The sequence below is a fragment of the Dasypus novemcinctus genome (assembly GCF_030445035.2).
Source record: "Dasypus novemcinctus isolate mDasNov1 chromosome Y unlocalized genomic scaffold, mDasNov1.1.hap2 SUPER_Y_unloc_1, whole genome shotgun sequence".
Taxonomy (NCBI): domain Eukaryota; kingdom Metazoa; phylum Chordata; class Mammalia; order Cingulata; family Dasypodidae; genus Dasypus; species Dasypus novemcinctus.
Genome location: NW_027261977.1, coordinates 5,040,367 through 5,112,455, shown reverse-complemented (window position 1 = coordinate 5,112,455; position 72,089 = coordinate 5,040,367).

The following is a 72,089-nucleotide window of genomic DNA, read 5'->3' as shown; positions in this document are numbered from 1 at the left end:
TAAAGAAAAAATACATAAATGGGACCTCCTCAAAATTAAACTCTTTTGCACCTCGAAGGACTTAGTCAAAAACATCATTCCCTTTATGGCTGAATAATATTCCATTGTGCACATACCACTTTTTTTTTATTCATTCATTTGTTAATGGACACTTAGGTTGCCTCCACCTTGTGTCTACTTTGAACAATGCTGTGGTAAGCATTGTTGTACCAATATCTATCTGAGTTCCCTGCCTTCAGTTCTTTTGAGTATATTCCAAGAAGTGGGATTGTTGGTTTTATGATAATTCTGTTTTTAACTTTCAGTGGCACGTCCAAGCTGGTTTCTGAAGAGTCCATACCATTTTACAATGCTGCTATCAATGTATTAGGATTTCTATTTCTTTGTAGCTTCACCAACATTTACTGTTTTTTGTTTTGTTAGTGATCGCCATCTAGTGGATGTGAATTGGTATCTCATTGTGGTTTGTATCTGCATTTCTCTGATAACCAATGATTTTGAGTATCTTTTCATGTGCCATTGACTATTTGTATATCTTCTTTGGAAAAATTCTACTTAAATCACTAGTGAAGCCTTATTGTCCTTGACTTCACTACATTGCAAGGTTTGCTTGTTTTTTCTTCAAGCAATTTTATTAAGATATACTCACATACTATACAATCCAACTAACATATGCATTAAATGGCTTTTGTAAAAATGAATGCCTTGTGAATTCATCTCTGCACTCAATTTTAAAGCATTTTCATTACTCCAAAAAGAAAAACCTTACTCATTAGCAGTCAACACTCAATTCCTCTGTCCTTCCCCTGCCATTCATAACCACTAATCTAATTCCATCTCTACAAATTTATTTATATATACATTTTATATAAATGGAGTCTAACAATATGTAATTCTTTGTGTCTGGTTTATTTCACTCAAATTTTTTTTTTTACCATTGATGAAAAATATTAATATTTTAATATTCTCTACAGCTTTAGGTGTTTTTTCACCCAAATATCACCCTATTTTTTAATATCATGTGATATTAACATACATTTGTTCTGATTCAGGGAAGAATATGCTTGAATTTGTACTATTTTTTAAATATACTTTTTAATTTTTTTAAAAAAAGAAACGTAGATTACATAAATTTTTCATAAAAAATTAAGGGAACTCCCATATATCCCAATCCCTAGCCCTCATTTTCCCACATCAACAATATCCTTAATTATTGTGGTACATTTGTCACAATTGATGAACACATTGTAGAGCATGCCACTAAGTGTTGATTACAGTTTACATTGTAGTTTACACTTCCACACATTTTTGTAAGTTATTGCAAGATATATGATGGCCTATACCTGTCATTGCAATGTCATTCATGACAATTCCCAAGTCCCAACAATATCCCCAAATTATACCTCTTTTTCCTTATGCCTTCTGTCAGAACCTCCAGTGGCCACTGCCTCCACAATGATAAGATTTCTTCCATTGCTAGGATCACAATAAATCTGTAGTAGAAGAACAGTAAGCCTACTCTAGTCCATCATTCATTCCCCAATCCTGAGGATTCTGGGATGGTGATGCCCACTCTGCCTCTAGTTGAGAGGAGGCTTAAACCCCATGTGCCAATGGATGGGCCTATCTTGAGTGTAGTTGCAGACTCTTTCTGTTTCTTCAGATGGTAGTTGTCAGTTATCATCTGGTTAGGTGTCCTAGGTGAATCCAATGAACCGGAGAGTAGTTGTTGCAGACCTGTTGAGATTCAGGACTCTCCTGGTACATGAAGAGCCCAGAGATTTGAGTCTCTAGTACTAACTAACTGGAAAGGGAAAAATAGCCATGTTAGGAAAACCACCAGTGAGCCCAACTCTGTCACATGGAGTGTAAATTCTGAGTAGGGCCTGCTGGCAGAGTGCCAAATTCCTGAGCTGTCTGCCCTGCCTATATCGTCCATTTGACAAGAAAGAGAAAAGACAATCAACTCAGTGGGAGGAATTACTTGATAACCATATATCTGATAGGGACCTATTATCTAGCATTTATAAAGAAATCCTATACCTCAAAAATAAAAATAACATACAACCCATTTTTAAAAAATGGGCAAGAGATTTGGATGCACATTTCTCTAAAGAAGAAATACAAATGTCTGAAAAGTACACAAAAACATACTGAACATCACTAGCTATTAGGGAAATGAAAATCAAAACTACAAGAGGTATCATCTGACACCCATTAGACTGGCAGCTATTTAAAAAAGAGGACTACAAGATTTGGAGAAGATGTGGAGAAATGGGAACCCTTATCCACTGCTTGTGGAAATATAGAATTGTTGCAGCCATTGTGGATAGTTTGATGGTTCCTCAGGAAGCTAACTATAGAACTGCCATATGATCCCGTAATCCTTCTTCTGGAAATATACAGAGAAGAATTGGAAGCAGGGCCACAAACAGATATATGTACACCAATGTTCATAATGGCATTATCCACTATTGATAAAAGTTAAAAACAACACAAATGTCCATCAAGAGATGAATGGATAAATTGTGGTATATACATCCAATGGAGTATTACTTAGGTGTAAGAAAGAATAGGATAACATGGATGAATCTTGAAGACCTTACATTGAGGAAAGCAAGTCAGGAAATGAAGGACAAATATTACATGATCTCATTGATATAAATTAAGTACATTCAACAGACTTAGAGGGTTAAAGTCTGAAAGGTAGGTTTACAGGAGACAGGAAGAAGGTTGTGACAAAGCTGTGATAAGGTGGAAAGCTGTAGTTGTGCAGTGGCTGGGTAAAATACAGTGAAGTGATGCTACTGGGCTGAGTGGTACTGGTCTCTGATGGGGAGGGAGGGAGGGTGAGTTTAATTGTGTGGAACTGGGGGTAAGGTTGAGGGAGTAAGCAAGTGAACTATAGGGATATGCAGGTATGTGGTTAAGGGACAACATTGGGAATGTTCTTTTGGCAAATATGGCTGGGGTGGGTTACTGGTTTTAGGTGTTGGATGTGCAGGGCATGTGGGACAGGGCACACGTGGGGCAGGGTTCTAGGGAATATGTAGTGTTCCTCTGGTCATAGTGTGTTGTATCAGTGGCTCGAGACTCATATAATGAGTGGGAATGTGTTGGATTCCCATCCTGGGGTGTCCTGGTATGATCTCAAATAGAAGGGCAGGAGTCTTTTCAGAGCATAGGCAGTGCCTGATAGGGGAGGACAAGCCAGAATGTCAAACCCTCAATGTTGTTTACAAGTAACTATGAATCTTGTCCTTCAATGAATTCATCTTGATGGTTACCGTGGGTCTGGAGGGGAGAGGGAGGGAGGAATAAAATAAATGAAACATGGTTCATTTTGGAGCAATGGAATGTTCTACATGATCCTTGAATGATGGATACAGACCATGTCAAACTTCATCAAAATCTATAAAAGTATATGGTACAAAATGTATACCATACTGTGAATCACTGAACATGGTTACTAACAGTGTTTCAATATTTGTACATCAATGTTAACAAATGTAGCTTCACACATAAAATGTTATTAGTAAGGGAAAGGGGAAATGGGGAGGATGTTGGGTCTATGGGAATCACCTATATTCTGTACCTGACTTCTCTTTTTTTATTTCCCTTCCCTTTCCCCCACCTTGCTGTTGTTTCTTGGTGTTGTGTTTTTTGTTTGTTTGTTTGTTTTTGTGTTTTTTAAATGCCTGTGTCCATTTGCTTTGTGATCTTCTGTATCTATTTCTCTTCTTGTCTTTCTCCTCTAGGATTCACCAGGATTCAATCCTGGGGACTTCTGATGTGGAGAGAGGTTCCCTGTCAGTTGCACCACCTCATTTCCTGGTCTCTGCTGTGCTTCACCTTGATGCTCCCCTTCATCTCTCTTTTGTTGTATCATACCTTGCTGTGTGACTCACTTGCATGGGCACCTGCTCACTTCATGCACTCTTGACTTGCTGTACAGGCTCTCAGCTTGTCCCATGAGCTCTTGCACAGGCACTTGGCTCACCATGTGGACATTCAGCTTGCCATACAGACACTCATGTGGGCATTCAGCTCACTGTGCAGGCACCCATTTGGCCTCTTGCCTTGCCATCCAGTCACTCAGTTCACTGCATGGGTGTATAGCTCATTGCATGGATGCACTGCTCACTATGTGGGCACTTGGCTCACCATGTGGGCACTGGCTCACCACAGTGGCTCACTTCTCTTCTTTTTCACCAGGAGGCCCCAGCGATCAAACTCAGGTCCTCCCATATTGTAGATGGAGGCCCTATCACTTGAGCCACATCTGCTTTTCTGTAACCAAAGCTGCTTTGAAGACAAAATGAAAAAATAACATGGTGAAAAAATGTAAGATAATGTCACTGTACATATAAGACAACCAATCTTAGAATATTTGTTCTATTGACTACACTTATTCACTGTTATATAGTCTTATGTTTCATCCCCTAGGTTTCCTTCTAGTGATATACATGAATCAAGACTTTCCCTTTCAACCACAACCCCACTCACATATTAGTTCTGTGAATTACAATCACTGTAATGTGCTGTCATCACCTCTACCTATTTCCAAACCTTAACAATCAAATGTATTACAAATCCTGCACAAGCTAAGCCTCAGCTTCCCATTCTTTAGCCTCAATCTATCTTCTGGTGATCTATATTCTAGCCATCCCATGAGTATACTGATTATATTTAATTCATATTAGTGAAATAATATATCATTTGTCCTTTTGTATCTGGCTTGTTCACTCAACATAATGTCCTCAAGGTTCATCCATGTTTACACATGCATCAAGAATTTATTTTTTGGGGGCAGTGGTGTTGAATGGGACTTCATATTTTTTGAATGTAATATTTTTAAAAAAATGAATAAAAAAAGAATTTATTTCTTCTTACAGTTGAATAATATTCCTTTGCATGCATATACCACATTTTGTTTATCCATTCATCTGCTGATGGATAACTGGCTTCTTTTCATCTTTTGGCAATTGCGAATAATGGTCATATGAACATTGGCATGCAAATGTCTTTTTGAGTGCCTGCCTTCAGTTCTTATGAGTACATATCTAGTGGTGGGATTGACAGGTCATATGGCAGATTGATATTTAACTTTCTTAGGAACCATCAGTCTTCCCCAGCAGTTGCACCCTTCTACAATCCCACTGGCAGTGAATAAGTGTTCCTCTTTTTCCACATTCTCTACAACACTTGGAGTTTTGTTTTTTAGCGTTCATTCAAAAATACATGAAACAGTATCTCATTGTAGTTTTGATTTGCATTTTCCTTACAGCTAGTGATGTTGAACATTTTTTTCATGTTTTTGCCATTTTTATGTCCTCTTTCAAAAAATGTCTATTCAAGTCACCTGTCAATTTTTACTTGGATCATTTGTCTTTTTACAACTGAGTTCTAGGATCTCTTCCTATGTCATGGATATTAAACCCTTTGCGTTGGGAGGTTTTTGATAACATAATACCTGTTCTTGGTCTTTTGAGACCGTCTCTTTCTTCTTGAGTCAGTGTAGTCAATTTGTGTGTTTATGGGAATTTGTCCATTTCATGTCAGTTATTTCATTAGTTAGCATACAGTGAATCTTAATATCCTCTTAAAATCCTTTTTATTTCTGTAAGTTCAGCAGCAATATTCCTCCTTTCAATGCCAATGATTTTTATTACTTACATCCTCCCCTTTTTTGATCAATCAGTTTGTCATAAGTTTGGGTATTTTATGTTTTCATTTTCTTTTATCTATTGATATTTCCAAATTTCCTGTGATTTCTTTTACCCATTGGTTCCTTAAGAGTATATTGCTTAACTTACACATATTTGTGAATTTTCTTATTATGTTACTGATTTTTAGTGGCATTTCACTTTGGTCAGATAAGATACTTTATATGATTCTAATCTTTTAAAATGTATTGAGACTTGTTTTGTGATATAACATATAGTCTATCCTAAGATATGATCCTATGCACTTGAGAAGAATATGTACTCTGTTGTTTTCAAACAGATTTTTGTTATGTATTTTGCACACTCGCTATATTATGTACTTCTATATGGGTCTGCTGGGTCTAATTGGTACATAGTGTTATTCTGGTCTTATATTTCCATTTTGGCTTTCAGTTAGAAAGTGCTAGCCGATATTGAAAGTGGTTTATTGAAATCTTCTATTTATATAGACCCACCTATTTCTCCCATCAAATCTGCAAATGTTTGCTTCATATATTTTGGGCCTCAGAATTATGTACATATATTTTAAAAATTGACCCTTTTATCAGTATGTTGTGTCTTTCCTTGTTCCTTCTAAGAGTATTTGACTTTGTCTAATTTGTCTAATGATAATTTAGCCATCCCCACTCTGTTCTGGTTACTATATTTGTGACATATTTTTCATACTTTCACTTTTGACCACTTTGTGTCTTTGGATTTAAGATGTGGCTCTTGTAAGCAGAATGTAGTTGAGTCATGCATTTTTATACATTGTCTAATTTCTGCCTTTTTTAAAAAGATTTATTTATTTATTTAATTCCCCGTTGTCTGTTCTCTGTGTCTATTGCTGTGTCTTGTTTCTTTGTCTGCTTCTGTTGTCATCAGCGGCATGGGAAGTGTGGGCGGCACCATTCCTAGGCATGCTGCACTTTCTTTTGCACTGGGCGGCTCTCCTTATGGGTGCACTCCTTGCGCATGGGACTTCCCTACGCGGGGGACACCCCTGCGTGGCAGGGCACTCCTTGCATGCATCAGCACTGCACATGGGCCAGCTCCACATGGGTCAAGGAGGCCCAGGGTTTGAACTGCAGACCTCCTGTGTGGTAGACGGATACCCTAACCACTGGGCCAAGTCCGGTTCCCAATTTCTGCCTTTTGTATGGGATATTTATGTCATTTAATTTTAAAATACCTACTGGTAATGCAGAATTCTGCCATTTTGCTATTTGGTTTTTTAAGTCTTTCTTATACCTTTTACTGCCTCCTTTTGTACTAGTTGCTGGTTTGTAGTTAACCAATTAGAATCCCCTCTTATTCGGTTAAGTAGTACTGTCATTTATGATTACCTAGGTAAGTACCTGTACTGGAGATCTTTATTTTTTTTTTCTCACTACTTTAATCATCTGCCTAGTGTCCTTTCCTGTCAGTCTGAAGAACTCCCATTAGTTTGGCTTGTAGGGCAGGTTAAGTGGTAATGAATATGCAGCTTTTGTTTATCTGAGAATGTCTTAATCTGCTCAGTTTTGAAAGAGAACTTCTCTGGATATAAAATTCTTGATTCTAATTCTTTTCTTTGAGCACTTTATAAATATTTCTTCCCATTGCCTTCTTACCTCCAACATTTTTTTATGAGAAATTGGCACTTAATGTTATTGGGGCTCCTTTGTACATGTCACATTGCTTCTCTCTTGCAAATTTAAGTGAAAGTTCTTGGGAAAGTTCATTAAAAATGTAATGCAATTGAGAAGGAAATTTGGTTCCTTCTGTGAAATTATGACTAATTCGACTATACAGTACTTTTGTCTAAATCAGACAGCTCAGTAGTAGGACATCTCATGGATAGTGAAGACATTGACTAATCTCTAGGAACTTTATATAATTTCTGAAATGTGTACATTAATAACATTTTACCCATAAAAATGTAAACAGAACAAAGTTTGAAAATCTTTTAAATTTAGCAACACTGTCCTTGGAACTCATAACATATCAAATAAGCCTCTACCTAGTACCTCTCCTTTTCAAGGTGAAAGAACAATTCATTTGAGATCAGTAAGATGTCATTTAGGATTACATTTTGTGAAGGCAAAGCATCAATAAGTTGTCGGGATTGAACATTTTAAAAATAGAATCATGGGTCACTGTGAAACAATACTTATTTCCCTCTTAACCAAGTGACATTGAAACATTTTGAAAGTAAATAAAGGAGTAAAAGTGAGAAGCAATCAAGACTCTTATATTACTCTTAATCATAGAAGAGGGAGGAAAATACCAGAAAAAAAGTGATGATCATTTTAGGCCCCAAGAAAATTGAGAAAGGCAGACATCATTCCATTGCAGATCACTGTCTTTCAACATAACAGTCTGGAGAGCCCCTGGCTTGTATTTCTAGACTCTCTGTCCTTTCACCATAAAACAAACATCTCAGATATGTAGAGATGTGAGAGGCAGCACCTGTTGGCCACAAGTGTGGTGTTTGGAAGCTATATATACTCCAGAAAAACATGTTCTTAAATTTAATCCATTCCTGTGGTTGTGGATCCACTGTAAGTTGGAACTTTTGTTGAGGCTTCTACAGTTAAGGTGTGACCCACACAATCTGAATGGGTCTTATCATCTTACTAGAGTTGTTTGTAGGAGAATGAAATTCAGACACAGAGAGAAAACCAGGAAAGCAAAAAGAAATCAACAAAACCTGGAATAGAAAGGAAAGGTGCCAAATGCCACCATGTGACTTTTGACATGGCATAGGAACTAAGGTTTGATGGTGGCCAGTCTTTGGGAAGAAAACATTGCATCACCTTGATGATCCCTTGATTTGGTTGATTTACTTTGGTTTGGTAGATATTTTCATGGCCTCAAAACTGTAAGCCAAAAACTCCCATTATCTAAGCCAACTCAGTTTCATGATATTTACAGGAACATCCTAGAAAACTAAAACGTCAAGTTCTCTAGGAAATGTTTTCATTTCAAAGAATGTGCAATATTGGTTCAATATTTTTTGCCAGTTTAAATAATGAGATACGTCTGAATTCACAATCTGTGTATAAGTTATCTTGTCTGCAAATCACATGTGATTTCATCATTGGAGTAATAAGATCTGTGTGTGGAAGGTAGAGGCTTTTTCCAAGGCAAAATCCACTTAAGTTTGAGGAACCTGTGCTTCAATATAAGGAGGAGCATGGAAAGTGGGAGTACAGGAACTTGGTAGTGTCAACCTCAGATTTTTTTAAGTGAAAGATATTTTCTGAAATGACACCAAGGACAATGGGAGAACATTCTAAAAACGTCATTATATTTTGCTTTATCAATCTCTGTTCTTATGTTTTATGTTCTTATTCTAATGTTCTTATTCTGTTCCTTTTTTTCCAAGATTTATTTTTTATTTTATTTCTCTTCCCTCCCCCCCAGTTGTCTGCTGTCTGTGTCCATTTGCTGTGTGTTCTTCTGTGACCACTTCTATCCTTATCAGCGGCACTGGGATTCTGTGTTTCTTTTTGTTGCATCTTCTTGTGGTGTCAGCTATACATGTATACAGTGCCCTTCTTGAGCAGGCTGCACTTTCTTTTGAGCTGGGTGGTTCTCCTTGTGGGATGCACTACTTGTGCGTGGGACTCCCCTATGTGGGGGACACCCCTGTGTGGCACAGCACTCCTTGTGTGCATCAGCACTGTGCAGGGGCCAGCTCCACACAGGTCAAGGAGGCCTGGGGTTTGAACTGTGGACCTCCCATGTGGTAGATGGATGCCCCATCTATTGGGCCAAGTCTTTTTTCCTGTTCTTATCTCTTATATTCTTATTCTTATGTTATTCTGCAAATACCTTGGCCTCAGAAAAAAGAATGAACATTTACATATTGGAGTTACAATTTGAGAAGACATTTATCCTGGTAGGTAGCCTTTCATTATTCCTCTAAACTTAGACTACATGGGAAAATTCATACTGGAGAGAAATCCTATGAATATAATGAATATGGGAAAGAATAGGAGAGCATTGATCTTTACAGATGCCAATGTTCACATTAGTGGCAGATGATATAAATCTTGTGAGCATGGGAAGCACTTAGCCAGATTGCTAATTTGTATTTCTATAAAAGAACTCACATGGGAGAGAGACACTATGTTCTTAATCAGTGCAGAAGGGCCTGTGTCCTAATGTGACATTTTTGAGAATTCATATATATTAATGTGTCAAGTGTAGAAGAATTTACTGCCACAGCACTAACTTTAAAACCATCCAGAGAAGGGGAGAAATTCTGTATCAATGTAATCCATATGGAAATATTTTTGTTTATAAAATATCCTTCAATAAGATGACTGCACTGCACTGGAGAGAAACTCTAGGTCTGGAATCACTGGACATTAGCAATCAGTAGCCTCCAGCTTTTGTGTACACAAGGAAGCTCTCAATAGGAATAATCCCCAAATGGGAAATAAGACAGGATGTCTTTACCAGAAGTTTGATGCCTCTTGAGGAGTTCCAAATAATTCAACCTGGAAAAGCCACTCAGTGAAATATGTATGATGAATTCCTTTGCTCAAAGAGCAACTCTCATAGAATATATGAGGATTCACACACTATAACTGAAGGAAAATTCTCAGTAGTCATTCATTCCTTAGTTAACATAAAAGTACTCACATTGAGAAGAACCAATCATAATATCAAAGTGGAAATACTTGGTGAATTTCTCATCAGAAAAATCAGACTGGGAAAAAACCTTTCCAGTATACTTTCACCCTCAATTCATGTAATTATCCAGAATTTGGCCCAATAGGTTTTTGAAAATTGTTAGAATGTGCAGTGATCTGGGCATGCTTCATGCAGCATTTTGTTACAAGTAAGAGTGAATGAGATTCTGCTCTTTTTAATACACACATATGTACAAATATATAAACACTAAAAGCTGTTACTGAGAAGTCCATTATACCCTAGGTTATTTTCTTTCTTTTCTTTTCCTTTTTTCTTTTGCTGTAAATGTAATGACACAGACTTTGGTGAATCAGAAAATCACTTTGACCACCACTCAGAAATGTAGAATGCAAAATGGTATCTCAATTATTACACAGTATAAATGCATATAAAAGGCAAAGATGAATAGACTCATGGAAGAATAAATACAACTAAATCTAATGGTGCATTAATTATGCTTTTAAAGTGTGATTTAATATTTAAAGTTTTTTTTAATGACGATAGGTTTTAGGAAATGAGAAAATACTGCAGATGTGGAGAGGGTCCCATTTTCAGAATACCCTATATGCTTATTATGCTAATGTAACCCCAAAATGCTCACCCATGGAGATCTTTTTTTTCTTCCTTTTTTTTTGGAGGTACTGCAAGTTCAAACCAGGACCTCATAAAGGGGACATAGGTGTTCAACCACTTGAGGTACATTTGCTCCCCAGAGATCGCTTTGGAAAATCACACACTTCATTTGTACATTACACATTTCATTTAGATTACAGCCACTAAAATATAATAGATCAGACAAAGAAAGAGATGACCATAAAGAATTTCATTTTGTAAGGTAAACCTGCATGAGAGCTGTATGCAGATAGGGAAGAGCTGCACAATTAGCCATGGCCCCTATTCCAAGGAACTCTTTCTACAAACCAAACCATTGGGTTGTTGCCTGGGATCCAAGGTGTGTCTAAAGCACCAGATGTCAGATGACACATATTTTCCTTTGTGTGACTATCTAATCAGCTGGGGAAAGGGGCCATAAGGCCAATCTTATCCTTATGTGAAATGAAACTAAAATATTTAGGCAAATTTGACATAAATCTCTCTGGAAGGAGAATTATCATCACTCTCAATCACCTTGTTGACACACATTTCAAACATTTAATGTATTAACAAACCTTTATTTAGGGTTACAAAGCTCCAGACCTGGGAAGCAGACTTGGCCCAGTGGTTAGGGTGTCTGTCTACCACATGGAAGGTCCATGGTTCAAACCCTGGGCCTCCTTGACCTGTGTGGAGCTGGCCCATGAGCAGTGCTGATGCACGCAAGGAATGCCATGCCATACAGGGGTGTCCCTGCATAGGGGAGCCTCATGTGCAAGGACTGCACCCTGTAAGGAGAGTCACCCAGCATGATAGAAAGTGCAGCCTGCCCAGGAATGGTGCCACACACATGGAGAGCTGATACAACAAGATGATGCAACAAAAAGAAACACAGATTTTGTGCCGCTGACAACAACAGAAGCGGACGAAGAGGAACATGCAACAGATAGACATAGAGAATAGACAACTAGGGTAGGGGGTGGGGGGGTGGGAAGAGGAGAGAAATTAAATAAATAAATGAATCCTTAAAAATAAAATAAAATGAAAGACTGGCAATACCAAAGGTCGGGGAGGATGTGAAGCAACTGGAAGTTTCCTATATTGGCGGGAATATAAACAAAAAACAAAAAATAAAACAAAGCTCCAGACCTACATTATTCTGGGGATTGAGTGGTAAATGGTTCAGTGCCATGTTTTGGTGAGTTTGAGATCTTGGGTGATATCTTAGTCCAGCAGGATGGGATCTAGAACTCAGTGCTGAGAGAGCGATATTATTAGATACCGCTGTGGAAGAACCAAGATGATTTAAGGCAAGCGTACACAAAATGGCAGATACAAGGTGTAAAGCAGAAGGAACAAAAGTACAGAAGACTGGGATGGATGTTTCATAGGCCAGGAATACTCACATCTGAGATATTCTTGAGTGGTTTCTTTGGTGGTGGAGACCCAATGCTTTGGACTCTAGGAGGGAATTGAAAATCGGGCTAATGATATACAAAACTCAATGATTTTCATTTTCTTTTCTGTAAAATGAAGTTATTCTTATCCTTCTTATCCAGTATCCAAGACCTTCCTACTCTTGTCTTGTGGAAAGGATGGTCCTCCCCTTATTTCTCTTGGAACACACTCCATGTTTTGTTGATGGGGTGGGTTACTTTCAGGTGAAGGCTTGGGTTTCATGACAGGTGGATCTGGAAATTGGGGAAAAGAGTAGAGAGTTTCATACCTTCTTTTTCCATTCTCAACTTTTTTCACCTAGTGCTTACCTGGTGGTGAGTGAAAACCCAGAGGAAGTCAGTTGTCAACTGAACTATTTAGAGTGCAACCATCAGTGAGTAGGATATTCTTCTACTGAAATGACCTATGTATGGTCAGCAGATGGGTATGTCTCTCCTATTGGATTGGCTATTCTAAGCTCATTTAGGACATATTGAAGGATCTTAGCTGCAGTTAAGTTTATCCAGGCCTCTGGGACAGTTACGATAGGTTAGGGATTCATCAATAGGTAATCCCCTTTCCAACAACACACAAATTTGCTCCAGACTCCATTAAGTCTGTTTTCCCTGGAGAGATGAGAGGTTTTTTTCTCATTTAGCACATCTCCTTATTGGAAAAATAGTGCACCCATTGATCATTTTAATGCCTGCATTTGGTTTCAGCATGCAGTTGAAAATAGGTGATAGAGATGAGTAGGAGCAGAAGTTTACAGTCAGTAGGGAGACTGATGTTTCAGCAGGTGAGTTCAAGCAGTACATTGCTACAGATGGTGGGGTAGAGGGTTATGCATTGTGGAGAAGAGTAAAATTGAGGGTTAGATAATAGAAGGAAAAGAGAAATCATTTATTTTGCCCAATTTTTAATTTTGTGAAGTATTAGTAATTACTTGCACATTTTGAAAACTTTTAAAGAAAGATAACTAAAATTCTCATTACCCACTTGTCCCCAGTTGTCCAATTTCCAATTTTGTTGATAACCTTTACTCAGACATTACAAATGGAAGTAATTATAAGAAGTATTGTTCCTTAATTTTGGCATGGATTCAGGAGTGGTATAGTATGTCAAGCAAAATGTTTGGTCCTTTGGAAATTGCTGAAAACTGGTGAGACCAGAATGTATCAAGAGGCTTCTTGTACTCTTCAACATACAGAGGAGGTGAATGCGGCGGCTTGCTCGGTCGGTAGAGGTGGGGTCTGGCTGCGGACGAGGGGTCGGTCCAGCTCTGGACGAGGGGTCGGTCCCGCTTGGGACGAGGGGTCGGTCCCACCTGGGACGAGGGGTCGGTCCGGCAGCAGACGAGGGATCGGTCTCACAAGGGGTTGCGCGGTTCGGCTGACGGGGTCGCCCGGCGAAGCCGGCGACGAAGGGGTCACCCGGAGAAGCAGGCGACGAACTGGGGACAAGGGAGGCCAGGCCCTTGTCGGGGGCTCTCAGGACTGGAGGGCGCACGGCAGAAGAACTACCGCGGAGACAAGGTAAACACGCAAGTCCACTTTACTGAGGGAGAGGCAACAGTTTTATAGGGGCTGGGGAAGGCTGATTGGTCGAAGCCATGCCCTGTTCTGATTGGTTGCCGGCGAAAGGTCAGTGGGCAGTACTGGACGGGGGAGGGGTGGTGGTTAGGGATTGGCTGTCGCTGTTGCTGGGGGAAGGGGCAGGGTTTAGGGATTGGTGGCTGCTGTTGCTGGGGTGGAGGGCAGACTTGAGTTTCCCGCCCACGCCTGGCTGTTGCTGCTGTCGGGGGAAGGGAAAAGGGCGGGCTGGATTTTTCCGCCCACACCTGGCTGTTGCTGCTGTCGGGGGAGGGGAAAAGGGCAGACTGGATTTTTCCGCCTACGCCTGGCTGTTGCTGCTGTCGGGGGAGGGGAAAAGGGCAGACTGGAATCTTCCGCCCTGGGCCTGCGCAGGGAGAAAGAAGAAGAAGGGTGCTGCCCCACAAGGCATTGTGTGGCACTATCCGGGAGGAGGGGCGGCCGCGGAAGCATGGCCGCCGAGAAGGGGAGACCCAAGGGCACTCTGCGCCCATGCCGAGCTTCCTTCAGGGGTGGCGGTGAGTCCGACCAGCCACCCTATTATGGGGGCAGCGGCTTGGCCTGCCGCGGCTGCTCCCCCGCCAGGCCAGCAAACCACACTTCAGCCTGAGGGGTGACCGCATTTCCCCCTTCTTTTCAAATAAGCACCAGGATGGCAGCAGCAACAAGTAGCTGAGGCCCAAGAGGCAGTAAGCAATGAGGGAAGCGGGGCTGAAGAGGGAGGTGAGTATGACGGGGATACAAATGTACAATTTGGGGGGCGGTATCTTGCCGTTGCAAGCAAGGGTGGCCAATGTCCAATTCCCGTTGACCTCGGTGGCGATAAGTTCTATCTGTTGTTAAAAGTCCAGGATGATAGCGCATTACAGGTGGTTGATCTCTTCTTGGTGGCGAAGAGCGGCAGAGGCAGACTGTGTGATGGTCTGGAGGATTGCAGTGGTGAGGACAAGTTGCGTCAGGGCACCAGCGACGGTGGTGGCAGCAGCGTCGGGAGTGGTGGAGACGTAGGCGAGGACAAGAAGGCCAAGGTCTCCACAGGCCGAGAGAGGCCGATGTTAATGGGGCGGGCCGACATGGGGCGGCCCAATCTGCAACGCAGTAGGGGTTCAAGCGAAAAAAGGAGGTGGGCGGGGGACGAGAAAGGACGCTTTGGATGGCTGAGAAGAGGAGTGAGGTCGAGACAGGAGGAAGCTCCGCAGAAGTATGGGGAGGCAAGAGCAGAAGCGTTATTGGATGCTGGAAAGCAGGCCGCAGGCCGGGGAAAGCAGGTTGCGGGCCGTTTCGCGGGGCTGGAGCTGCTTGAGAGCGATGGCAGCATGGGGGGCCGTGGTTACAATCTTCTGGGGTGGTAGTGGCTAGACAGATGGCGGGAAATATTATCAAGAAAGCAAAGGTTATGAGGAAGAAATAGAGTATTAAAGGCTGTGGGGGAAGTGAGAAGATCATTTAGAGGATAGGGTTGAGAATGGTATGTTTAAGACAGAAGCTTTGTGGTTTGTAGGAGACTGCTTTATAAACGAAGGAGAATGAGGGCAGTAAATATAGTAACGATAGATAGGAAGATGACAGTGAGGAGGAGTCTTTGTTTAAGGTTTCAATCGTCCGGCGCAACAGTGGCTAGGCCGATAGCGAGGGGTGTTGCTAAGTAGACAATGGCTGCAAAGACAAAATCATCCTGTTTCCTTAAGAATAACTTTTCTCTAAATACCTAGCAGCATGCAACACCAGAAACCGCCTCCCAAAAGCAAGCTGGCAGGGGAGCCCGGCCGCCGCCAATCCTTCCTGCTACAAAACCACCCCCTATCACTATCATCATCAATTCAGTTCCACATACATACATTCAAGAATGACCCCCCGGAACCAGCCATCCAACACCCCAATGCAAACTATTGAAGATAAATTCTATCCCTACAGAACACATTCCCCCACGTAAAGCCACCACAATACCCCCTACACCCGCCGCATGCAAACTAAATTTCAAGAGTCCACGAAAAATCAGCCATCCCACTCTAGGACAAAATACGCCCCCCTGCAAAACCCACCACACCCCCACCAGCACTCCCACAAACCTTCAACCCTTCCAACATTCATATAAGCTTCACATTCCCCACACCATCCTGTGAAGAAAAACAAGCCACCCACTTCAATCTAGGCAAGAACAACCCTCCATGAAGACGCACAGCCAACCCTGCCAATCAAGACCCACAATTTCCTTTTTAAATTGTAGATATCTTATCAACACCCAAACTCATGCATTAATACAATGAACTTAAGTATCAATACAAGCGCTCATTCAATCCCTGGCCACCTGAACAGAGCTCTTCCAAAGATCTCCAGCAATCCATATCCACCATCCGGAGGTACCACAACACACGTCGACACCGAACGAACAGACAGACAAACACAGAACAATCACAACACACCAACAGAAACACACAATTTATCTACAGTCGACTCACAATTCCCACCTTCCCGGCATAGCTGCTTCCAAATCTTTCCTTACATAGCACATCATAGACTATACCCTTCAGGACTTCCTGTGGACTTCATGTTGCCTGCAACAAGCCAGGAGGAAATCTTTTACCTTCCTGCTCCACAGCAAAAGTGACCCTATCTATAAGGCGAGTATAGGTGTCCAGGTCCCAGAGCCGACATGTGGTAAGCCACGGATTAAAGGGGAGAAAAAGGTCCCAATATACTTGAAGCTGTTTGAAAGAGATCTTACACCGGTGAGTGTCTAGGAGACCGGCGAGAGCCTGAACTTGTGGGGCTCGCTTAGCAGATAGGATGTTACCCATTGCTAATGGCCTTTTGGAGCCGATAAGAAAAGGGGCCCTTACCTTGAGAGCGCGGCGATGGGAGCCAAGGTGCGCGGTGAGACGAGGGGTCAGAGCCGGTGGGGCTCTGACGGTGGTCGCGGGCCAAGAGAAGGCCCTGACGAGGGGAGGGCGGGATGACGAGCAGTGGAGCAAGGCAAAGGGGAGCAAGCACGGAGGGGAGGAGGCAGAGGTGAAGGCAGGGGTGGAGGTGCTCAGGCACGCGCTCCTGAGAGTTTTATTGGCGCCTCTTAATCATAGTGGGTCGGTATAAGCCATCCAGTGATTCTCCCAGACCGCCGTGGATCGTATGAGGTCACCAAGGTTCAGGAGCAGCAATGCAGAGTGACAAGATAGGGGTGAGAAGAGAGGAGAGTGTAGGGCTATGGTAGGGTTACTTCAGACGTGCAAGCGCGTGCTCCCGAGAAATCAAAGGCTCCTTTTAATCATAGCGGGTCAGTATAAGCCCCTGACATGGAAGGAGAAAGCCATCCAGTGATTCTCCCAGACCGCCGTGGATCGTATGAGGTAGCCAAGGCTCAGGTAGCAGCAATGTTGCACGAGAGAAGTCCCAAGGTGAGAAGAGAGGAGGGCGTAGGGCTGTGGTAGGATTACTTCAGACGTGCAAGCGTGCACTCCCGAGAAATCCAAGGCTCCTCTTAATCATAGCAGGTCGGTATAAGCCCCCGACATGGAAGGAGAAAGCCATCCAGCGATTCTCCCAGACCGCCGTGGATTGTATGAGGTAGCCAAGGCTCAGGTAGCAGCAATGTTGCACGAGAGAAGTCCCAAGGTGAGAAGAGAGGAGGGGGGGTGTTGCCAGGTTATGGAGTGAGGCTGTGGTGGAGTTGCCTTGTCCCACGTTGGGAGCCAACTGCGGCGGCTTGCTCGGTCGGTAGAGGTGGGGTCTGGCTGCGGACGAGGGGTTGGTCCAGCTCTGGACGAGGGGTCGGTCCCGCTTGGGACGAGCGGTCGGTCCGGCAGCAGAGGAATGATCGGTCTCACAGGGGTTGCGCGGTTCGGCTGACGGGGTCGTCCGGCAAAGCCGGCGACGAGGGGGTCGCCCGGAGAAGCAGGCGATGAACTGGGGAAAAGGGAGGCCAGGCCCTTGTCGGGGGCTCTCAGGACTGGAGGGCGCATGGCAGAAGAACTACCGTGGAGACGAGGTAAACACGCAGGTCCACTTTATTGAGGGAGAGGCAACAGTTTTATAGGGGCTGGGGAAGGCTGATTGGTCAAAGCCACGCCCTGTTCTGATTGGTTGCCGGCGAAAGGTCAGTGGGCGGTACTGGATGGGGGAGGGGTGGTGGTTAGGGATTGGCTGTCGCTGTTGCTGGGGGAAGGGGCAGGGTTTAGGGATTGGTGGCTGCTGTTGCTGGGGTGGAGGGCAGACTTGAGTTTCCCGCCCATGCCTGGCTGTTTCTGCTGTCGGGGGGAGGGAAAAGGGCAGACTGGTTTTCTCCGCCCACACCTGGCTGTTGCTGCTGTCGGGGGAGGGGAAAAGGGCAGACTGGATTTCTCCGCCCACACCTGGCTGTTGCTGCTGTCGGGGGAGGGGAAAAGGGCAGACTGGAATTTTCCACCCTGCGCCTGCTCAGGGAGAAAGAAGAAGAAGGGTGCCGCCCCACAAGGCATCGTGTGGTGCCATCCGGGAGGAGGGGTGGCCGCGGAAGCATGGCTGCCGAGAAGGGGAGACCTGAGGGCACTCTGTGCCCATGCCGAGCTCCCTTCAGGGGTGGCAGTGAGTCCGACCAGCCACCCTATTATGGGGGCAGCGGCTTGGCCTGCCGCGGCCGCTCCCCCGCCAGGCCAGCAAACCACACTTCAGCCCGAGGGGTGACCGCACACATTAGTCATGAACAATTGTGGGTTCATTGGATAGAGGATTCCCCAGAATCCAGAATCTGTCAGTGTGTCATGCCATGCATTAGTATTATTACAGGAAGTTTTTTGCAATCAAGGACATAATGATAACATCAAGCAAGGACATTAAAGTACATTGAAGGCCTACGCAGTGTCCAAATTTCAAAATGTCCAATTTTCAGAAGGAAGGAACCCTCTTCTCCAGTTTGGAATTATGGGTCCTTTATGTTAAAACTGCAGTCCAGACCACAAACTACCCCTGGGAAGTGCCTTGTGGAGTGCACTCCAGTGGGGAAATAGAAAGCAATCAGGCATGCTGAGGCTGAGATTTTGCATTTGTAGCATAAACAGGATACGTGCTGGTCCTCCACTCCCTCAAAGCTGATTGTTGCCCAACATATATTCCACTGCCTTGTTCAGTGTTCAGTTCCCTGCAGTGTTCAGTTCCCAAGTACATTTAGATGGAGTCACCACCCCGTTAGTTCTTCCAGATGGAATTTATGTAGATAAGTTCTCCATTCCAGTGTCTTACCCCATTGCTATTGTTTAGGAATGTGCTTATGAGTAGGGCATTTGTGTTGTCATGAGGTACCTACATCTGCCTGAAGTCCATTCAGGTATCTGAGCACTTTGCAAAAGTGTTTCTCCACAGTCACATTTTGCATGAGAATTGCTGTACCATATACAGAGTATAGATCTACCATGGTTTTTTTTCTACAATAAAACTCATCTCCTTTTAATTTGTAGTTTCCTCCTTAAGCCAAGCCATACCATCATTAGCAATGATTTTGTCATTCACTATGTTAACTACTCTGCAGAGGTGTGGATTTTTTTGTGTGTGGCACTTTGGCACCTGTATCTAAAAGACTGTTGAAAGTGTGCACCCCTCTCATTCCCCATCAACCCTAATGGAGATACAGGGCATATGACCCACAGTGGGGACCTGGGATCCTTAGCTCTATCCCTAGGCATTCTTTTTTGTGTGTTCTTTGAGCTACTAGGGTCAGGGATAGAACCCAGGAAAATGCATGTGGGAAGATGGTGTTCACTTGCTGAGCTGCACTGTCTCTTCTGACTTGATTTTTTTCACCTGTCTGTTGCTGTATTGTTTTTAGGAGGTGCTAGGGATAGAACTTGGGACTTCAAAAATGGGAAGCAGGCACTCAAACACTTAGCTGCATCTCTTCTCCAACATTATTATTTTTAAAGGAAGTAAGATCAGAATACAGATGATGGGAGCATCCTTCCTCTCTGACTCATGAGTCACAGTCAGAAGTGTCTTCCTCACTGCCCTAGTCTGTGGACATGGTAAACTTAGCATCCAGTATGTTCCTCTTTTCTGGGGTACAACTGGGGCTTATTGGGCAGCTCTGCAGAATTTTAAGGCTTTTCAGTTCTGAGAGCCCCTTTCTCCTCCTCTTTTATGGTTTGTAATATGGCCGTAATATCTTAATTAAAGGGACCATCTTCTGCCACATCACTTTGGCAGATTTTCTGTCTGTAGGAATCACATCCATTTCTGCATTGTCTCTCCCTTGCTTTGATAAGTAAAGCCACCTTGCCTTTCTTGGTGGGCCAGCCCTGCCTCCTCCTCTTTCTTCCTGTGGTAGTTCTTTTATTTTTTTAAATTTATTTACTTTTCTCCCCTTCCCACCCCATCCCTTCCCATCCCAGTTGTCCGTTCTCTGTGTCTATTTGCTGCATCTTCTTTGTCTGCTTATGTTGTTGTCAGTGACACCGGAATTTGTGTTTCTTTTTGTTGTGTCATCTTGTTGTGGCAGCTCTCCACATGTGCAGCACTGTTCCTGGGCAGGCTGCACTTTCTTTCATGCTGGGTAGCTCTCCTTACAGGGCGCTCTCTTTGCGAGTGGGGCAACCCTACGTGGGGGACAACTCTGCGTGGCAGGGCACTCCTTGCTTGCATCAGCACTGTGCATGGGACAGCTCCACACGGGTCAAGGAGACCCAGGATTTGAAACGCAGACCTCCCATGTGGTACACGGATGCCCTAATCACTGGGCCAAGTCCGCCGCTGTGTGGTAGTTCTTTATGCTTCCTTTATGTCCCTATTGGCATGGCCTCCCATTGCTGGACTTTTCTTCTTCTGGGCCACTTCAGTGAAAATGGCTGATTCTGTACTTCTGATTCCAACCCAAAGCAGAACATTGTTGATCTTTCTACCACTTTAACCACTACTATCACCATGATCAACAGAAAGGATATGGGTCTTCCCCTGGACAAGCTTTTGTTTCATTAATGCCTCTTATGCTGTCCAACACAAGACCATGTCCTCCACATCCTGTGAAAGAGTGGTAGGTTGTAGCCAGTTGTCTTTCCTTTACCTAAAGGGCATTCATGACCCCATGCACAGTCTTGCAGGGGATTTTACTTTTTTGAGAAGTCCACCACAGTTGGGAACATCACTCCCGTGTTTCAGCCTGCCAGAGTGAGTGACATGGGCTTACCTCCATCCTTCTGTTAGTTGTCCTGCTCCATACATGTAAAAATACACAGCATTTCTCTCTTCACTTTCAGTTGTTGTGTCTTCTGTATCACTTATCCTTCTATCATTTTGAGTCTACTGCTATATGCCTCTAATGTGTTTTTAAATGTTTTTATTTTTTAAAGATACATAGATCACACAAAATGTTACATTAAAAAATACAGGAGATTCCCCTATACCCCTCTGTCCACATCTCCCACTTTGCCCAAAGCAACTTCTTTCACAAGTGTGGTACATTCATTGCATTTGATGAATACATTTTGGAGGACTGCTATACAGCATGGATTATAGTTTACATTGTAGTTTACACTCTCTCCTGGTCCATTCACTGGGTTATGACAGATTATATAATGTCCTGCATGTGTCCCTGCAATATCATTCAAGGCAATTCCAAGTCCTGAAAATGCCATATCACACCTTTTCCCTCTCCCTGCCTTCAGCAACTCCCATTGCCACTGTCTCAAAATTAAGGTTATAATTTAGTCCATTGCTCGAGTCACAATAATTGAATAATAGAATAGAGTAAGTCCATTCTAATCCATATTCTATTGCTCCATCCTGAGGACCCTGGAATGGTGATGTCCACTCCACTTCTAAATCAAGAGGGGGTTTAGTTCCCACATGGCCGAGGGATGGAATTCTCCTGCTTGCACTTGTAGACTTTTGGTTCCTTGGTGTGGTTGTTGAACATCCTCACTTCCCTGGTAGCTGACCTGAGTAAGCCCAAGTAACCAGAGAGTAGATGTTGCATCTCTGTTGAGCCTCAGAGAACAGTTGGCACATAGTCTAGAGATCTAAGTCTCACCACTGGAGTATACACCAACCCCAGTGCCAACCACAGGTTCAATAAAAGTGACAGATGAGGCATCTGTAGAGGTCATATCTGAGTCCAACTTCATCACATTCATGAGCACAAATTCTAAAGCCTGTCCCACTGGCAAGGCACTGAACTCCATAACCATCTGTTATGACTGTAGGCCCTGGGTATCTCATCTCCGTAGCCCTCAGGCGCACCCATACCTAGGGTATCTACTTGATTGTGTCTGATATCATGCTGAAATGTGCATAAGCATGACCCATCTGATGACCTCCTTGCTCATTTTGAAGTCTCTTAGCCATATAAACTCATTTCTGTTTACCATTTCCCCTTTTTATTCAAGGTCTTTCTCTAGTTGCATCACCACCTGGTACTTGGTAGTAATTCATCAGTACCAAGGAGGCTCATCACTGGGAGTCATATCTCAAGCTGGAGGGATGGAAATACATTTACATGCTGAGGTTGGCTTAGAGAGTGGCCAATTTGAGCAACATGGAGGCTCTCAGGAGGTAACTTATGCACACTGCAGTTCTAGGTCAAGTTGAAATTTCAAGTGCACAAAGCTCATAAGTAAAGCCATCAGTATCAAGGGCTCATTTTTGGACCATCCTTCTTCCCATGTCTTTGCTATTGCACGTAGGGGATCATTGCTGTTCCATTAGGCAGTTTGATAGAGTTCCCCTGCTTAGGAACTCAGCACTCCATCAGTTCTCATTTGTAGCTGTAGCTACTATGATAATACACAATGAATATTTGAATATTTTTATATACCCTATATATGTATTCTGGAGAACTCCCTCCAAACCACGAGTCCCCCTTCAATAACACACCACATCAGCATTGATCCCCTTCCATAGCTGAAACCATCTGTGGTCCAAAACGTCTTCAAAACTGAAGCCTATTATATTGTCATATTAAAATAATAGAAAAATGAAATAGTAATGATAGGCTTAAAGATGAGAAACAGAATATAGACTAATTTAGAAAAGTGGAAATAAAGTAAAAATAAATTGGGGTACTATAAATGAAAAATATCATAAAACATTTTTTGACATTTTGCCTTTCATCACTATAATAGGTGCTCTTTTTTTTAATTTTATTTATTCATTTAAAAAAATATTACATTCAAAAAATATGAGGTCCCCATTCACCCCCATCGCCCCCACCCCACCACTCCCCCCACAGTAATACTCTCGCCCATCATTGTGACACATCCATTGCATCTGGTGAGTACATCTCTGGGCATCGCTGCTCCCCATGGCCTGTGACTCACACCATAGCCTACACTCTCCCACGTTCCATCCAGTGGGCCATGGGAGGAAATACAGTGTCCAGAAATTGCCCCTGCAGCACCACTCAGGACACCTCCAAGTCCCAAAAATGCCTCCACATCTCATCTCTTGCTCCCATTCCCTGCACCCAGCAACCACCATGGCCACTTTTTCCACACCAATACCACATTTTCTCAATTATTAACCACAATAGTTCATGGATAGAATATCATTAAGTCCACTCTAATCTTTACTGTATTCCTCCTTCTTGTGGACCTTGGTTTGGTTGTGTCTATTCCACATCTATGGCAAGAGAGGGCTTAGATTCCACATGGATACTGGATGAAATCCTGCTTTCAGTTGCAGTCACTCTAGGCTCCATGGTGTGGTGGTTGACATTCTTCAACTCCATGTTAGCTGAGTGGGGTAAGTCCAATAAATCAGAGTGTAGGAGCTGAAGTTTATTGAGGCTCAGGACCTGGCTATCATATTGTCAGTCCAGAGATTCAAATCCCCTAATTATATCTTAAACCCCAGCACCAACTAGAATTCCAGTAAAGTAGCAGGAAAGGCTTGTGAAAAGAGATCCCATCTGAGTCCACCTCCATCACACAGAAACACCAACTCCAAAGAAGGGCCAACTGACATGGCAATGAACCCCATCTGCCATGACCATAGAGCCTGTAGGTCTCTTTAGCCCTCAAAAGGACCAATACCTGGGGTTGTATCTACTTTATCTGTCTCTGAGACTCTGCTCAGGTGTGCATAAGGGCAATCCTTCTGACAACCTCCAGACTCTTTTTTAGAGACTCATAGCCATATAAACTCATTTGTCCTTTCCATTTCCCCCTTACTTTAGGTCAAACAGCATTTTTAACTCCTCTTATTATATGTAGACAGAGATATTCTGCTGGTCCGCGTTGAACCTTTAATTCAAGGTTATTTTCTAGTTGCATCATCAGCTGGTACTTGGTAGTGATCCCTCGGTGCCAGGGAGGCTCATCCCTTGGTGTCATGTGCCACACTGGGGGGAAGGCATTGCATTTATATGCTGAGTTTGACTTTGAGACTGACTACATTTGAGTAACACAGAGGCTGTCAGGAGGGAACTCCTAGGCACAGTGCTGCTCTAGGTTTTGTTCTTATTTCTGGTGTATAGATTCACAAGCATAGTCATTAGTATCAGGGGCTCACTGTTGGACCCTCACTCCTTCCTGGTCCTTGCCTTTGCACCCAGGGGACTGCTGCTGCTCCCCTAGGGACTGTGGCAGACCCCCCCCCCCCCCGGCCAGGAACACAGTACCCCCCCAGCTGTTGTTTTTAATTGTTTCCACTATGAGTATATCCAAACATTTCCATGTGTCCTGGACACATGCCCTGTATAACTCCCTGTCAACCATATGTCCCCTCTCAATAACATCCCATACCAGTATTCCTCCGCTGCCATTATTGAACCACTCTGTGATCCAGAACTTCCTGAAAAGTGAAGCCCAATATAATGCCAGGTTCCCTTAATAGTAAAATTGAATATAGCGATGAGTTTAAAGGTTAGATATAGGATACATATTGATTTGGAAAAATTCTACATCCTATCTTTTTCTTTTCTTTTTTCCTAATTATTGAGCTCCTCTTCACAAGAGCCATAGATCACAATAATTCATATATGCAATATACAGTACTCCCACATATCCATTATAAAACCTTTTCCCTTCCACAGTGATAATCTTTTCACTTATTCATATAATATTTACTGAAACTGATGTACAGATATTGAGACAATAGCTTTCAAACAAGATAATATTTGTGTTTACATTGTCGTTTATACTTTAGGCTAAACAGTTTTATAAATTTTTTAGTTATCCTATGTTTTATATTATGGTTTACATTATTAGTCTGTTATCCCCTGTATGTTTTTGGTGTAATATTACATGTTTCATATCCATTCTTGTGTACTCCTGTGAAACACTTCTTTTGCCCTCACAGTTACTTTGGTTCCTTCTATTCAATATCTATTTCCCCCTCCCCTTGGGGCCCACAGTGACAGTCAATCTACATTTCTTGAGCCATGTTCAGAGATACTTGCAACAGTGTTGAGGGCTTGACAAGCTCAACTGCCCTAATGCCCTGGGAGCTGCCATTTCTCTTGAGAGATACAGTTCCCTCTATTTGATGGCGTTAGCCCTCCCCAGGTTGTGTGTCTCTCTTCAGTCTCATTATATGGGTCTCTACCCAATGGTATAACCCACTCTGGCAAAATGAGCATTCAGATATTCCCTAGGAGTCTGTCCTGCATCAGATTATCCCCTTTGAGTATCTTAAATAGGTAACTATCGTAATTATGTTTTGAAAAAGTTTTCTCAGCATTATACTCTCAACCAATACCTGACAATCTCCTATGTTCGCATGTTGCCCCACCCTCCCCCCAATTTCGTGGGCAATATTACCCATCTGCCCATCCCTAGCCCCCTCCTCAAAACCCCAAAGCCCCACCCAAAGGTAATCCTATGCCCCCATTTTATCTCTTCCTTGTGCACATACTTACCTCCAGCTTATCATAGATTTCACCCATGTAGATGTCAGCTTACATCCTTCCTCTACTCCCCAATTTCCTGTAAGCCTATCTTCCAGTCTCTAGCACTCTGAGGCAACTTGCTTATTTCATATCATTGAGGTCATTTAGTATTTCTCCTTCAATGCCTGGGTTGCTTCACTCAACATAAGGTTCTCAAGATTCATCCATGTTACCACGTGTGTTTGTAGTGTATTTGTTCTTAAAGCCGAGTAGTATTCCATTGTATGTATATACCACATTTTATTGATCCACTCATCTATTGATGGGCATTTGGGTCGATTCCAACTTTTGGTGATAGTGAACAATGCTGCTATGAACATTGGTGTGCATATATCGGTTTGTGTCCCTGCCTTCAGTTCTGCTGGGTATATACCCAGTAGTGGAATTGCTGGGTCATATGGCAAATCTGTGTTTAGTTTTTTGAGAAACCGCCAAAGTGTCCTTCAGAATGGTTGGATCCTTCCGGATTCCCACCAGCAGTGGATGAGTGTTCCCATTTCTTCACATCCTCTCCAGCATTTGTATTCTTCTGTTTTTTTTCCCCATAGCTGCCAATCTTATGGGAGTAAGATGGTATCTCATTGTAGTTTTGATTTGCATTTCCCGGATAGTTAAAGATTTGGAGAATTTCCTCATGTTCCTTTTAGCCATTTGTATTTCTTCTTTGGAGAAGTGTCTGTTTAAATCTTTTTCCCATTTTTTAAATGGGTTGTTTATGTTTTTATTTTCAAGATATAGAAGTTCTTTATATATGCAAGTTATAAGTCTCTTATCAGATATATGGTTGCCAAATATTTTCTCCCATTGTGTACGTTCCCTTTTTACTTTCTTGAGAAACTCCTTTGAGGTGTAGGGGGCTTTAATTTTGAAGAAGTCCCATTTATCTATTTGTTCTTTTGCTGTTTGTGTTTTGGTGTGATGTTCATGAAGCCATTTCCTATTACAAGGTCTTGTAGATCTTTCTCTACACTGCTTTCCAAGGTCTTTATGGTCCTGGCTCTTATATGTTGGTCTTTGATCCATCTTGAGTTGATCTTTGTATAAGGTGTGAGATGGTAATCCTGTTTCATTCTTCTACTTATGGTTATCCAGTTCTCCAGGCACCATTGTTGAATAGGCCATTCTCTCCCAGTTGAGAGGGTTTGGTGGCTTTATCAAATATTATATGGCTATCTATATGAGGTTCTATATCAGAACTTTCAATTCAATTCCTTTTGTCTGTATGTCTCTCCTTATGCCAATACCATACTGTTTTCACTACTGTAGCTTTGTAGTATGTTTTGAAGTCAGGTAGTGGGATTCCTCCAATTTCGTTTTTCATTTTCAATATTTCTTTGGCTATTCAGGGCCACTTTCCTTTCCAAATAAATTTCATAGTTTTTCTAGTTCTTTAAAGAAGGCTGTGTTGATTTTTATTGGGATTGCATTCAATGTGTAGATCAGTTTTGGTAGGATAGACATCTTAATAATATCTAGTCTTCCTATGCATGAACAGGGAATATTCTTCCATTTATTCAGGTCTTCTTTGATTTCCTTGAACAGTCTTGTATAGTTTTCAGTGTATAAGTTTTTTACATCTTTAGTTAAATTTATTCCTAAATATTTGATCTTTTTATTTACTATTTTGAATGGTCTTTGTTTCTTGATTTCCTCCTGATCTTGCTCATTATTGGTGTACAGAAATACTACTTATTTTTTCGCATTGATCTTATAACCTGCGACTTTACTAAACTCATTTATGAGTTCTAGAAACTTTGTTGTAGACCTCTCAGGGTATTCTATGTATAGGATCATGTCATCTGCAAATCATTAAATTTTGACTTCTTCCTTTCCAATTTGAATGCCTTTTATATCTGGTTCTTGCCTCAGTGCTTGAGCAAGTACTTCTAAGAAAATGTTAAATAGAAGGGGAGAGAGTGGGTATCCTTGTCTTGTTCTTGACTTTAGAAGGATGGATTTTAGGATTTCTCCATCGTAAATGATGTTGGCTGTGGGTTTTTCATATATACTCATTATCATGTTCAAAAAATTTCCTTTTATTCAGATGTTTTGGAGTGTTTTTATCAAGAAAGGGTGCTGTATCTTGTCAAATGCTTTTTTGGCATCTAAAGATATAATCATGTCATTTTTTTCCTTCAATCTGTTTATATGATGTATTACATTGATTGATTTTCTTATGTTGAACCATCCTTGCATACCTGGAATGAATCCCACTTGGTTGTGGTGTATAATTCATTTAATGTGTTGTTGAATACGATTAGCAAGTATTTTGTTAAGTATTTTTGCATCTAGTTTCATTAGAGAAATTGGTCTGTAATTTTCCTTTCCTGTGGTGTCTTTGTTTGGCTTTGGTACTAGGGTAATGTTGGCATCATAGAAGGAGTTAGGCAATGTTCCTTCTGTTTCAATGTTTTGGAAGAGTTTCAGCAGGATTGGTGTTAGTTCTTTCTGGAATGTTTTGTAGAATTCACCTGTGAAGCCATGTGGCCCTGGGCTCTGCTTAGTTGGGAGGTTTTTAATGACTAATTCTTTCTCTTTATTTGTGATTGTTTTGTTGAGATCTTCAATTTCTTCTTTCATCAATATAGGCTGCTATGTGTTTCTAGGAATTTGTCCATTTCCTCTGAATTTTCGTTTTTGTTGGAATATAGTTTTTCCAAGTATCCTCTTCTGATAGTCTTTATTTCTGTGGGGTCAGTGGTGATATCTCCTTTCTCATTTCTTATTTTGTGTATTTGCATCTTCTCTCTCTTTTTCTTTGTTACTCTCTCTAAAGGTTTGTCAATTTTATTGATCTCCTCAAAAAACCAGCTCTTGGTCGTGTTTATCTTTTCAAGTGCTTTCTTATTTTCTATTTCATTTAGTTCCGCACTTATTTTTATGTCCTTCCTTCTTCTTCCTGTGGGATTACTTTGTTGTTTTTTTTTTCTAATTCCTCCAAATGTGCAGTTAGTTCTTCAATTTTTGCTCTGTCTTCTTTTTTGGTGTATGAATTTATGGCTATTTATATCCCTTTCAATAATGCTTTTGCTGAATCCTGTAAGTTTTGGTATGTTGTGTTATCATTATCATTAGTTTCAAGGTAGTCATGGATTTCTTTTGAGATTTCCTCTTTGACCCACAGTTTTTCTAAGAGTGTGCTGTTTAATTTCCATATCTTGGTGTGGAATCTGGGCCTCTGGCCTTTGCAGATTTCCAGCTTCACTCCACTGTGGTCAGAGATATTGTGTATGATTTTGATCTTTCTGAATTCATTAAGCCTTTCTTTGTGGCCTAGCATATGGTCTAACTTGGAGAATGATCCATGTGCACCTGAGAAAAATGTATATCCTGCTGTGTTTGGGTGTAATGATCTGTAAATGTCTATTAGATCCAGCTCCTCTAATACAGTGTTCAAATATTTTGTTTCTTTAGTGATTCTCTTTTGAGATGTTCTGTCCACAGTTGATAGTGGTGTATTAAAATCCCCCACCATAAATGTAGATGCATCTATTCTTTCACTTAGTTTTTCCAGTGTTTGCCTCACATATCTAGAGACACCCTTGTTAGGAGCATAAATATTTATGATTGTTCATTCTTCTTGAGAGAGTGTCCCTCTCACTAATATGTAGTATCCTTCTTTGTCTCTCTCAGTTGTTTCACATTTAAAGTCTATTTTGTCTGATATTAATATAGCGACTCCTTCCTTTTTTTGGTTTTTGTTTGCTTGTAAGATTGTTTTCCAACCATTCACTTTCAGCCTCCATGAATCTCTGCATCTAAGATGTGTCTCTTGTAGGCAGCATATAGATGGGTCATAATTCCTTATCCAATGTCTGAGTCTGAATTTTTTGATAGGTGATTTTAATCCATTGACACTCAGTGTTATTACTCTCAAGGAATTATTTATGTTAGCCATATTTTGATTGGATTTGTGTTTGTCATTTTTGTTTGTTTGTTTTTTCTTCTATTTTTGTCTTTTTGTTGCTCTTACACTCTCCTCCAACTCTGCCTGTCCTGTTTTTTCCTTTCTTCCTGCAGAACTCCCTTTAGAATTTCTTGAAGGGGAGGTTTCTTGTTGGCATACTCTTTCAATTTCTGTTTATCTGTGAATATTTTGAACTCTCCCTCATTTTTGAATGCTAGTTTAGCTGGATAGAATATTCTTGGTTGGAAATTTTTTTTTAGTACCTTCACTATATCATACTACTGCCTTCTTGCCTCCATGGTGTCAGATGAGAAATCAACTCTTAATCTTTTTTTAAATTGACTTTGTAATAATATTACATTAAAAATATATATATGAGGTCCCATTCAACCCCACCACCCCCACCCCACCTCTCCCCCCCCCCCCCCCCCAGCAACACTCATTCCCATCATCATGACACATCCATTGCATTTGGTAAGTACATCTTTGGGCACCTCTGCACCTCATGGTCAATGGTCCACATCATGGCCCATACTCTCCCCCATTCCATCCAGTGGGCCCTGTGAGGATTTACAATGTCTGGTGATTGCCCCTGAAGCACCATCCAGGGCAGCTCCATGTCCCAAAGACGCCTCCACCTCTCATCTCTTCCTGCCTTTTCCCATACCCATCAGCCACCATGTCCACTTTTCCCAATCCAATGCCACCTCTTCTATGTGGACATTGGATTGGTTGTGTCCATTGCATCTCTATGTCAAGAGGAGGCTCAGATTCCACATGGATGCTGGATGCAATCCTCCCACTTTCAGTTGTAATCACTCTAGGCTCCATGGTGTGGTGGTTGTCCTTCTTCAACTCCATCTTAGCTGAGTGTGGTGAGTCCAATAAATCAGATTGTAGGTGCTGGAGTCTGTTGAGGCTCAGGACCTGGCTATCACATTGTCAGTCCAGAGTTTCAAATCCCCTAAATATATCTTAAACCCCAACACTAACTGCAACTCCAGCACATTAGCATGAAAGTCTTATGAAGAGAGATCCCATCTGAGTCCAGATTCATCACACATAAACACCAGTTCCAAAGAGGGGCCATCTGACCTGGTAGTTAGCCCCATCTGCCATAACCATAACTCCCATGGGTCTCTTTAGCCCTCAGAGGAACCAATACCTGGGGGTTGTGTCTGCTTTATCTGTCTCTCAGACTCTGCTCAGTTGTGCATAAGGGCAATCCTTCTGACAGCCTCCAGACTCTTTTTTAGAGACTCATAGCCATATAAACTCATTTCTCCTTTCCATTTCCCCCTTACATTAGGTGAAACAGCATTTTAAAGTCATGTTATTTTATGTAGACAGGGATATTCTGCTGATCTGCATTGAACCTTCTGTATAAGGTCATTTTCCAGTTGCATCATCAGTTGGTAGTTGATAGTGGTCCCTCAGTGCCAGGGAGGCTCATCCCCGGGTGTCATGTCCCATGCTGGGGGGAAGGCATTGCATTTATATGCTGAGTTTGGCTTCGATCAACTCTTAATCTTATGGAGCTTCCCTTGTTTGTGATGGTTTTCTTTTCTGTTGCTGCTTTTAGAATTTTCTCTTTGTCTTGAGCATTGGATAATTTGACAAGTATATGCCTTGTGGTGGGCCTGTTGGGGTTTATGATGTTTGGGGTGCACTGAGTTTCTTGGATATGTACATCTGTCTCTTTCAGTAGATTTGGGAAGTTTTCAGCCATTATTTCCTGCAACACTCCTTCTTATTCCTTTCCCTTTGCTTCTTCTCCTGGGATGCCTATAATACATACATTTGTGCATTTTGCATTGTCATTCAGGTCCCTAAGTCCTAGCTGGATTTTTTCTCTCTTTTTATCGATCAATTCTACTATCTGTTTGATTTCCGATGTACTGTCTTCCACATCACTACTTTTCTCCTCTGCCTCTTCTAATCTGCTGCTATCTGCTGCAAGTGTATTTTTGATTTCTTAAACTGTGGTGTTCATTCCCATCATATCTGTTATCTTTTTGTGTATGTCTGCAATTTCCCCTCCTAGTGTTGTCTTCATATTGTTAACATCATCTTTACTTCATTAAATTTGTGTCTGATATATGTTCTGAGATCTTTAATTACTTGTCCAAAGTTCTGCTCCCCTTTCTGGCTTTTAATTTGTTCATTGGATTCAGCCATGTTTTCCTGATTACTGGTTTGGTTTGTAGATTTTTATTGTTCTCTGGTCATCATTTTATCTTGATGGGTTTAATCAGTGCCTTAGCTTCTTTGTCTAGTCTTGGGGATTAATTAGCTGTTTTTGTGTAGGTGTTATATCTTCTCTTTGTCACTTTGTTCTTCTTATTCTAATTTCTTATGGCTGGTTGAGTTTACTTTGAAGGAAAGTATTAGGGCCAGGGAAAGGTGATTTTGTAAGAAAGGAAAATGTGTAAAGTAGTATTTGTAATAAATGTTAACAGAGCAACAGTATGAGATCTGGGAGGATGGATATTAGATTCATGTAAGTTGTGTAGAGTTATAGCACTAGGTAGAGAACCTATAATGAGGTAGTCACCTGAATGTGGGAGGAATATAGTATGAATTAAAATGCTAGTGTTTTTGTGAGAGAGGGAAAGAGAAAGGAAAGGCAATAGTTTCAAGAGTGGATAAAAGACAGAAAACAAAACAAAGGTATTAGAAATTAAGAGTTAGACATTTTGTGGATCAAAGAAAGGGATATGGAATATAGGAGAGACAGTAGATGATGGAGGATATCAAGATGCGGGAGAAAGGAGATAGTGTAGGTAGCCAAAATCAATTCACACAGAAATGAGGCAATGGAAGATGAGGAAACCCAGCAAATGTGAGGTGTTCCCTGCAGCACCTATTGTATAATTAAGATAAAATAAAATAAGGAGAAAATGAGGGACAAGAGAAAAGAGGAAAAAAAGAGAGAGAAGAAAGAAAGAAAGAAAAAGGGGGATGGGTAAAGAAAAGGGAGGCAAGAAGTAAGGAAAAGAAAAGAAGATAGAGAACACCAACAATAGCAACAACAAAAAAACCCTGAATAAATGAAAATAAAAAAAGACCTTGGGGGATACAATGGGAGAAAAGACTAGGAAATAATGCAATGTTTGCAACCAGGACAATAAAAAATTAAAAATTAAACATTTAAATTTAAATTTAAAAAAATGCAAATGTTGAGTGCTAGGACTATCAAGGACCTCAGATTGGCTTCAGGGCATGGTGGATTCAGGGATGGAAAGTCTGTGATATTGCAGACTCAAGAGGTGTGATCTCTGGGGTGTGAGCCACCAGGGTTTAGGGGACACAGACCTGGCAAACTCAAATCCATTTAAAAGGGAGCCTGGGAGCACCACAGTGCAACACAGCCTTCAGGGATCCATGCAGCTGGGTGCCAGCCCTATGGGAGAGGTCACATCCACACACTCTGACCTATGTGTCCAAAACCCGCAATTCCCCCTTTCTCTAGGGTCTCTTCTGTGGCTGTATCACCAATTTGACTTCAGGAGACCTCCCGCCCTGCAAGCCCCCGAAACTGCCAGTTGGGGATGCCTCTATATTGCAGCCAATTTAAGGACACTGCAGATCCACAGCCAGGCCTAGGGGGCAGGGCTCCAGCCGGAAGCGCTGTATCAGTGTCAGAAACCAAAAATCCCATACCTTGCAAAAGATTCCCCTAATCGGCTTCAAGCCACCTCCCACCCTGCAATCCCCTGAAATAGCTTCCTGGTGACATCTCTTTACTGCAAGCAATTTAAGGCAGATCAGCAGCTGGCCTTTGGGGCAGGGCTCTAGCCAGAAGCGCTATTATTCGGGTGAGAAATAAAAAATTCCCCACCTCACAAATAACTCCCATCTGTCTCACCAAATTGGTTTGTGAAGGCCTCCTGCCCTGTTAGCTCCTTAATAGCCCACTCATGGTTTATGAATTCCCCAGTATCACAGAGCCTCCAGGAATCACTGCTGCGGTGCTGCTGCTGCGATTCCACACGCCCCAGGGGGGAGTGTCCCACGTGCAGCCCCTAACTCTGTGTAAGATAGCCTCAATTTTATCTTTAATGCAAATTTTCTCTGTTACCTACCCACAAAATCGATGTCCAGACACCTCCTGCCCTGCAAAATCCTGAAACAGCCTTGTCCTGAAGAATTTCTAATGTTGCCCAGCTGCTTCTTTGTAAGAGAGGGTATCAGGTGCATTTACTCAATGACCATCTCACCCCAACCTCGGTGCTGTCTTATATATACAGTGCCAAGGCAATTTCTTTCATTTCTTCCTCAGTGTCTATATCCTTTCTTTTTTCTAATTTTTAATTTTGTCTTCAAAAAAGTTTTAGATCACAGGAAAGTCACATATACAATATTGGTGACTCCGATATATCCATCATCAAACACTTTCCCCCTTCCCTAGCAATATTTGCTGCATCTGAGATACAGATATTGAAAAATATCTATCAAACATGGCTCCATTTTGGTTTATATTATGCTGTGTATTTTAGACTATACAATGTTCTAAATTTTTATTTACCTTATGGTTTACATTATGGTTTACATTTTAGCCTATAGGCTTTTATATATTTTTGGTGAAATTTAACATATCCTATATCCATCATTGCATGATCTTGTGGAACACTTACATTACTCACAGTTACCCTGCTTCTATCTATACTATTCCTCTCTCCTCCTCCCCTCAGAGCCCACAGTGACAACCAAGCTTCACTGCTTGAAGGACCAGATTCACAGATACTTGCAACAATGTTGAGTCTCCCTAATTTTTGAATTCCAGCTTTGCTGGAATTTTTGCCTAGAATTTTTTTGCCAAGAAGTCTTGGCTGGAAGTTTTCTGTGTTTTAGCACTGTAACCCTGTCATACCATGGCCTTCTTGCCTCTACACTTTCAGATGTGAAATCATCCCTTAATCCTATCAAGCTTCCCTTTTATGTGATGGTTCTCTTTCTGTTGCTGCTTTCAGTATTCTTTCTTTGTCTTGAGCATTGAACAGTTTGACTAGTATATGTCTTTGAGTTGTTCTGTTAGGATTTATTCTTTTTGAGGTGTGTTGCACTTCCTGGACAGGTACCCCCATTTCCCTCAGTAGGGTAGGGAAGTTTTCAGCCATTATTTCTTTCAACACTCCTTCTGCTCCCTTTCCCTTTTCTTTTCCCCCTGGAATGATTATTATGTGTATGTTTGTGCATTCCATATTTTCATTCAAATTTATACATCCCTGCTGGATTTTTTTCTATTCTTTTTATCCATCTGTCCTACTATCTGATTGATTTGTGATGTACTGGCTTCCACATCACTGATTCCTCTGTCTGTTCAAATCTGCTGTTGTATGCTTCCCATGTATTTTTTATTTCTTGGACTGTGCCATCCATCACCATCATATCTGTATATCATTTTTTTGTATGTTTACAATTTCTTCAGTATGTTCTCCCAGCATCTTCTTAATACCCTTAATCTCTTCCTTCAGTTCATTAAGTTGATTCATGTTAGGTGTTTGGACATCTCTGATTAGTTGTTCCATGTTCTGCATCTCCTCCTAGTTTTTAGTTTCTTCATTGAACTGAACCATGTCTTCATGTTTCTTAATATGGCCTCTAACTTTTTGTTGGTGTTTAGGTATCTGTTTGTCTTTGTGGGTTTATTCAGTTGATTAGCTTCTCTAGTCTATGGTTTTATTTTATTATTGCTTTTCTGTTCATGGTGAGATTTCACTTTGACACTACAATCCTTTTATTCTAGTTCCTTATTGTTGTCTGTGTTCCCTTGAAAAAAAAATTGGGCCAGAGAAAAGGAAAGAGGAACATAAAAAGAATAATAGTAATAATAATAGTGGGAAATGGACTTGGCCCTGTGGTTACGGTGTCCGTCTACCACATGGGAGGTCTGCTGTTCAAACCCCAGGCCTCCTTGACCCATGTGGAGCTGGCCCATGCACAGTGCTGATGCGCACAAGGAGTGCCTTGCCATGCAGGGGTGTCCCCATGTAGGGGAGCCCCATGTGCAAGGAGTGCACCCTGTAAGGAGAGCCGCCCAGTGTGAAAGAAAGTGCAGCCTGCCCAGGAATGGTGCTGCACACACTTCCTGTGCCACTGACGACAACAGAAGTGGACAAAGAAACAAGATGCAGCAAATAGACACAGAGAACAGACAACTGGGGTGGGGGGGAATTAAACAAATAAATCTTTAAAAAAAAATAATAATAGTAAAATGTGGGAGAGGAACTGTACCAGACCTAGGAAATTGAAAGATTAACTTGAGTAAGAAGGACAGAGGAATAATATGAGGTAGTAGAATAGAAGCACTGAAACAAGAAACAGAATAGATAAAAAAATATAGAATAAATTAAAAGGCTGGAATGGTGAGAAGAAGGGGAAAGAAAAGAAAGAAATATGTAAAAAAGAAAGAAAGCAGAAAAGGAGATAGAAATGTAAACAATAAAAATTAGAGACCAAAGAAAAAAGGTGGAATAAAGATGGAGAGTAAGGAAATAGGGTAGGTAGAGAAAAAATGGTAAATGAAGAAAAAACAGAGATGAAGGAAAGGAAACACAACAAACAAGAAAAAAGAGAGAAGTGATTCATTTTTAGAGAGGAGGAAGAAGGAAAAGATAGAAAAACAAAAATAAACATTGAAAAGCAGCCTTGTGTCTTAGGCTCTTAAGGATCTCCTCATGCTGCTGATGTTCAATCACCCTGCAGCCTGCCCTCTGCAGGTTTTGAACAGGCTTTTATGGAGTAAAATAAGGAAAGAATTTTAAAAGGAACCTTCAATAAAGAGAGAGATCCAAGAATAGCTAATACAAACAGAATATCTATATGTTCCCTGTCAAAAAGTTGCAGCTGGATGCTTGATAACTCAGTGGATCACTTCTTAAAGACTGGGGCTCTAACCAGGGACCTTGTATATGCTAGGCAGGAATTCTTCCACCGAGGTAATCTGTATCCTTAGGTTAGTTAGCCTTTCAGAAGGCTGTCCACTCATCTTCCCTTGAGCAGGTCAGATTCCCTGCAATCTCCCTGCTGATCAGCTGCCTGTCTCTGCCTCCTCTCTGAAGTAATTCCTCTCTTTACCTGGGCAGCTGGGCATGAGAACCTGCCTGAGGAGATCCTCCCCTCTCCCTGTTGAGTCATGGTCCCTTCCCATGTTCTAGAGGGGCCCAGCTGGCTAAATTTACCACAAAAAAAATTCTCCACCCTCCCAGATTCCTCTTCCTTCCAGGGAATCTGCTACTACACTCCATTTGGATTAGGGAGCCCAGAGCTCCAATAGTCTTTCCTCACTGAGGGCAGGATACATGTGCTGCTTCCAGCCACTGGGGCAAGCAACCCACCGTCTCCCCCTGGCTTCCCTTCCTGTCCAGTTCCCTCCTAGATGACTCAGAGCACCTTCCTCTTCTCCATACATCCAAAGGAGCTGGCAGGGTGGAACATGTCTGCTCTCTGGTAAGTTATATAAAGTTCTCTAGGAGTTTTATCCTCACTTAATATCTCTGGGGTTGGGGACGGAAGCCCTTCTCAGCAGCTAGGTGGTTTAATAACTTGCATCTGGTTGTTTGAGCTTCTTCATCTCTGTCCCTCACTCTCCTGGCAGTTGTGAAGCAGTTTCCTAGTCTATACCCCAAAGCAGGTCCCCAAGTTAGCCTCTGGCTCTTTCTCCTTTTAGTGAGAGGTGAACCTTATCTGTCTAATCCGTCAGCCATGTTCCCAAGGCCTCTTCCCATGTTTAATCAACTTTGACCAGAACATTTTTCATCTCCCTTCTTCTGACTGCTATATGGTTCTCATTCTTTAAGGCTTTAAGGCATAAATATTAAAACTTCAAAAAAACACTTCCACACAATGATTTTCCTTAACATCACATATGTGAATTTTCAGTGTACATATTTGATGTAATTTTCTTGTACTAAATTTTAAGCTTTATAATAGCAGGGTGAAGACTGTTTTGTCCACTTCTCTATAAATTAAGAATAGAGAATCTAAGAATAAGAATCTAAGAATAATGTCTATATTGCCTCATCTGTCTAGTTGCTGAAAGAGAGAAATTGCTTAATAAGAGTTTAAAGTAAATGTATGTCCCTAAGAAGCATATAAAAATCAAGATTTCCAACATTTATTTCTACCTGAGCATTTCTTATCATTGTTACATGTATCCCAGAAGCAAATATAGTTCTCCCACTGTTTTTCCCTCCTCTTTATTATCTTTTAGTAACCATGTCTAATGTGAAGCTGATAGGAATTTTTAGTAAGGAACAAAACACTGCAATTTTGAGAAATAAATGCTCAATAGTATGGGAGAATCAAACTCTGAGATTTGAATGTAGGGGATAAATGGAAGTCAGAAATTGTATATTTCTGGGCATATCCTAGTGCTCATTTCTCTTAAATAAAATATAGATGACCTATGAGGTGAACTGTAATGAGGTTTTCTGTTGATTTTGAAAATAATTTCAATCAAGATTATATTATTTTGGGAAGTGGATTTGGCGCAATGGATATAGCATCTGCCTACCACATGGGAGGTCCATGGTTCAAAGCCAGGGCCTCCTGACCCATGTGGTGAGCTGACCCACATGCAGTGCTAATGCACACAAGGAATGCTGTGTGAAGCAGGGGTTTCTCCCATGTAGGGGAGCCACATGCGCAAAGAGTGCACCCTGTAAGGAGAGCTCCCCTGCATGAAAAAAGTGCAACCTGCCCAGCAGTGGCACGACACAACCAGAGAGCTGATGCAAAAAGATAATGCAACCAAAAACACAGACACAGACTCCTGGTACCACTGACAAAAATACAAGTGGACACAGCAGAACACACAGTGAGTGGACACAGAAAGCAGACACTTCAGGTGGTGGGGAAGGGGAGAGAAATAAATAAAAAATAAATCTTAAAAAAATTACACTACTTAACGATGCATGCCATATTATACTACTTTTACCTTTAATCTTTTTAAGAAATGCAGATTTTATCACATAATATGAAATATTTTATTGGCTGATGTGCCAACATAGTCCTCAAAGCAAAACAATCATTCAGGTCAGAAAGAGACATTGTCATTTATTTACTTTGGAAGGAAAATGATCCTACTGTAAGCAGGTAGGTGGGGCACACACTCTCTAGATGTGATATCAGAGCAACACTGATGGATGCAGTTGCCAAATTATCTTACAATCTTGACATCTTTGTGCCTATTGTGTCTAGAATCCCCAAACCCTGTATATGAAACAGAAAATCTACTACCTGTGAATTTCCTCAGTTTTGAACACAGGTAGAATGCAAATCTTCTCAGATTTTAAAAAATCTTAGATTGAAGAAAATTTTATGGTTGCATTATATCCTAAAATTGTACCTTTCCTTTCTGTCCATATACTTGTCAAGGTTGCACTTGCCCTAAAAGGCTTCCAGTTTAAAGTCTATTGTTGACTTGAGCTAAATTGAAATCAGGAAAAAATCCAAACCTAGAAATCAGAGATAAGAATGACTTCCATCACACAGGATTTGAACACACAACTAACTGTTCCACCTGGAGGTCATGGGAGCCATGGCCTCTTTGTGCTTTGGGAACATCAGGCTCAGCAGTTCTCAGGTACAGTGCCCAGGATTTGTTTCTTCCCTGTCCACAGGATTGGGATTGCCTGAGAGCTCTTTGTCCTATTGCTGTTGCCAAAATGGGCTCACAGCCCAAGGTGCACAAAAAAATGTATCCTGTGACACCAGATTTCAAAGAAAGAGCTTTATTACAGAACAGCTGGAGCAGGAAACAGGAGATTCAAAGCCTTTGCTTAAACTGAAGAGATTATGAGGGTCTGATAACATTTTGGTAGAGGCCTGGTTATGATAATGAGGACAGTGGTCTGATGTTGATGGATGTAGGATGACCAAATATCTGAAAGTAACTTGTTTCTCTTCCTGTTGCTAGGAGAGAAAGGAAAGAATTATATGTAAATTAGAAGGTAATGAGATGCAACCCTCTCTTGGTCCCAAATTCCATTTCTTGTGGTCCAGAATATCCTGTTGAAGCAATGCAGTATGAAAAACCAGCTTCAACCAGTTGGTTAGACCTGCACAGAAGAAACCCCTGGCTGTCCTCACTCCAACTTGCTTAATTAACATAATAAAATTCCCACCTGGGGGTGGAGTTATCCGCCCCATTTTTGATCATGCAAGCATGATTTCCTGACCATACTAATCATACAATTATATAACTAGCTATGTATGTTCATCCAGATGCATAAAAGCTAATGCATAATCAAAGCAAATATTAAGTAGTAACAGGTATTTAAAGAAGAATAAAACTACCACATGGGGAGTCAGGTCTGAGTTGCTTTACACTAACCTTGAATCCTGTCTGCAGTCATAACAAATGTAAGTTCTGCCCAACTCTCTTGTTAATTTTTTTCCTCTACATCTTTGGTTATCCCCAAAGGCCTAACATGGGACCTAAGATGTGGGCCTCTGCAAGGAACTTGTTTGGAGCATCCTTCATGACCAGCTTAGAATAGGGTGTGTGGAGGTCACAGGGTGAACTTCTGCCCTCTCTAAACCCATCTTAGAGGCAGAATGTGGAGAAAGGGCAGGGAACCCTGAGACTAAGTATCTCCATAATGGGGTCTAGGCCCCTTGAGGAAAGGGTAGGCAGACAGGTAGAAGGAGATGGATGAGATAAGGATAACTAGGCCAAGCAGATACACTGGGGCAGCTAGCAGAGGGAAACTGATTCAAGATGAGGGAGGAGAAAGAAGAGGGCAGAAACAGTGAACAGAGGGCAGGGGTTTGAGTGCCTTTGGAACTGAAAGGAGCCAGGGGAGAAGGCAGGGGAGACAGTGAGAAGAGGGTCTGGGAGTGGCTTCCCTGGGGACTGGGACAGGTAGTGACTAGAAGGCACATAGCTAGGGAAGGGAGCACTGGGAAAATGATGGGGAACTGAAGGGTGGGAAAAGGCAGAGGCATGTCCAGAGAGACAAGGCATCAGGCTATGTGATTAGACCCATGTAGACCATCAGGTAAACTGACACAGCTGATGGGAAGAATATGGATTTCAGGGTAAATGAGGGGAACAGCAGTGTGTGGAACATGGAGGCATGGAGCTGGGGGCAGGTCACAGCATTTCAGGAAGGTGAGAGGTCTAAGGGTCTTCATAGAAAGTGGCATGACCCGTGAGAAAGGAGAGCTGTGGTGACCTGAAGCATGGGACTTGGGGCCAGTTTGGGGAGAGGGGCAAGAGAGAAGGAGAAGAGAATTCTGGTGAGGATATGAGGCCTCTCTGCATATTTGTGGTGGGCAGGGTTCAAAGGTGGAGCTGGAAGAGATCAGTGGCTGAGGGGCAGATGAACTGGGTGAGGCAGAATCAGAAAAGTTAGAGGGCCTAGGAGGATGGGGCAATTAAAAGAGCCATGGGGAGCTGAAGAGTAGTGAATGGGGCTCTAGTGGTGGGGTCAATCCACAGAGGAGGGAGCCTACAAGGGTAAACCGAGGCAGGGGAGGAGCAGGGTCCTGGCCAGGATCAGGGAAGGGAGGTGGGAGCTGAATAAAGGACATAAACTAAGGAATGCAGGCCAGGCTGAGGGATCCTTGCGGGATGGGTCTGAGGTCTAAGGTGAGAGGCCGGAAAGAGGGATTTCATAAAGAGAGGGATTGGGGTAAGCCTGCCTGGGAAGGAGTAGAAAATGAGGTGACTGATGGGACAAAGCAAGGTGCCTGGAGTGAACTGATGTAAGTTTTGGGGAAGAGCTGACAGGGCCAGCATGGTGGGAGCTGTGAGGGGCCATGACTAACTGGGGCACACAGTGCACAAGAACCGAGGAAAGGTTCATGATAGGAGGAGGACAAGATAGGGGAGCTGAGTCCAGGACAGAGAAGAGAAACCAACTAAATATAAATGGAACATTCAGAAATTATAGGATATAATTCTCTTTGTATTGATGAAGAGAGATTTGCACATATAGCATAAAATCAAATGATGTTTCCACTTATGCATCTCCTCATTGGATAAGAGTTGACATTCATTTTTAGTACATCTGCACTTAAGTATTGTCATTGCTTTCATTGAACCTTATTTTGCCATAAAAAAGATTCATAAAATGTCATTATGCTTCCCAACAATGTATTAAGATTTGGGAAGTGGATGTGCCTCAAGTAATAGAACATCCACCTACCATACTGGAGGATCTCTGGAGCCTCCTGGTGAAAAAGAAGAGAAAGTGTGCCCCTGTGGTGAGCCCATGACCACATGAGTGCCCATGTGGTGAGTCAGTGACTGCGCAAGTGAGTCACACAGCAAAATGATGATGCATCAAAAGAGAGACAAAGGGGAGACTCAAGGTGAAGTGCAGCAGAGACCAGGAACTGAGGTGGTGCAATTGACAGGGAAACTCTCTCCCCATTGGCAGTCTCCAGGATCAAATCCTGATGAATCCTAGAGGACAGAAAATGAGAAGAGAAGACAACACAGACAGCAAAAACAGAAGGTCAGGAGGAGAAGAAGGGGGTAAATAAATCTTTGGAAAAAACTATATTAAAATTTAGTAAGCTATTTGTCATTAAGATTGCATATGAAGTGATACTTGACCAACTGTAGCAGTTAGTGTTAAAAGATTATAAAAAATTTAGCCAAAAATTTAGAAAACAGACATAAAGTATTATAAAAACTAGAAATATGTCACCTAAGCTCATTTGAGGCATTAAGTTTTCCATTCAGAATGATTCTGATCAATATATCTATTTTCACTTCCATATGTCTGGAGTTCAAAGAATATTCCATTTTAAAAATAATAGAATATGTGTATGAGCTTTTAGTTTGGTGGGTAGTAGACCGAAATAACAGCCCTCAAATATGGCTATGCACTAATCTCAATGTAGGGGCATGAAATACCCACCTCTCCCTCCCACTAGTTATTTCTGTAGATTGTTAGAAAGTATGGGGGTGGAACTCACCTGCAATCCATCCTGGAATTTTCTGCTACAGCACATACAGGATCCTAGTCCTTGTAATCATTAACCTTCCTATGTGCTGACCCTCACTGTTCTGGGAACCCACACAATTACCCTCATATGTATGCACTCACTGTTAATTACTTACTAAGCTACCTGCACCCTTGAGTTACTCTGTGCATTAGCTAGAGGCCCTCTTTGTGCTGTCTAGCCCTATATAATCTTTGTTTCTCTATTGTACAGCATGGTTGCTGCCTGATCACCAATATTGGGACATGTGAGTAAATAGTGTGAGTGCTGCTGAGCTCCCCATGTGGTTTCTTTGGAATATCAAAGGATTCTGTCAGCCTTCCTGGGCTCAAACTTCCTGCATTACAATTGGCATAGTTGGCAGGATATTCCAGAGAAACCCATTGGGGATAAGGCAGGTGAAAGCATGCCAGCCATACCAGATACTGTAGAGTAGACCCTGAAGTACACAGGGAATTTGTGGGGGAAATCCTGGGTTAGCCATACACATCTATGTGTTATGAGCTTGCCCAGCTGATAAACACTTGAGGGCCTAGGAGGGAGCTGGGGGATGCCCCATACACTCCTGCTGGGTTAGTGCAGTTAGAGAAGAGAGTAGAGGGAACTTTTATTAAGAAAAATGAGCAATGTGCAGTGGCTGCAGCCACTGCATGGCCCTTCCTCCTTGCCTGGTGTGATACTACTAACAAGCAGCAGCTGAAGCAAAGGCAAGGTGACTGGAGGAGGACTTAAAAGTTGGAATGAAATCTCCAACTGATAATGCAATCAAAAGGAGAATTTAAGAAATCAGAGGAATCACAAGAAGAGGTGCAAACAACGGTCAATCTATGCTCAGGCTAGAGGAAAGAAGAATTACAACTAGAAAGGAATTTGCAGACTTTCACCTCTGCCTTAGTGACAGGTCTCTCTGAGCAACCAGGTAAGAAGGAGATATTGATTCATATGTAGAAACTATAGAAGAACCTTTAAATCATGCTAAACCACTTGTGCAAGGGAAGGCTAAATCACAGACACAAAATATCACACAAGTAGAAGTGCAAAAGAAAGCGCTTTTCACTGAAACATGCTTGTAAGAAAACGTTCTGCTAAGGAGTTAACTAACAAAAGGAAAACATTCCTACAGCAACTCTGCAAACTCCCTGCCACCTGAATGTTGTGTCTGTGGGTTAGTGAGGGCTGACAGAATTAAACTGCTTGAAAAGTAGGAAAAAATAGCAACATTAATGTTCTCTGTTTTGTTTCCACAATAATTCTAATTGGGCCAGGAGAGCCACATTGACAAAATGAGTGCTGTCAAAGTTTAGTAACTTTTGAACTAGGAAACCCTAAAGAAATAGGTAAATAAAAAATGTTAGCAGCTTTTGTAAGCCTGCAATTAAAATATATTACAAACTGAAAGAAAGTTAAAACGTTAACAATATTTTAATTTTAGTCACATTTTATTTTGATCAGAATTTTTATCAAGGTGTTAAAAAGAGCTTTCAGTTTTAAATCAATAGCTTACTCCTGAATTACAAATCTGTCAAAACTGTACTACTGAAGAGTAACCCAGAATATATGTGTTAAATATCTGTCAGTCTAAACTGCTGTATTAGTGCTTAAGTATAGTTATACTGCATGAGTATTCCTAACTGGTTGCTCATTACTAATAAAAGTATTTCCAGGAATGAGCTTGCATGCTACAGGCAACATGCATTCCAGAAGAGATCTTAAAAGCAACTATGTGAAATCACAGAGAGCTTGGTAACAGACATAGCAAAGGAGTAAGAATAATGAGTCAAATTAGTGAGCTTTTTGCTGGTGTTTTTGCTGGTGTGTTTTAAATCTTTTTGCATTTCTCTGTTCAGTGCATATTTTGATTCATCAAGATGGTAATATTCAATTAACAAATGACGATTCTTAAAAAGAGTGCTATTCAAATGACCAAAAAATTACTAAGTGCTTATATTGAAAATTAAGTATGGATACTAATAAGATAAATGAACATTATATATGTTAAATTTTGAAATGATGAAAATTTTAAGTTTTGACTAATAAAATTATTGTAACTCTCTTTTTAAAAAATTGGGTTTGCCTAAATTGAAATGGATATGTTTGCTTCACAGAACAGAATGAGGGATATGACTTAAATGGATATAGAAAGAAGTAAAGGTTTGTGGAAGTGCTGACTAAAATTTGATGTTTACTTAAGGGAGTGTGTTTTGTCCTAACATAAGATGGCTGATTTTCATAAAATCAGGATGGAAGTATGTAAGACAAATTTTGAATGCATATGACAAATTGTAGAAGACAATGTAGGAGGTAGGACTAAGGGAATGTGTTCTGTGAAGGTGAAATTTGTCTTGAGATGAAGTAACCAGTCTATGTGATCATGGATTGTTATAAGACATTTATAAAAGCATTGTTTAAATGGACATATCCAGGAAGCTGTTATTAAATAGAAAGTGAATTGGTATTTATAAAAAAAGTAACTTCATAACAGGAAAACCTGTCAGAGACCATTTCAATCTGCATGTGAAAGTGGTGGTAGGAAGAAGATAATCTTGATTCCACTGGGAATTTTAGGTTTTCATAAAATAATGAAGAAAGTAGTTTTTCCTGTACTGCTAAAATAAAATACCAGTCAGTTAATTAATGTAATCATGGTAAAGGTGTAAAAGCAAAAAGTAAAGTAATAAAATAGTTAAGACCATTTGATATGCTACAAGTTGAATGAAAAGTGTTTAGAAATTGTCACAGGTGGAGAGAGTCCGCGGAAGCCACGGCAGCTGCAACAGCGAAATGGCGGAGACGAGACGCGGCGGCTGATCACCAAGCCACAGAACCTGAATGATGCCTACGGGCCGCGGAGCAACTTCATAGAGATCCATGTGAACGACCAGCAGTCGGTGGGGGTCGGCCGGGGCTGCTTCACCACCTACAAAATCAGAGTCAAGACAAATCTTCCTATTTTCAAGCTAAAGGAATCTACTGTTAGAAGATACAGTGACTTTAAATGGCTGAATGAAAAGTGTTTAGAAATTGTTATTCTGTTAACCAAAGTTGTTTGATAAAATGTTCATATGAATATTTAAAGATTGTATAAAATTTCCCCAAATTAAACAATGCATTCTGCAAAATACTAAATAAAGGCATAATGTTGTTAATCATGGTTTTAATTATTTTAAAAAATGGTTTGTGTCACAGAATCCACCTCTCCACCTTGTCATCAAAGTCAGACGCTTGGGCTTGTATTCATCTGATTTGCCCCACCTCCACTGAAGAAGCAGTTCTTTGGCTGTAGAGAATGGACATTGGAGGTTGCCAAGAATGACACATAACACTAGGTTATCATAAATTAAAGTAACATCACTGCTGTATACAGAAGCTCCAAATATTGTTGCTTTGCTGGAAAATATCAGTTATGTCACTATCACTTTGCTTTAGATCTAAGGCTTTCTTTACTATCTCCTTAGGCAAGTCAAGCCAGCTTGCATTCACCTTCATGTGGGGGACCAGTGGTGGATCTTGCACTACATCACCAAGGCCATGTGCATAGCCCACACCATCTGTCCTGGCCTGGTGGCAAAGGATCCAGCTGTGCAGAAGAAAGTTGTGGCTGTAACCCTATTTCATTATACTGATGATATTATTTTAACTAGTAATTCTTTTTCAGAATTAAAAGAAGCCTCAGAAACAATGGTATCTTATCTTAAGAGCCTGGAATGGGCAAACAATTGGGACAAATTTGCATGGTCCCTGCTGCAAGTAAACTCTTAAGTATTGTTAAAGTACAATGTTTTCCCACACCACAAACCAAAACAATTAATGGTCTTTTTGTGGTTGTTGAGGTAATGGAAACCCTTCATTCCTCATTTAGCTCAGATATTAAAAACCAATGTATGTGCTAATCAGGAAGGGTTATATATGGAAATGAGAAAATCTCCCAAGTGGGCTGCTTTTTAAGAAGGGGGCAGTAATACAGTCTCAAGAAGTAAAGGGTGTGGGCCTTGACTTACTTACCCCATGAATTGGATGTGGCTAGCACCAATATTGACTTTGGGTGACATTTGTGGCAAAGACATCTTTCTAAACAAATACCCTTTAGGTTTTTTAAAATACAGTTTTTAATTTTTTAAAAAGATACTTGGATTACATAAATGTTACATATAAAATATAAGGGATTCCCATATGCCCTTCTCCCAACCCCTCCCACATTTGTCCACATTGACATCCTTCATTAGTGTAGTACATCTGATATAACTGATGAACACATTTTGGAGCATTGTCACTAAGAATGGATTATAGTTTACATTGTAGCTTACACTCCTGCACAATTTTGTAAGTTTGACAAGATATATAATGGCTTATATCTGTCATTGCAGTATCATTAAGGACAATTCCCAAGGTCTTTAAATGTCCCCATATTACACCTAGTTTTCCCTCTCACTCCCCTCAGAACCTCCAGTGGCCATTGCTTCCACACCAATGATAAAAGTACTTCCATTGCCAAAGATTTAAGGCTCTTCGACATATACCATCAACTCTAGCACTAAATATAGGGTCAAATAGAAGGGGCAGAAGGGCCATGGGTAAGGAAACCAAAACTGAGTCCAACTCTGTCACACTTCAGGGCATAAGTTCCCAGGTAGGGCCCACTGGCAGGGCACCAAACTCCTGAGCTGTCTGCCCTACCTGTAGTGTCTGGTTGCCTCCACTATTTGGCAGTCAATGAGATCCTGCTGAGGTGTGCATAAGCACAACCTCTGGAATGACACCCTGACTCAAATTGAAGTCTCTTAGCCATATAAACTCATTTGTCTTTACACTTTTGCCCTTTCAGTTCCATGTCTTTTTCCAGTTGCCTTACTAGTTGGTGCCTGGTAGTAATCCCTTGGTGCCAGGGAAGCTCATCTCCAGGAGTCATGTCCCATGCTGTGGGGAAAACATTTATATGCTGAGTTCCACTTAGAGAGAGGCCACATTTAAGAACAAGGAGGCTCTCAGGAGGTAACTCTTAGGCACCGTATAATACTAGGCTAAGTTTCAATTTCAAAATTAAAGGTTCATAAGTTATCCATCAATATAAAGGGCCCATCAATATTCCTTCCTCCTTCACCAGTCACTGCCCCTGTATTTGGGGGATTCTTGCTATCATATTAGAGAATGTGGCAGAGCTTCCCAGGATGGGAATATTCTTTCAGTTATTGTGTAAATCTCCACCCACTGTGACAATGCCCAAGAACACTTGAACAAATTTATGTGCCTTTATGAAGGTGTGCCCCAGGTGAACCAACTTCTATACATCCCCTGTCACCGACTCCCCATACCAGTGATCCTCCCTGATACAGTTTTAATCCTTCTGTGATCCAAAACTTCTTCAGTAATGAAGCTAAGAAAATAAGCAAATACAGTTGCTAAGGAAATGAAATGATGGTTTGAAAAATAAAAAATACAAAAACTTAAAAAAATTTGGAATAATAAAAAATAATTAAAAACATAAAAAATTAGAAAAATTTTTAATGAACTTAGTGTGATTTTTGGGGGGTGCATTTTATTCCCCACTGCCTTTTTTTTTAAAATATCTACTTTTTATTTATTTTAAAAAGATACTTAGATTATATCTGATGTTAGATAAAAAATATAAGGGATTCCCCTATGCACCACTCCCCACAGCTCCCAGACTTCCCCACAATAACTTTTTTCATTAGTGTGGTACATTCACTGCAATTGATAAACACATTTTGGGGCATTGCCACTAAGCATGGATTACAGTTTACTCTCCATCTCACTCAATTCTGTAGATTATGGCCATATATATATTGGTTCATATCTGTCATTGTAATATCACTCAGGACAATTCCTGAAAATGCCCCCATATTACACTTCTTTGTCCTCCTCCCTGACTTCAGAACCTCCAGTGGCCATTGTCTCCACATCAATGATTTAGCTTCTTCCAATGTAAAAAATTTTTATTGACATTATGTCTTTCATCACTGTAAGGTCTGTTATCTTGTATATACAGTGACATTTTCTTCTATTTATTACCCAGTGTCTTTTTTTTTTCATTTTGTCTTTAAAGAAGTTTTAGTTTACAGTAAGCTCATGTACAGAACATAGGGAATTCGGATATATTCAACATCCTTCACAATAAATCCTCTCAGGACACTGGGTAGTCTGTGCTAAGTATAAAGAGAAAGGAAGACCATTAACTTGAAGAACTTTACTATCAGTAAAACCTCCCTAATTGCATGTTCTCTTCTTGTTCTACATCAAAATACAAATCAGAATACTCAGTTTCCAATATTTTAAAAGTGTAATGATTCTTATGAGAAATATTTTTCATAAGATTGTATATGTATTGTGTATATATCTCAAGTTCAAGTTAATGGCTTTGATTTATGTTCGAAAGAAAAGTGATTAAGTAGCACAAGAATTAGTAATATCCTTAGTTGTAACCATATACTGGCATTGGTGTTAAAGGCCATTTGTACTTTTCTCCTAAGGCTCTCACCCCCGAAATCATTGAGCTGCTCTTAAAAAAAAAAAAAGGAAGAAAGAAAATGGAAAACATCCTGACATTGTGTTAATATTTTATTATTGGTCAAATCACATGGAAATGTACCACAACTGAACAAGACATATATCAGATTCCTGGCTTAAGTTTTACCACAGGGTAGAATTACACAGCAAATTATTATCAGATCATTCCTTGCATAGGTCTGTAAGTCACCTATATTACTGAATGACTGAATAAATAAAGTCAGTCATTAATTGTGATTTAAATTACCAAGTATCTTTTTCAACATTAATTGAAAACTGTGTGAAACCTATCTATTCAAGAAGTAACAGAATTATCTGTGTGCATTTCAAGTAAATTTGAGATGAAAAGTGAAGTATATTTTCCAAGCAACAACAGTAATTTCTTAATTTAGGAAATGGAATATATTGAGATTTTCAAATTTCTATTAGTTGTCTGTATATTGCTCTACCACATGAATACACTGTTTGGCAATTAAAAAGCCAGAAATATTGTTACAGATACACGCCTACAAAAGATAGGCATGTACAAAATGAGAAAGTAGACATACTGATTTCACCTTTCCATGGAAATATACAAAATTAAAGTCAGATCTTGTATTTTCTACAGGAGAAATTTACCTTCACTCAATACATGACTTACAAAACAACAGTTTCTGACATAGCTCTTAAATTGATAACTTAAGTCCTGGACATATTTCAATTTAAGTACTTTTTGGCAGTATGCGATAGTAGGTACTGAAACCACAATCGGGTTTTGAACTTCAAAAACTGATTTCTCTTGATGCATAAATTTTACTTAGTGCAACTTATTCCAACTTGAAGGCAAAGTATCTTGTAAAATCCACATAACAAACAACGAACCAATTTAAAGTGTACAATCCCGGGACATTTATTACAGTCTCATGTTGCGCAAGTATCACCTCTATGTATTTTTTAAATAATAACAGTCACACTGCAAAGAAGGACATGTCAGCAAGCTAAACTTAAACGTAATAGAAAACTCTCACTTTTTCATGAGAAATTGTACAACATGGCAGTTTTGTCCTGGAAAACAAGATAAATTAAAAGTAATATTTAATAAACTTAGGGAACTTATATGGGCCCAGGGGTTGAGCACCCGCTTCCCACATGTGAGGTCCCAGTTTGGTTCCGGTGCCTCCTTAAAACAAAACAAACAAAAAAACCACCACTGGGGAACCAAAGTGGCTCAGTGGTGTACTGCCAGCTTCCCACACACAAGGTCCCGTGTTCACTCCCTGGCCCTGGTACCTTAAATAAAAAATTTACTCAAAAGTTTGCTTTAATTGAAGTAGGAAATATAAAATTATTATAAATGTTGGAATTTGGGGTTACTAACACTTAAAGGTAATGCTGGGAGCTGCACTGCCCCTACGTGTAAGTCTGTCAACATTTCCTTCAGCTCTGTCAGCGGTGCAGGAACAGTGCGCCCCTCTGTGACCACCGAGGGCGCCGCGCACGAGGAGCGCCCCTTCCCCTCAGCCCAGGGCTCGGCCACGCCCGCCGCCCCGACCTCTCCACGGGAAGCTGCAATACTTTCCTACCCTTTCAGGGCTGTAGACGTCTTTCCTCTCTGAAGCTCCCTCAGGATTGTCTCCAGCAAGAGTCCTGAACCCACAGCGCTGGCAGCCTCAGTGAGCGGGGGCTCTGGGCAAACACGTCTCCTGAACGTCCCCTGAGAGGAGACGATGAACTAACGCGGGCAGCGCAGGAACCGGAAGTCCTCCGCTCACGTTAGGGAAGAAAGCCCTCGAAGCACCACCACGCAGCCCTGCGCCACCACGCGGGGAGAGGGGCTCTCTCCTCACGCCCACCGCCGAGCGGTCCCGGGGGAACGAGTCCTTCCACCTCCCGCCCCGGCTGTTCCGCTCCCGCAGGAACGTGGGGGCGTTTCCAGGGCGTTTCCTCAGAAAAGGCGGGTGCGCGCCCCCTGCAGGCAGGCGGGCCACAGCGCAGGAAGCACCGGTCCAGCTGGGTGGTGAAAATATGCCCCTCGCCTGCCTGCCCTGCGCCTTCATCTCTAAGACGGTGTTGGGAGCGTTCAGGGCCAGTCTCCGCGGAGCCTGGTGAAGTGGACTCCTCAGCGCAGTGACCCTGAAGCTTCAGGGGGAAGGACCCCAGAAGGAGCAGAATCCGGGACCCTCCAGCCCAAGCCCAGACTCCCGGGGCCACAGCAGTCCTGGACCCAGGCTTTTATCCCCGCCCCGTGGAGGATCTCAGGAGAAAGCTCCTGGTGCAGCACAAAGCCTGCATGTGACTTTCCACATCACTCCGCTTAGCCAGAGTCTTCCTACTTCCACGGCACCAACCCCTGGTCTGTACAGTTAGGAGACAGCCACAGTTTGCTGGTCCAGGAGCTCTCTGCCACCTGGAAGCTTGGCAGGCCCAGAACAGTGCACCAGCCCAGGGTGCAGGGAGATGTGGGTGCACAGAAGCCCAGCGGGGGCCTGCCCTGGTTTACTACCTTCCTTCTGAACTCAGAAGTTTCCTAGGGAATATCCAACATAAAACCTGGTCTCAGCAGGTCAGTCACCCATATGTTGAAGTAAAAATCCTTCCGTATTCTTTTTTTTTCTTCTGCTTTCACCACTCCAATCATTATTAGAGTTTTTTCATTATTTTAATAATAATTAAAAAAAAGCAAACCAACAAATTCTTCACTTCTCAATCTCTCTCTGTTTCTCTTCCTGTACCTAGCTGCAATTCCTGGCTGTTCTTCAACAATTATTTATTTATTTATTAAGCAGTTTTAATGAGATATATTCACATACCATATGATCTATCTAAAGTGTATAATCAGTGTCTTTTAGTAGAATTACAATATTGTGCAATCATCATCATAAAAAATTTTAGATTTATTTCATTACTCCAAGGAAAAAACTCCAACCCCTTAATATGTCTTCCCTAACCCCAATTAACCACTAATCTAATTGCATCTCTATGAGTTTCTTTCTATTTGTCTTTTGATGTGGGATCTTAAAATATGTTACACAATATATGTAGTTCATAGTAATGAAATTATACAGTATTTATCCTTTTGTGTCTGGCTTGCTTCACTCAACCTAATGTCCTTGATGTTCACCCATGTTGTCATATGCTATTTGACTACATTTCTTCTTCTTATAGCTGCATAATATTCCATCATGTGCATACACCACAGTTTGTTGATCCATTCATTGGTTGATGTACACCTGGGTCATTTCCATCTTTTCACGATCTTGAATAACACTGCTTTGAACATTGGTGTGCTGATGTTTGTTTGCATCACTACTTTCAGTTCTTCTAGGTATATATCCAGTGGTGATATTGCAGGGTCACGTGGCAAATCTTTAAGCAAATTCTTTTAGGAATTGCCAAACAGTCCTCCACAGTGGCTACACCATTCTGCACATTCACCAATAGTGAATAACTGTTTCCATCTCTCCACATCCTCTCCAACACTTATATTTTCTGTCTTTCTAATAGTGGCCATTCTGAAATGATATCTCATTGTAGTTTTTTAAAAAATTTCTCTCCCCTTCCCCACCCACCTCCCCAGTTGTCTGCTCTCTGTGTCCATTCACTGTGTGTTCTGTGTCCATGTGGATTCTTGTCAGTGGTACCCGGAATCTGTGTCTCTTTTTGTTGTATTATCTTGATGCATCAGCTCTCCATGTGTGCGGTGCCATTTGTGGGCAGGCTGCACTTTTTTTGCACTGGGCGGCTCTCCTTATGGGTGCCTTCCTTGCACGTGGAGCTCCCCTACACCGGGGACCCCTCTGCATGGCATGGCACTCCTTGCTTGCATCAGTGCTGCTAGTGGGCCAGCTCATCACATGGGTCAGGAGGCCCTGGAATTGAATCTTGGATCTCCCATGTGTTAGGTGGATGCCCTATACATTGGGCCAAATCTGCTTCCCTCATTGTAGTTTTAATTTGCAATTCCCTATTCATTTGTTATGTTGAATATTTTTTTACGTGCTTTTTTGCCATTTGTATTTCCTCTTTGCACAAATGTCTATTCAAATCTTTTGCCCATTTTTAAATTGGGTCGTTTGGCTTTTTATTGTTGAGTTGTAACTTCACTTCATATATCATGGATATTAAACACTTCTCAGATAGTGATTTCAAAATAGTTTCTTCCACTGAGTTGGCTGCTATTTCAATCTTTTGATGAAGTCCTATTTGATGCAAAAGTGTTTAATTATGGGGAGGTCCCATTTATTTATTTTTGTTCTTGTTGTTGTATATGTTTTCAGCATAAGGTCCAAGAAACCACCACATACCACAAGGTCTTTAAGATGTTTTTGTATATTTCCTCCTAGAAATTTTATGGTCCTGCCTTTCTTATTTATTTATTTATTTAAATTAAAAAATATATATTTCTTTCTTTCTCCACCCCCCCCCGCATTGTCTGCTCTTCGTGTCCATTTTCTGTGTGTTCTTCTGTGTCTGCTTGTATTCTTGTCAGTGTCTCTTTTAGTTACACCATCTTGCTGCGTCAGCTCTTCGTGTGTATGAGCGCAGGCTGCACGTTTTTTGCATGGGGTGACTGTCCATGCCGGGTGCACTCCTTGTGTGTGGGGCTCCCCTCATGAAAAAGAACACAGCCCATCCAGGAGTGGACGCAGCACACAGAGAGCTGACGCAGCAAGATGACGCAACGTAAAGAGACAGATTCGTAGTGATGCTGAGAATGCAAGTGGACATAGAAGAACATACAGTGAATGGACACAAGAGAGCTCACAGTGGGGGGAGGTGGGGAATGGGAGAGATAAATAAAATAAATCTTAAGAAAAAAATCAGTTGACGTAAACATGAAAGTTTATTTCTGGACTCTCAATTCTATTTTACTGATTAATTGGTCTATCTTTATGTCCATAGTAAGTACTGTGCTGTTTTGACCACTGTAGCTTTGTAATATGTTTCAAGGTCAGGCAATGAAATTCCTCCCATGTTGCTCTTCTTTTTTAGCATGGTTTTACTATCCAGGCGAACTTTCCTTTCCAAATGAATTTAACAATTGCCTTTTCTATTTTAGAAAAATAGGCTGTTGGAATTTTGATTTGCATTGCACTGAATCTATGAATCAGTTTGGGAAGGGTTGACATCTTCACGATATTTAGTCTTCCAATCCATGAACACAAAATGCCATTTGTTTAGGTCTTCATTGCTTTCTTTTAGCATTGTTTTATCGTTTTGTCCAAATAGGTTCTGTACTTCTTTGGACAAATTGATTCCTAGATAGTTGAATCTTTTTGTTGCTTTCATAAATGGAATTTTTTTCCCCTAATTTCCTTCATATTTTTCAATGCTAGAGTACAAAAACCTTACAGAATTTTTGCAGTGTCTTGTATCCTGCTACTTTGCTGAACTCATTTATTTGCTCAAGTAGTTTTTCATAGACCTTTCAGAATTTTCTAAATATAGGATCATGAAATCTGCAAAGAGTGAGAGTTTTACGTATTCTTTTCCTATTTGGATGCTGTAGCAATTTGATATGGTTGTGAATTCCAAAAATACATATTGGATTATGTTTGTAATTTGATCTCTACCTGGGCATGATTAAGTTATGATTAGGGTGGAGCACATTCCCCAAGGATTAGGGTGATTAAGGTCAGCACCCCATACATCTATAAGGGGTGTACCTGTCCCCCAAAGTTTAGGGAAGACCAGGTGGTCGACTCATTGCTCTGAGAGGGTTGAGCCTGTGTGCCAAAGGTTAGGGAGAATGTTGTCTTCACATCCCTGTGCTAGGGAGGTTAAGACTCTAACCCAAAGATTGGATAAGATGTGACAATCACCCCAACATTCTTGGAGGGAGAGTTCTGGAGCTTGGTCGACACCCAGATACTTGATGGGAGGAACCAAGAAAATGGCCTTTGGGCAAACCTGTGGAAAGGGTGCATTCCCATAAGACACCAAGGAGAAGAAACCATTATCTTAAGAATGACTCTCAGACTGAAATGGAATGGAGGATGTCCTGCAGGTTTATGAAATGTGGAGGACTCGTGAGGCATGTTTCACCCCCAGTTTCTCCTTCTTGTAATGAAAATGTTTATCCATTGTCTGTCTATATGTGTATTTTGGAAACAGATAAATTGTTTTGTAAGTTTCAGAGGTCTATTGCAGACAGGACTTTGCCCCAAGACAAATTGTATTTCTTAAAATTGATTGTGATATGATTTATTACTTGCATTGTTACTGTTTTAAGGTTTATTTGAATATTGTAATATATTTTTGGAATTCAGAGTGTGGAGTGTAACAGTTTGATATGGTTATAAATTCCAAAAATAATACATAAGTCTTTAATTTTTTTCTTGTCTCACTGCTTTACCTAGAACTTCTAATACAATGTCCAATAACAATGGTAATAGTGGGCATCCTTGTCTTGTTCCTGATCTTTCAAACTTTTCCCATTGAGTACAATGAAGGCTGTTTGTTTTCATATATGCCTTTTATCATATTGAAGCATTTTCCTCCTATTCCTATCTTTTGAAGTCTTTTTGTAAAGAAAGGAAGCTGGATTTTGTCAAATACCCTTTCTGCATTGATTGAGATGTTCATGTGGGTTTTTCCTTCAGTTTGTTAATGTGGTATATTATGTTGACTGTTTTTATGTTGAACCAGTCTCTCATTCCAGGAATAAATACCACTTGGTCGTGCTGTATGTCTTTTGATATACTATTGGATTTGATTTACAGCTATTTTCTTGATAATTTTTGCAACTATGATCATTAGAGTGATTGTTTTGTAATTTTCCTTTCTTATAGTGTGTTTATGTGGCTTTGCTATTAGGGTGATGGCATCATAAGATGTGTTGGGTAATTTTCCCTCCTCTTCAGTGTTTTGGAAAACTTTGAACAGGATTGGTGTTGATTCTTTTTGAACTACTTGGGAGAATTCACCTATGAAGCCATCTGGCCCTAGAGTTTTCCTTGTTGGGATATTATTGATGACTGATTCAATCTCTTTAAATGTGATTGGTGGGAAGCAGATGTGGCTGAACCAGTTGAGCATCCCCCTACCACATGGGAGGTCCTGGGTTTGGGTCCTGGTACCTCCTAAAAAAGACAAGCAGATGCCTGCACCCACTGAACAAGAGCTAGATGCCCACACCTGCTGCAATGAGAGCTGGACCCACACCTGCAGCTGCAAGAACTAGATGTGGCACCTTGCTGCAGTGATCAGACTTCTAAACCAGCAGATGCCACAGATTGGCAGACACCACAGCCCATGGGAAGTGGGTGTAGCTCAGGCCTTTGGGCATTCATCTCCCATGTGGGAAACCCCAGATTTGGTTCCTGGTGCCTCCTGGAGAAGGCAAGCAAACAATGAGCAGGCAAAGAGAAACATCAGGGAAGGGGATAAATTTAAATACATATATACGTACATATGTAAATATGATTAGCTTAAGTTCATTTATTTCTTGTAGTGCCAGTGTAGGTTGTTTGTGCATTTCTAGGAATGTGTCCATTTCATCTAAGTTGCCTAGTTTGTTGGCATACAGTTCCTCATAATGGTCTCTTTTGAACCTTTTTATTTCTGTGGAGTCAGTCATAACATCCCCTTTCATTTTGCATTGTATTTATTTGCATCTTCTGTCTTTTTTCTTTGTCAGTCTAAATGGATTATTGTCAATTATATCGATCTTTTCTAAGAACCAACTTTTGGTGGCTTTTACTTTTTTATGTTGTTGTTTTGTGTTTTTGTTTTTTTGTTTTTTTTTTCTTTAAAAGGTACTGGGACTAAGGATAGAACATAGTACCTCATATGTGGGAAGCTGGAGCTCAACCATTGAGCCACATCAGCTCCCCTGGGTTGGTTTTTTTGTTTGTTTGCCTGTTATTTTTTGTTTGTTTTGAGGAGGTACTGGGAACGGAAACTTGGACCACCCATGTGCAAAGCAGGCACTCAACTGCTTGAGCCACATCTGCTCCCTAAGCTTTTGATTTTGTTGATTTTGTTTTTTGTTTTGTCCTCAATTTAATTTATTTCTCCTCTAATCTTTATTATTTCTTTCTCTCTGCTTGCTTTGGAATGGGCTTGCTCTTCTTTTCCTAGCTTCCCCCGTTTTTCAGTTAAATCTTCTCTTTTTCTTTTTGAAGTACAGAGGGCCAGGGATTGAATCCATGACCTTGTATGTCAGAAGCTGATGCACAAGCACTGAGCCACATCAGTTTCCCAGAGTTGGTTTTTTATTTGTTTTTCTGTTTGTTTTGTTTTTTTTTCAGGAGGCACTGAGAACTGAATCCAAGACTTCCCATGTGGAACCTGGAGTTCAACCGCTTGAGCCACATCTGGTCATTCAGTTAAATCTTTGAGTTTAGTTCTTTCTTCTTTTTAAATATAGGTTTCAGTGTTATAAATTTCCCTCTCAAGATTCCCTTTGCTGGATCCCATAAGTTTTGTATTTGTGTTCTTATTTTCATTTGTCTCAAAATATTTACTGATTTCACTTGCAATTTCTTTTTTTGACCCACTGATTATTTGGGGGTGTGGTGTTTAGCCTGCACACATTTCTGAATTTATCTATTTCCTGCCTATCATTGATTTCTAGTTTCATTCCATTATGATAGAGAGAAGTTGCTTTGTATAATTTCAATCTTCTTACACTTACTGAGAGCTGCATTGGCCCTAACATGTGGTCTATCCTGGAAAATGATCCATGGGCTCTTGAGAAGAATGCAAAACCCACGGAGTTTGGATGCAACATTCTGTATATGTCTGTTAAGTCTAACATGTTTATCTTATTGTTCAAGTTCTCTGTTTCCTTACTCATCTTCTGTCTAGTTGTTCTATCTAATGATGTGAGTGGTGTGTTGAAGTCTCCAATGATTATTATGAAGATGTCCATTTCTCTTTACCAGATTCTCCGATGTATTTTTGGGCAACCTGGTTTGGTGCATAGATATTTGTGACTGCTCTATCTTCCTGATGGATTGTCCTTTGTAGTAATATATAGTGGACTTCTGTATCTCGTAACTTTTTTGCATTTAAAGTCTGTTTTATCTGATATTAGTGTAGCTGCACCTGCTCTTTTTTGGTTAAAATTTGAGTGGTGTATCTTCTTCGAACCCTTCACTTTCAGCCAGTTTGTATTTCTGGGTCTAAGGTGAGTCTCTTGTAAGCAGAATATGGATGGCTCTTGTATTTTTATCCATTTGGTCAGCCTGTATATTTTGATTGGGGAATTTAATCCATTCACCTTCAATGATATTACTGTAAATGCATTATTTATTTCCACCATTTTATTCTTTGGTTTTCATATGTCACATTATATTTACATCTATCTTTTTACTCTTTTGGATATCCTTTCTGCTATTCTTTCTTCTTTACTCTCCTCCATGCCCTTCTCTCCTGTCTTTTTCTTTCAATCTTTAAGGCTTCCTTTAATATTTGCTGCAAAGTGGATTCTTTCTTTTACCAACTCTCTTAGTTTCTGTTTGTGAATATTTTATACTCACTTCAATATTTGAAGGACAATGTATTAGTCAGCGAAAGGGGTGCCAATGCAAAATACCAGAAGTCTGTTGGCTCTCATAGGGGGTATTTATTTGGGGTAGGAACCTGCAGATACCAGGCCAAAAATTGTAAGTTACTTCCCTCACCAAAATCTATTTTCACATGTTGGTGCAAGATGGCTGGTTACATTTGTGAGGGTTCAAGCTTCCTGGGTTCCTCTCTTCCTGAGTCTTGGTTCTCTCCAAGCATAGGGTTCTTCTCTTCCCATGGCTTGCTTCTCTTTGGGCTCAGGGTTCCTCCCTTCCCAGGGCTTACTTCCCTTTCCTCTGTGTGTTTACTTCCCTGGGCTCCAGCTGAAGACTTCAGCATCAAACTCCAACGTCAGAACTTCAATATCAAAAACCTCCAGCATCAAAAAGCTCCAACTCTGTCCTTTGCCATGCCTTTTATCTGTAGGTCCACACCTACCAAGGGCAGGTACTCAATACCTTACTGATATGGCCCAATCAAAGCCCTAATCATAATGTAATCATGCCCAGGTGCAGACCAGTTTACAAACATAATCCAATATCTGTTTTTCGAATTCACATCTGTATCAAACTGCTACAGACAATTTTGCTGGATAAAGCATTCTCAGCTGGCAGGTATTCTCTTTCAATATCCTAATTATATCATACCACTGTCTTCTCACCTCCATGGTTTCTGCTGAGCTATCCACAGTTAAGTCTTACTGGGCATCCCTTGTCTGTGAAGGTTTGCTTCTCTCTTGCTGCTCTCAGAATTTTCTTTTTATCTTTAATGTTTTACATTCTGAGTAGTATGTTTCTTGGAACAGGTCTATGCAGGTTTATTTTGATTGAGGCCCAGTGTGCTTCTTGGACATACAAGTTCATTCTTTCATGAGAGTTCCATTTTCTTAGCATTGCTCATAATTTTTTGCTTATGTCTAGACATCTGTGATGTTTAGGCTAATGTGTTAACTGGGCGAGGTAATTGTGCTCGGTTGTTTGGGCAAGTAAGCACTGGGCTACCTGTAATACAAGGGCATTTATGGACTTTAGTCACCACTGAGTTTGCTGCAGTGGTAAATCATAGATAGCTGATTACAATTACATCAGTCAGGGAGATTGTCATCAGCAATGAGTGATGCTTTATCCAATCAGTTGAATGCCTCAAAAGGGGAAGTGAGAGAGAATTTCCCAGCTCCTCTTTGGGCAGGCAGCATCTCCCAGAGCTCATCACGGACCTTCATTGGACTTTCATTGGAGCCCCTGGTTGCAGCCTGCCTGCAGAACCTGGACTTGTGCATCCCCACAGTTGTGTGAGAGACTGATAAAATCTCTTACTTTTGACAGATACTTCTTATTTATTCTATTTTCATAGAGAGTCCTGACTAATACAACTTCTGATTTTGATGGTAGTTTACACAGATGCTTAATTTCTTTCTCTTTCATAGAGATTTAGTGGCTAAAGGTTGTGTGTTACTGCTGCTCTCTGATTCTCAGTTCATCCTAGATCATTAGGATTGTCCCTAATGTTAACTGCTCAAAACTGGTCGCTGGACCCAGTTATGGGTGGGAGACTCCCTTCCTAGGGACTTGGGGAGAGAGGACATAAAATCCAGATAAAGCCTTTCTTATTTATTTACTTTTAGAAAAATGTACTCTTTTACTTTTTAAAAGAAACTTAGATTACATAAATTTTACATAAAAAGTATAGGAGATTCTCATATGCCCCCACTCCTAGCCCTCCCATATTTTCCCACATCAACATTTTTCTTTTTTTTTTTTTAACTATTGTATTATTTTATTTTTTCAAGGTAAAAGAACAAATCTTCTTCAATAGTTTGAAATAAAAAGATACTTTTCAGGATTTGACTTCAAGAAAGTGGGTTTGAACACTACATTCCTCCAAAAGTGAGACCACTTGCTTTTTCTTAGAAAACAAAGGAAATGATAAGATTAAATTACAAGAAGCTATTTTGATAAAAAAGACTTTTTGTATACTGATTATTCAGGAGAAAAACTCTTTAAAAACTTTTATGAAAACAGATTAATGACTTCAGAAACTTTGAGAAATAACAAAATTTAACTTTGTATTAGTATACTATTAAAGCTTTTAAAACGTTATAGAGAGACCCATCAAATCTTACTCAACTTTAACCATAAAAATTCCTTTTCCACAAACCTTCTGCACTTTCTGTATTCACTCATGTTTTGTCCCACATTTTACTCTTTCTTAAAAACCAATCATTTTGTCTTATACATCTTACATAAATTACCAAAATAATTTTGGAAACTGTCCCCAAGCAAACTTCTTAAAACCTACAATTACTTTCAAAACTAAACAAACTTGTTAAAATATTGATTCAGTTTGCTTTATATGCAAATATAACATCTCTTCACTTTAAATACTTAGTACCATGCAATAGTAGAAACAATCTTCTTTTTTTAAATTTTATTTTATTTATTCATTTTTTAAAGAAAATATTACATTAAAAAAATATGAGGTCCCCATTCACCCCCTCCTCCCCCACCCCATTTTTCATTAGTGTGTTACATTTGCCACAACTGATGAACACATCTTGGAGCATTGCCATTAAGCTTAGATTATAGTTTACATTGTAGTTAACCCTCTCTCCCACACATTTTTGGAAATTGTTATAAATGGCCATACCACGGCCTGTAACTGTCATTGCGGTGTCATTCGGGACAATTCCCCAGGCCTGATAATGCCCCTGTATTACACCTATTTTTCCCCTTCCCTCACTTCAGAACCTCCAGTGATCACTGCCTCCATGTTAATGACAAGAATTCTTCCATTATTAGGATAAAAATAAGACTATGACAAGAGTTCTTCCATTATTAGGATAAAAATAAGACTACAGTAGAATAAAAGTAAGTCTACTCTAGTCCATCATTCATTTCCAAATCCTGACGATTCTGGGAAGGTGATACCCACTCTGCCTCTAGTTGAGAGGGGGCTTAGATCCCATGGGTCTATCTTCCTTGCAGTTGCAGACTCTCTCTGTTCCTTGAGATAGTTGTTGTCAATCGTCATCTTTTTTTTTTAAGATTTATTTATGTTTGTTTATTTCTCTCCCCTTTCCCCCAACCCCAGTTGTCTGTTCTCTGTGTCTATTTGCTGCATCTTCTTTGTCCACTTCTGTTTTCAGTGGCACCAGAATCTGTGTTTCTTTTTTTGTGTCATCTTGCTGTGTCAATTCCTCATGTGTGCGGTGCCATTCCTGGGCAGGCTGCACTTTCTTTTCCACTGGGTGGCTCTCCTTAAGGGGTGCGCTCCTTGCACATGGGGCTCTCCTATGCGGGGGACACCCCTGCATGTCACGGCACTCCTTGTGTGCATCAGCACTGCACATGGGCCATCTCCACATGGGTCAGGAGGCCCGGGGTTTGAACCGCAGACCTCCCATGTGGTAGATGGGTGCCCTTACCACTGGGCCAAGTCTGTCTCCCCTCAATCATCATCTTGTTAGTTGAACTGGGTGAGTCCAATGAACTGGAGAGTAGATGTTGTAATGCTGTTGAGTTTGAGGGCACAACTGGAAAATGGACAGTCCAGAGACTTAAGTCTCTTGTGAAGCAGACTAGTAAGACAGGGAATTAATAGACAGATCTGTAACCTGGCAGAGAGTCCACGTAGACATGAGTAACCCTCAAGATAGCTGCTGGAAGGCCCCTAGCCCCAGGATTCTTCTATCCAGAACAAAGACTTCTTCTGGATGCAAGGAAAATCCCTGTATATTCCCTGGGGCTTGATCATTGGGTCCTCACTAAGGGATTGATGGGTGGGTGATCAGTCAAATAGCAAACAGCTGGCACCCCTCCCCTGCCATTAGCAAAGGGGTGGATTAGTTAATAGTTCATAAAGCAGACCATGAGGCCTGAGTGCTCTCGCCCTGCTCTCTTACCTCTGGACATGTTCCTGCCCTCTGCAAGCCACTCTCACCATTTTTCCTCTGCCATGTGGCCATGCAAGTAAACCTGGGGATTATAATCTGTAAAGGGTAATTATAGTTTGTAAATCAGCCCTCTTTATCCCTTTTCACCCCTCCCACTCTACCTGGGACCCATGCTCTGTTATTTTTTCCATTTTTCTGCCCTCCCTACCTGAATAAATTACTGACCTAACTCACCTGGAGTGCTCTTGAAATTTATATCTGTAGCATAGCCAAGAACCTAGATAAAATCCAGTAACATTTGGACATATACCTATCAACTGTAGTACAAATTATAGGTTCAAATAGAAGGGGCAGAAGAGCCATGTGTAGGGAACCACAGTGGAGTCTAGCTGTCACACTGGGAAGCATAAATTCCAAAGTAGGGCCCACTGGCAGGACACCAAACTCCTGAGCTGACTGCCCTGCCTACAGTGTCTGGATGTCTCCAGAGCTCTCAGGAGCCCTGCTATTTATTCCCAGGAATATTTACTTTGACAATGATTTTCACATGCACTTACTTTATCTACCAGCAGATGGCACTCTTTGCAGTGCTCTCAGTTCAAAGCCAGGTTAAAGTGTGTTTGCTGTTAACATGTACCAATGTGTTTAGAGGTTCCTGCCTGGAGCCTAAGAACCTTGTAATTCAAACTTTCTCAGAGACATTCTCCAGCCTTTGCTGGAAGCCCCCTTACTTTTCCTGAGTAGGAAATATTTCCACTCCCCTCTGTGTCCTCAACAACCATTTCCAGTTAGTAGAGAAGGAGATTGGGAGGGTCGGCTCCTTTAGTCCAGGATCTCTTTTGTCCTGGGCTTGCTTTCAAGGCAAACAATGGGACGGCCACACCTGCCCTGCAAGGGCTTGTGGGACAGAGCAGACCAGATTTGTGGGTCAAAGATTGTTAGTCTTAGGCTTTGCCCTCTCTCTGCCCCTTCCTGGGGAGGTGAGTCCTCCACAGCCAGACCCATTTAGTAAAGAGGGAGATTGAGAGGGTCACATCTCTTTAGTCCCTAGTCGGCTCCCAAGGCAAAGGATGGTGCAGCCCCACTCAGTCTGGAAGGTTTTTTTAGGGCCCAACAGTCCAAATTTGTGGGTCAAAAGCTGAGTCAGCCTTAGGCTGTGTCCCTCTCTCTTCCCTTTCCTGGGGAGGTGGACCCCTGGAGCCTCCTTTGTTTGGAGCAACCCAGAGGCCTGAGAATTCTAAAGTGTCTTTAGTGGGTGCAGGGTGCCCGCAGGAGCAGCTGCTGGTTTTAACTCAGTTTTGCCATCCCAATTCTTTTCCTTGTCCTTCTCTCTTCTTTAGAATCATTTATTAGGCCATAAAAATAATATCTCTTTGGAAATAATTGAATTACAAAGAAAAATATTAGAAATGTCTCAAAGTCAAATTCATGTAACTGATGATAAGAATATCTTTGATGATTTGATTTCTCATTTCAATAAGTTTTACCCAGTAAATTGGTGGAAGTCTCAACATTTTTTATCAGCATTAGGAATAGGACTTTGTGTGTTAATCTTGTTGCTCATTGTTGCTTGCCTGGGATGAAAAGTATGCCAAAGACTGCACCATGTTGCTGCAATGGGACAAGCTAATAATTTGGTACTTGCAAAAAACCTAATATAGTTCCCCATGGTCAGAGTGCTTGGTTGGTAGGCAATGATGGGTAAGACTCTCAGAGGAGGGCAACCTAAGACAGGCACAGCCATCCTGACTAAAACAGAAAGGGGGAAATGTGGGAAACAAAAGCATGTTGTTTCCATCATAGCAAATTATTCCCTGACCACTGGGTCATGCTGTCCCTAGAGATATACGTACAGGTCACTAATCTCTCAGGAAGATGTAACATTCTGGTGGAAATAGACATAACATTCCAGCAGAACTAGGACTTGATAGAACGGAACAAACTGGACAACAAGATTTTCGAGTATATTTGTTTCAATAACAGAACAGAACATTGTGAGTTTTGGTTACTATCTTATCCACTGTGTTATTAAGAATGAGGTAATGGGAATAGTTAGCTAGAATAGTTGCTGGTTCTCGTGATTGCTTGGCATATATAAAAAAGCCCCTGAGATTAATAAACTTGTCTTATGAGCTTGAGGCTTCAATGCTCTCAGATCCCCTGATCCCAATTTCTCTTTGTCTTTCATTCCCAATACGCTTCAGGTCCATGACTCCAATAAGCCTGCAATACAACTACTGAGTATATGCCAAAAAGCCCTGAGAGCAGTGACACAGAGAGACACACCAATGTTCATAGCAGCATTATTCATTATGCTCCTCATCCTCCAATGCCTCTGCCAGTTTCCCTCACTACTCAAATACCTGCTCCTCAGAGCTTGCCTGTTGTCCACCTCCATGAGCCCCCTTTTCTCCCAAAACTTCACTCCCCAATTTCCCTACTTATGCTTTTCCATCACCCTTAACATTTCCTGACATGCCATGTATCCTCTTCAGTTTCCTGTTGAATCTTCCATTCTTTCCTAAATTATCAGCTCCACAGTAACAAGGGTTTTCCTATCATCAGAGATCTATCCCCACAACAACCCCAGTTTTCTGTATTTTGGGAAGAAATAGAGAAAACTATCTGTTCATTTATGTCATGTGGATGCCTCAAATGCTGAGTGTCAGCTAAAGTAGATACAACCCTAGGTATTGGTTCTTGGGGCTACAGAGACCCACAGGTTCTATGGTCATGGCACATGGAGTTCAGTGCCATGTCATTTGGCCCTACTTTGGAGTTTGTGTTTCTGATTGATGGAGCTGGACTCAGATGTGATCTTTGTCCACAAGCCTCTCCTGTTACTTTTACCAGATCTGTAGTTGGTGCTGGGGTTTAGTGTATACCCAGAGGACCTGAATCTCTAGACCAACCATGTGATAGCCAGGCCCTGCAACAGATGTGCAACTCCTACACTCTGGTTTATTGGACTTACCCCACTCAGCTAACATGGAGGTGAAGAAGGACAACCACCACACTGGGGAGCCAAGAGTGCCTACAACTGAAAGCAGGAGGATTCCATCCAGCATCCATGTGGAATCTAAGCCCCCTCTTGTAGAGATGTGGAATGGATACAACCAAGCCAAGGTCCACAGGATGAAGGGATACAGTAAGGATTAGAGTGGACTTACTGATATTCTATTCATGAACTATTGTGCTTATTAATCCAAGAAAATGTGACATTGTGTGGAGAAAGTGGCCTTGGTGGCTGCTGGGGGTTGGGAGTGGGAGGAAGAAATGTAATGTGAGGGCATATTTGGGGGCTGGACTTGTCCTGAGTGGAGTTGTAGGGTCTGTTACCAGCATTATATATCCTCCCATGGCTCACTGGGTAGACTGTGGGAGAGTGTGCTATGGTGTGGACCATTGACCATGAAGTGCAGTGGTGCTCAGAGATGTTTTCACCAAGTGCAATAAATGTCTCATAATGATGGAGAAGGTTGTTGTTATGGGGGAGGAGTGGGGTGAGGGGAGTGGGGGGTATATGGGGACCTCATTTTTTGAATGCAACATTAAAAAAATAAAGAAAAAACTGTGGAGTGCCACTCACTGCTTTCCTCAGTAGTCATTATAAACCTCCAGTTTTTTGCCCACTGTCTCCCACAGCATGATTAGATATGACTAGAACTATTACCTTAGGGATGCCAGCTGTTTCTCTGGGAGAGGAGATCCATGCTGCTCCCTCAGCATTCCTTTGAGATGTGTCATTTAAATGGAAAGTGGGAATGAGAGATAGGTTTGGGATGCAGAGTGGAGATTTTCTGATATTGTCCAAGAGGGATTTCTTCCTGCTCAGAGAACCCATACTGCAACACTCTCAGAAGGGAATAAAAACCTCTCCATGTGAAGATATCACTTTTAAATTTTTATTCTTTATTCTTTTCAAATATACTATTGAATTATACAACATTCTTTGTAAGTATACTGTATAGCTTCTTCCCAAGGAAGAAAATTCTTTTATTTTTATTTTACATCTATTAAAAATTTAAGGAAAATTTACATTTACTTATAACTTAGGTTTCTTGTTAAATACTCTTATAAGTTTATATTGTTAAAAGGGTCATTACTGAACTACATATATGCTCAACTTATGTATAAGTATATATTATATAGATGAGAAAAATAAAAGAAAGTTTATACTCATAAGATCACCACAAAAATTATAATGTAAATATATGAACACATTAATAAAGAAATAAATGAACATACATAAACATATACAGAAATCTCTTAAGCAGTCTCTTCAGTACATTAAGAATCTCTTCAGTAGAGTAGCTTCTTTCATGTTGAGTTTCTGTCAAGAGAAAGCCCATAATTCCTGTACCCCTCAAGTCCAATCTCTGTGTGACTGAAGGAGGAATTGACTGTGGAAGAAATCATTTGTGTGTCCAGGAGGTGAAAAGAGAAACTCCAGCCTATGGAGGAAGTTCCGTTGAACCATGCTCTCAAAAACTCTCCAATGGAAGAATTGGAGAGGGTCATTCCTGCCTGGTGTCTCTGCAGGCCTGAGGGGAGTAGAAACTCAGTGCTGCTTTAAGACCAACCAAGTCCCTCTGTTGCAGGAGGGACCATCAGGGATGGGAAGGGATCCCAAACACACTGTGTATGGAAAAGCGCCTGGTGCTGCGGTGGTCCTCATGATCTCTTCTTGGGACTCCAGTGTTTTCAGCATCTTCCTCATATCATCTTCTTGTTTGGAATATCTGGATCTTCTTCCTGTAGTTCTAGGACCACTGAAGTTAATTCCTCCATCAACATCACTGTTTTTCCCTTAGCCTTTCTGTAGGTGTCAATTAGGCTGGTCATTTTTAAAGTCACTTTCTGTAGCATAGCTTCCCCTAAAGATGACTTAGTCTCTGCATACCTCCTGTTAGCAACACTCATCTTATCAAGAAGCTGACATTTCTTGACAATAAGTGTAGCTAGTGTGTCTGCAAGCTGTTTTTCATGTTTTATATAAAGTTGGCTTGTAACAGACTGCTCAAGTCTGAACAAGAGGAGACACACCAGAATGCTGAAGAAGGATCAAAATGCCCCCATGTCCCCCTGGAGTCTGTGGAATGTGAGGTATGGAGTAGTGCCACTGTGCTCCATCACTACCTCTCAAACCTTCCCAAGGATCGTCCAAAAGGCAAGCTCCACCAAGCACTACAGTCCCTCCAGGGCACTGATGCCACCACAGGACTCTGCCCAGTAATCCTGTATCCACAACAAACCCCAGAGAACTCCCCAACATTCTGCCTGGGACCCATAAGCAACTGACAGCCCGGCTGCTCATCAGCGTTGTAGTGAGTGGGGGAAAGATACTGAAAATAAAATGTGCTCATCTCCATTATATTATTTTTTAAAGTACATTTTCTATTATCTTTCTTTTTTAAAAAGATACATAGATCAGACACAATGTTACATTGAAAAAATAAGAGAATGACAGTTTTCCTCTTAGAGAACTGACATTACATACGTGTTAAATCAGATTTATCTTTACTTATTTTCAAAATCAAATACAGCTTCTCACAATTTCTAAGTTATAAACAAAATATTAAAAACAATATGGGAAACAAAGTTTAAAAACAAAGACATGCTGTTTCCCTACAGTGAAAAGGTGAGTAAAACATTGCCCCTCTGTGAATCATCTCAAAGAAAGACTTTTACTCAGAGACAAGCACTTCTGATCAAGGAGTAAGTTTCCCATGGCCTCTGCTGACCCAGGTTTTCAGTGTTTCTCGTCTCAATTGCAAAGTGAAGGAAAATGTCTACAAAACATCTACAATCTAAAATTCAGAACATGACTAATTAAAATCAAATTTCTGTACCCATATAAATATATTATCTTCAGGTTGAGCTTTTTACTTTTCTAAAAAGAATCATTAAAAAAAATCTTTTTAAATTCCCTCCTGAAAGGCAGCACTGCCTTCTATCAGATAGTGTGTATCCTGATCCCTGGAACTGAGGTGAATGAATAAAATGTCTACAAATAATATGAAAAAAAAATCTTTTTAAAAAGATACATAAATCACACAAAATGTTACCATAAAAAATATGAGGTTCCCATATACCCCAACCCCCATACCCCCACTCCTCCCACATCAGCAACTTCTTTCATTACTGTGGTTCATTCATTGCATTTGATGAATACATTTTGGAGTACTGCTACACAGCACAGATTATAGTGTACATTGTAGTGTACACTCTCACCCAGTCCATTCAGTGGATAAGTAATGTCCTGCATCTGTTCCTGCAGGACAACTCCAAGTCCCAATTATGCCCCCATACCACACCTCCACCTCTTTTTCCCCTCTCCCTGCCTTCAGCAAATCCCATGGCCTATGTTCCAGTCTCTAGCTCTCTGAGGCAGCTTGATTTGCTTAATTAATATCTGAGAGGTCATGTAGTATTTGTCCTTTAATGCCTGGCTTGCTTCACTGAACATAAGGGCCTCAAGATTCATCCATGTGATCCCATGTGTTAGTACTATATTCCTTCTTACAGATGAGTAGTATTCCTTATGTGTATATACCACATTTTGTTTGTCCATTGATCTGCTGATAGGCATTTGGGGAGATTCCAACTTTTGGCAATAGTGAATAATGCTGCTATGAACATTGGTGTGCATATATCTGTTTGTGTCCTTGTTTACAGTTCTTCTGGGTATAAATCCAGCAGTGGTATTCCTGGGTCATATGGGAAATCTAAAGCTAGTTTGTTGAGGAAACACCAAACCATCCTCCACAAGGGCTGGCTCCTACATTCCCACCACCAGTGGATGAAGGCTCCCATTCCTCCACATCCTCTCCAACACTTGTAGCCTTCTGTTTTTTTTTTAATAGCTGCCAGTCTAATGGGTGAAAGATGGTATCTCATTGTAGTTTTGATTTGCATTTCCCTAATAGCTAGTGATGTTGAACATCTTTTCATGTGCTTTCTAGCCATTTGTATTTCTTCTTTGGAGAAGGATCTGGTCAAATCTCTTTCTGGGTTTTTAAATGAGTTGTTTGCCTCTTTATTTTTGAGATATAGGATTTCTTTATATATGCTGGATATTAGGCTCCTATCAGATAGATGGTCATCAAATATTTTCTCCCATTGGGTAGGCTGTCTTTTCACTTTCTTGATTAACTTCTTTGAGGTGCAAAAGGTTTTAATTTTGAACAGATCCGATTTACCTTTTTCTTTCACTGCTCATGCTTTGGGTATGAAGTTCCTGGAGCCTTTTACTATTGCAAGGTCCTATAGATGCTTCCCTACATTGTCTTCCAAGGTTCTTATGGTCATGGCTCTTATCTTTAGATCTTAGATCCATCATGAGTTGATTTTTGTATATGATGTGAGATAGTATTACTCCCTTATTCTTTTGCATGTGGATATCCAGTTCTCACAGCACTAGTTGTTGATGAGGCCATTCTCTCCCAACTGAGGGTCTTCATGGCCTTGTTGAATATCAGATTTCTGTATATGTGAGGATCAATATCAGAACTCTTATTTGGGTTCCATTGTTTATCCTTGTGCCAATACCATGCTGTTTTGACAACTAGAGCTTTGTAGTTTAAAAATTTTTTTAAAAGTATTTAATAGTTTTTTTAAAAGATACATAGATCATAAAAAATATTAGCATTTAAAAATATGAGGTTCCCATATACCCCATACCCCACTCCCCCACTCTTCCCACATCAACAACCTCTTTCATCACTGAGGAACATTCATTTCATTTGGTGAATACATTTTTTTAAAATAAGCATTTATTATTATTTCTTAAGATACATAAATCACAAAGAATGTTTGCACTAAAAAATAGAAGAGGTTCTCACATGCCCCACCCCACCCCACCTCACTCCTCCCACATCAACAACTCTTTCATCATTGCAGCACATCCACTATATTTGGTGAATATGCCTTGGAGCACTGCTGCACCGCATGGATTATAATTCATATTGTAGTTTACACTCTCCCCCAGTACATTCAGTGAGTTATAGCAGGATATATAATGTCCAGCATCTGTTCCTGCAATATCATTTAGGACAACTCCAAGTCCTGAAAATGCCCCCATATCACATCTTTTTCCCTCTCACTGCCCTCAGCAACTACCATGGCCACTTTCTCCACATCAATACTACAGTCTCTTCCATTACTAGTCACAATAGTTCTATAGTAGAGTACCAGTAAGTCCACTCTAATCCATATTTTATTTCTCCATTCGGTGGACTCTGGGATGGTCATGTCCACTCCACCTCTATATTGAGAGGGGCTTAGATCCCACATGGTTGAGTATCTGTGAATCTGGTCCTTCAAGCAGTGAAGCTTGGTTGTCACTGTGGGCCCTGAGGGGAGGTGAAGAGATGAATAGAATAGATGGAAGCAGGGTAGCTGAGGGGCAATGGAAGTGTTCCACGTATAGTGCAATGATGGATATAGGACATGTTAAATTTCACGAAATAGGTATAAAAGTCTATATATGCTATAATGTAAACAACAATGTAACTAAAAATTTAGAAAATTGACAGTCTAAAATATAAATCATAATGTAAACCAAAAGAGAACCTTGTTTGATAGCTGTGTTTCAATATCTGTACATAAGCTGCAGCAAATACAACATTAACATGTAAAAAGGTCATTCCTGGGGAAGGGGGAAAGGATTTGATGTTGGATATATGGGAGCCCTCTATATTATATGTATGACTTTACTGTGATCTAAAGCTTTTTTGAAGCCACATAAAAAATTAGAAAAAAAAAAGGATGTACACACTGAGAAAGAAATGAAAGAAACTGCCTTGCCTCTGTACATACAGGGCAACACTTATTACAGTGATGAAAGGCAAAATGTCAAAAACAAAGTTTTTTGATAGTTTTCATTTTTTAAAACCCCAATTTATTTTTACTTTAATTTTTCTAAATTAGTATGTATTCTATTTCTATTCTTTAAACCTAACATTACTATTTCATTTTCCTATTAATTCAATTTAGCGATATAACAGCCTTCATTTTTGAAGACGTTTTGGATCACAGAGGGGTTCAATTATGGCAGCAGAGGAAGGCTGGTGTGGGAGTTATTGATGTGGGACATATGATTGTGAGGGAGTTCGCTAGGGCATGTATATGAGGTATACAAAAATGTTTGGATATTCATTGGGTATTTTCAAAGTAGTTACAGTTACAAATGACAACTGACAGAGTGCTGAGTTCCTAGCCAGGGAAGCTCTATCACATTCCCCAATGGGACAGCAACAATCCCACAAGTGCAAGGGCAAAGACCAGTGAAGAAGGATGGTCCAATGATGACCTCTTGATACTGAAGACTATGCTTATGAGCTTGTGTGCCTGAAATTTCACCTAGACTTAGAGCTGGAGTGAACCTGAGAGTTACCTCCTTAAAGCCTCTGTACTGCTCAAATGTGGCCACTCTCTAAGCCAAACTCAGCATGTA